Raw genomic sequence first — 72,089 nt, 5'->3', positions numbered from 1 at the left:
ATTACGATCGTTGTACTTCCGCACCGTATTGAAAAGATACTGGTTAGAATCCAGGCACTTTAACCCCTGTATCCATATTTGTCGGTCTCTAAAGATGGTTCCATGTTTTTTTCGTCAAAAACAAAAAAAAAAAGGCAAACCGATCGAAGAATACACGCAGATATAGGCGCAATGCATTGACGCCTTATGACCTTAGTTTCAAATCAGACGTTTGAAAAGTTTTGAACGATGGTTGACAGGACAGCGGCAAGCTCAAGAATGAGAACACAAGAGGAATAAATCACATTAGAGCAGTTCAGGCAGTACCATGATGAAGGGTGTCGCTTTACTATTGTTGTCGGGTTTCTTCTAAATCACATATACATCTAGATATATAGGATGTCTTAAAAATATTGGTACAAACGTTTAGGGGAGGTAGGTAACATCTAAAAGGCATGTGAATCGCATAGGAACCCATAACCGGAAACGTCACGGGAAAGTAGCAGCAGAGGCACAAGAAGCAGAAATGACACAAGACAGTGGCAAACATTTATTTGACATAATATTAACAATGGATTACGAGATGGATGAATTTCATGATATTACAACAGATGCTCGAAGGTTCCACCACGAGACGCGATGCATGCGTGACACCGACGCAGCATGGATTGGCGGACACGGTCGAACACACCTGGAGTTTCTTTGACAGTAGCAGCAGCGCAGACGAGTCTCGCCACGAGATCCATTTCCGTCTCCACAGGTGATTCATACACGATAGATTTGAGGGCCCCCCACAGAAAGAAATCAAGGCTCGATAAATCAGGTGAGCGTGGGGGCCAGGCAACGGGTCCACCACGGCCAATCCATCGACGCCCAAAACGCCTGTTCAAATGGTCACGAGCACACCTTCCATAATGGACAGGCGCCCCGTCATGTTGAAACGAATGTTGCGTCTCATATTTGCTGGAACATCGTCAAGTAACCCTGGTAGAACTTTTTCAAGAAAGATCTGATATTTAGCGGAGTTCATGCGGGATGGTAACAGGTATGGGCCGACTAAGCAGTCACCGACCATACCTGCCCACACATTTATTGCGAAGCGATGTTGTGCCTCATGGGGGCGCACACCGTGTAGGCCCTCTGCTAATCCATACACTAGGTGCATGTCTGCCAGCTCACAGTTCGTATATTGACGCATGCTCTTCGTCCGGCTACTACTGCTTGAATGAGTAAACTAGAAATTTCCCCTCTCCCGAACTGATGAACAGCGCCGCGTACCGACTTACGGTGACGTTTCCGGTTATGGGTTCCTATGCGATTCACATTCCTTTAGATGTTACCTACCTCCCCTAAACGTTTGTACCAATATTTTGGAGACACCCTGTGTATTCATAGTACTCCTTGATTGATTAAAAATGCTAACAACATATTCTTGACATTTGATCGTACATATGTTTTTTTTTTTTTCGTCAGTTTTAAACTCTGAAAGCAGTCGGCATGATGTTGTTTTATAGGTTAAAGCCTTCGCTGGATGCTGTTCGTATCATTTTTGATTTCTGAACCAGCTTTCTCGAGTTTAAAGCTAACCTTACCACATACGCATTGTTCTTTGTTTTGTTTTGGAGATGCAACAGAGTGCTGCACACGAAAATTAGTGGCAAACTTTCTTATAACATCCTCATTATTTGTACTTATGATTTTATTTATTTTTTAATTAAACTTGAAGGTGATAAGCTTTAAAATGATATATCATTCACTTTACTAAGTGGTTAATTGAGAAAGGAGACCGAGAACAAATACATAAGAAAACAATGGCCACAATTCGAAATGTAATAATGACAGTTCTCTTGTTCAATGAATCAATATTTCATGGCTTATAAGAATAACGAAGATTAAATTCTTAAAACCATTTCATGATTCAAGGAACAAGAAATCTGTTCTTAAAACAAGAGGGTAAAACTCCAAATTCATTTTAAGGTGAATATTTTGTGGACTATGAAACTTTACAAAACACTGAGATAAGAGCTAAATTAGGAAAGGAATAATTGAACTAATGTATCACATGAATGAGAGAGAGAGAGAGAGAGAGAGAGAGAGACTGAATTTCCGTCATTACGAAATAGCGTTCTTAAGGTCTCTACTTAGAAATTCAAAACCTCGCTGTTCAATCGCCAGTATTGTGTGTTGAGTGCATTTTCTGGTGTGATCTTCATATCAGCTCCTTCAAGGTCTGCAATCTTTGTCCTGATAACTAGAATAAAAACATCTGTTTCCCCCAGGCTGGCTGTCAAGAAAACCCTGTATCTATCGACGAGCGAACAAAGAAAATAAAGCATTATCTGGTTCCTTTCCTCCCCTCTTATTTATTTCTTTTTTCTTTCGTTAACCGCATCTCTTTCTATGTCTTTCCCTCAAGTCTGCAGCGCCATTAAGTCTTAACCCAGATAGCCACTCGACATCGCAGTCGGAAGCAAAGAAAAAGATAGAGGGAGGAAAAAGAAAAGCAAAAAACATTAGCTTGATAAATAACCGCAGTGGACGACCGGGAAAAGGTTTGGAGGGCTATAAACGAGCGAAGAAATAAATGAAACAGATAACAAACAGACACCTTACTGAAGCTAAGACAAGGCGACTCTCGTGTGTTTAAATCTAGATTTTAGGGCGATAGAAACAAGAGACTGCAAGATTCAAGGAGAAGGCATTTACTTTTAGATAACCAAATATACTCCTTATTGTTCCTGAATCTCTCGATTTTACAATGGACCAGCAACTCCCAGTTTTTATGTTAAAAGGAAGACAAGATAAGTGGGAACACGCTTTCCTTCTTCGAATCTCTTTTTTAGATCAAGAAATAAAAGAAAATGGAGTTGAAGAAATCCAGAATTTTTTTAAACATTTAACAGTGGCATTTTATTGGTTTAGACGTAAAATTCCCGTCTAATTCAGAGTTTATTTTTTAAACTATACTTCGTTATTATATCTAATGAGTTGCAACAGAACAAAATGGAAGTGTCACTAGATGTCAAAGAGGAATATTAGGATTCGACTCCTGTTCATACAAAAATGTAGTGCAACCTTTTTACTCGCAAACAGAGCTGAGTTAGTCGGCCTAGAGTACAGATATGGGTTTATCCTGGTAGGGTAAGCTTCAGCCAACATACAAAAATGGAACTACACGTAATGTAAGACGAGTAAAATAGAGACAATTGGGAATACCTTGCTCAAGCATCAGGAATAAACTCTTGAAATCGTTTCACTTGCTATCGTGCCAAATTAATCGCAGACAGGCGTCTTCCAAAGAAGATTTATCGTTTCAGTTGTGCTTGAAAATACCTCAATGAAATTCTTGCGCTGTGGAAGGAATTCGGACCCGGACAGGTTCTTCCTTATGATCATCAGAAGGATGTGCACCACTTCTTGAGAATAGTTTCAGTGAGAAGTGTGAATTATTATTGTCGAGTTACATTTTAAGTCTTCAGTTTGAATTGCATCGTACTCCCCTTCCAGCATTTCACCTCCTGTCAGGCGAAAAGTTACAAAACAGTTGAATAATCTTAATCACTGAATTAGTCATGGCGGGCAGTCCAAAAGCTTGGCCACTAAGATAAAGCTTTATTCCTTCATGCGGGGAAGAAAGAGTTGGCGTGCGAAATCTTTCTTGGTGCATCAATGGGAAGAATCCTTGCATCGAATCTTCTGCTACTTGTAAATGGGAAAATACTTAAAAAATATTCAAAAGGAACAAAGTCTGTTTGGAAACAGGTAAGGGTGTGCTGAAAGAACGGCAAAAACCTTTTGAACAGTAACTATCAAATAAAATTTCGCATCTTCGTAGTATTTAAAGGTGTAAATACTCTACATAATGCAAAAAAAATTGCACTTTTGCTTATTTCCTATTAAAATCTATTAAACGAAATTAGAAATTATTTGAATTCCTGATTTTGTGTTTCCATTTCATTTACCCCACTTTTCAGTAACAACAAAGTGCATAAATTTAAATGCTTATAGCTGTAACACTTGAGTATCAGATGCATTTTCATACAGCACTTTCGACTCAAAATCACCTTCCTAATCTCCTGAAGTTTGGCTATCGATTCGCAGAATATCCTGTATAAATCAATGGTAAGCCAACGGGAAACATTTCTAGCTCCAGGAGCATTATTGAGAAAATAGATATGTTTTACAATAGATGGATGATGGTTGTCAAGTTAGGTATTTAAGACTTTGAGGCGTCGTTGTTTTTGGTGTTTAGATTTCATGTATTATACAGTATACCGGCCTGTTTCGATGGGTAATCCCACGATCAAAATGGAATAACAGCACCAAAAAACTAAACGTTCCCACCGTCCAAAAGAGCTCGAACCCAGGCCTTTTCCATGCGGAATGGAAGGACAGGATCGTAGACATTGTGCTGTCCCCGAGTTGAAAAAGTTCAATGAAGAATTTTTCAAATGATATATAGGATTTCGATGAATGAGATTGCCACACACGCACGAGATCAGTGCATTACTCCAAAATCACGTCGACATCGTACAACCACATCACGATAGTTACATAAACGCCTGCAAGGAATCCATAATATCACGGTCACCTCCGAATACCAAGAGGACACGGTTGGATCATCATGCAGCAACGTCTCATGAATCAATCATCTTTACTCACCCGTAAAGATGACCTCTCGGCAAAGGATCTGGGCATCAATTTCTCAAATTGAACTGGATTGGCTCACTGATTGTACATCGACCAAGTGAAGATTTCCCGTTCCCAGCGTAGAATTATGCAGCGCTTTAACGCAGAAGAAGCACTGAATTTCCCAGCTATAAATGGGATTAACAAACAGTCAACGACTTAATATTTAGTTTTATAATATTTAGTTTTTGGTTTTTATGCTAGTGAAACTCATGTAGCATTAATATAAGACTTAATGCTTTCCAGGTTAAATCTATTTCGTGTATTAATTCTAAGCATACAACTACACATAAGTGGCTCTATTAATACTCTGAAAAATTACAGATAACACTCTGAGACAAACAGGCAATATTAGCCTGTCTGCGAAGCTATAATACGTGGCATATCTCATCTCCACACACGTTTTCCTTCGTCACATACAATTACCAGATCATTAACCTTCCCCTGATCACGAGATTAAACCGAATCCCAGTTATCTTAATGAACGAGTATGTCTATTATATTATCGGAAAGAAAAAAAACAACTTAAATCCGGTTTTCGCTAAGCCTATCACTCGCATACACATTTGTATATACACAATTATCAGAACGATGATTGGTATTCCCATGATGCAATATTACCGTTAGGAACACCTTCGAGAGACTCGGTGAGGTATTCGCAGCCATCCGAATTTGAACTTAATTGAAACCTTCGTTGTAAAGCCATCATTATTAGCGCGAGTTTATTTTAAAACAGTTCACGACCAAAGGGGCGAATATGGTGATGATTTTAAATATTCCCTTGATAGGTAATAAATATTAATTAAGTAATTAATATTCCTTCATTAACATTATTTTAAATCTTTCTGGGAAATGTAAGAGTCCTTCATTAAGTAATTAAAAGGCTTGTCTTAATTTAGAAAGATCGCGGTACCTCTACTTTGTGAGATTATACATACACTTGGGAACTCCTCTCAGTGTTAATAACTAGAAGGCAGGACAAAATGGCTCGCTTAATATCTATCTTATAGATACGGTTATTAAAATTTAACCAATTAGCTGTTCAAGTCATAATTGGCTAATGTTTCAAAACCATGTAATGAGACCGAGTACGAAAAATACTTGATTGATTGTTTATTTCTTAATATTATTTTATTTTATACATACATATTTTATGTAAACTTAGCGATTATATAAGTTTTCGAAAAAAAATTGTAATTTTCTTTTTTGGCTAAGGTATTTATTATTTATTTTTTTTTATCCACCACTTTGAGTTTTATTTATCTTTAATAGATATACAGTATGCGTTCATTTGAAATATTTTGGTTCTTTATAATTCCGAAAGCTTCAGAAGAATTTTTTGGCTTTACTTTCTTATTGCTTGAGCTGAGGGGACGAATCAATTCCAAAAATAACTTAAAATGGTCGGTAACTGCTGACATTTCTTTTACATTGCAAGCTCTTTTGGGAGAAACCTGACGTTCGTATCAAGCAAACTGCTACCAACTATTGGATAATTTATGGGACCCGTGACGTTGTAACTGGGTGTAAATGGTACGTAAGATGCGAGTGACCGTCTCTTATCGCCCGACCATCTTCCTAGAATTAATGGAGAAACGATATTTCTGAAGGCGTTAGAGATGACTGCAAGAAATATGGTGCTGATTCCAGTGGCATGGTAAAACTGACAGCAGGCAAGAAAGAACAGATCAATGCATTACATGCGATTGTTTGGAATTATTGGACTCTTGGGAGATGAACCAGACCAATACTGGCTTTACTGATAGCACCAAAAATTGCCGAGTAGGGGTTTTTCAGACACCATGATTAGCCATTACAACTTTTTTTTTTATCCAATTCTAATAAACGGTTTGACAATGCCTAAGAAGAAGAAGCCGGCACATTTTCTCAACAGGATTAGTTGGTGTATGCTATAGAACAACTAACCTCGCTGTTCCCTTATCTCTAATTAGAGTTCTGTTATAAAATGAGTATCGCCCTACTGGAGGGAATACTTATTTTATAACAGAACTCTAATTACAGATAAGGGAACAGCAATTTTCATTAAAGAAATGAACCAATATTTCGAATAGTTTTGAAGTTAAGGCAAAACTAAATGGAGTATGACGTAAAAGGGAAAAAAATATATTAAAAGTTATGTGCCCTTTTTAAATTATAATCTGAAAACATTTTAATTAAGACAGCCAGAACGTAGGGATTATCAACAGCTCATTTCAGAAATAACGAGTTTGTTAATATTAAATAGTTCTAATTAATTCTTCCGAAACAGTTCTCCTATTTTCTCAGAATTTGATCCATTGTAATTCTATCTCCCTGAAGAAGATCGAGTTATTACTTTTGCTTAAAAACGGGCCAACCGAACAAAAACGTAGGGTACTTGGGTGCCTGCGACGTTTCTCGCTTGGCTCCTTCAGAAATAAGGATGACACCCGACTTGTCTGGCTGTTTCTGGAATAAAAAGGACAGCGGGAGATCTCTATGCGTCGGCTAACTCATTTCCACTTTAAAGACTCCAAAAAAAAAGTCCTTCGTATCATCAAGAGTGATTCGCACGACACATTTGAAAGCTTATATGAAAACAAATTCATTCAACCATCTCACAGAAGCTCTGTAATTGGAGTTGAGCAATCCGTTACGATCCCAATGCTACTGCGTAATTTATTTTACTTTTTTCCCATCCATATCTTTTCATAAACTACAATTGTGGATCTTTAAATTATTTAAAAATCATTAACCTTAGTTTATTTCTTAATCTTAACGTCATATTTATATAGACGCATTTTTTCTAGGGTTACGCTCCTAAGATCTAACTGTACTATTAAGGATTTATTAAATAAAAGCTGCATGCGATGTTAAATAGATGTCGAAAGGTGATAATTTACCTTACAGATTTAAAAATGTATATTGTTAAAACTCTTTCAGAGGCTTCTGTTTTTGAAGTAGGAATCTTTTAGTCTTAGAAAGATGCAGATATTACATAAAGGAGATATAATGCTAATTGAGAAGCTTTTCCAAAGGTTTGATAGTGAGACTCTTATCCGTAGAGAATGACCAAAATATTTTTACTTAGTTCCACTCTCAAACCCAGAAATTTACCAATTACACCATCTCACAGCTACAGAAGTGCTAGGATAATTGATAAAGCGCTGGAGAACAGTCCTTAAAAGCCATTACAATAGCTGCCATTTGATCGAAAATTGCAGATTTCTGTTAGAAGAATTTTAAACTTCTGTTTATACTCCATAATTATATCCTATCCTAAATAATGATTCTAATAGAAGAATGGAATTTGCTGCGACTTTCATCTTCACCAGTCTATTATCCAAAAGAATGGAAAGGATTAAAAGTTTTCTAAAGAAATAATTGACGAGGTAATTTTCAGGCTAAATATCAATACTAATCACTATTGTTGTGCTTGTTGGACACATTATAATCCAACTGCACAAGCGGAAATAAGTGGTAAGTCTACCCCAAACTACAGAGAGAAGGCTCTGTATTTTATGAAGAATGGCCGCCCCTTAAATTCGCTCATTATAAAGGAATTCTTAAAGAATTTCCCAACAAATGAATAGCATCTGCATACTAATTGAGTCCATGGAGAGAACTCTTGGAAAGGTCCACTGAACAGGACCCTTCAGAGAACAACTGAAACTATGAGATTCAGCTGGCTCATTGAATCCAATGTCTTTTTCTCCCCCTATTTAACTTCTGAGGGATTATTTTTTGTTGTAGGTTTATTTGAAAGAAAGGGTTTACTGCTGTAAACCAAAATCTCATTCTGAAAACCTCCATTTCAAGAATTTGAATTATGAACATCAGTATTACTGAAGAGGCCTGATATCAAGAGTGATTTTATACAGTATTTTCTGATCGAATAACCAAACTGATAGAATTCTTTATACGAATAAACATTCGTATGAATTGAACTTTATATTAATAAACTAATCACTTTCTTAACAAGTAACCAACATTACAGAAACGTCCATGAACGTATTACGTGATTCTAATTTAGTCCGCATCTGAATGTACCGCTTTAATTAAGGATCATGTATGCGACATTCAAATATATATTGACCAAAGCTTTGACTGATAGTGCACAATAATTGATGGCTTTTAACTACTGTTTCAGAAAATCCATCATTCGCGCAGGCTTAATTGAAATCAGATACACGACAGAGTTAATTATTTGACCTAGAAAACCAAACAACTTAAGGGAATTTCTGTTTTGTGTTGTGCTCGTTATAACATAAGGATATACAAACATCCTTTATGGGAGAAAAATATCAATGAAAAGATGCATTTTAAGGTAGAAAGTGAAAATGATTCTATTTATTGAAAGACCTAAAATGTTCCCCAAATTACAGCTCTTCCTAAAAATTCGAAGAATGTAAGTTATTGAGTCCATACTGATATTGGTTAAGCCCTTTATAAAACGAAGATAAAAACTCGCTTTTATGTTATGACATCTTGCTTTCCAGGTCGGGCAGGACAGCTAAGTTGCTGAAATATACGTGGTGAACACATAAATATTTGGAGACATTTACAGTGGAAATTTGCAGACCTTAGAAATGAATCCTTATCCCGTTGGTAATCTCCATAACTGTACTTCCAAATGGACAGTAAATCCATCTTTCTCTCGCTCTGCCGGAACTCCTATATATGCCACGTGTAATATGGTAATATATTCCGCTAGATGGCAGCAGTTATTAATGGCTTCAAGTGCCAACAGATGCTATGATAAATGAAAAGTCAGCAATGAAATATTTATATGAATAAGCTCCAAGCAGATACGGTTAAAAAGGAGAGAGAGAGAGAGAAGTGTATGTGTGTGCGAGTGAGAGAAAGACACCCGTAGCGTTCCTTTCCATGACTGCTGGTGTGATCAATGGTGACCACAACAGAGTGAATAAAATGGATCATTTAATTGGGCTCGCAGACAAGGCTACTTATGACAGAAAAATCAAATAATGTTATTAATCTTTTAGCTCGTGATACGCACGGAATTTCAATAACAAAGCACCAATGTCTCCCCAGTAGCAGTCGTATTAATACGGTAGAGTACTACATGAATGTAATTATTACAAGGCCTACATTATAGGAAGGTTGAACCAAAGAATGCTCTAATTTTTTTTCTAGGCCAAAAAGTGACTGACCCAACTAACTGATTTCATGTACATTACGATCTTCTACACGATCTTCTTATTCTTCTATGGCTTTAGGCAACTGGGGAACAAACACGCCCCCCTCGATAATAAAATAAAAGAAAAAATCCTGTCCTACATCTCGAAGCCACATTTACACCCAAAGACCCTCTTCCATCATCCTTAAATTTTCGACAGTTGATGGCATGTTTCAGATAGTTCCGTAGATTACCCTCAGAAGCAGATCCGAGTCGAAGATGCTCAGTTCGCTGCAGTTTGATAGTTGATTCTCTTGTCCAAATGGAAGAATAATCGCAGTGGTGGCTCTTTGTAAAGGATAGTGCTGCTATCTATTGCAATCTTCGCAGAATAGGGGATCTCAGTCTCTCATATTCTGTGTTCTCCTTAAAATATTTCAGAAAGTTCACGCCCCTTTGTAGATCAAGTGAAAAAAATGTTTCATTTGAAATTTAGCTATTAGTATACGTACATTTAAAATACATATACTTCAATACATTGACCTAAAACAAAAGTTTTTTCTTCATACAAACAACACGCTCCCTCCACGCTCACTTTGGGAACCTCTTTCCATCTTGAGTTTTTTTTTTGGGGGGGGGGGTGACATAGTAAAGAACGAGTCTCTGAACAATCAGACACTGGATTACCTCTATTTGTGACCTTACACTATCAGTACATTATCTGAAGCTATTTAAAGCACCTCCTACTTGGAGGGGGGGCTCAAGTTTGATTCATTACCAGGGTTGCTTTCAAGGAAAGCAATCCACAATTTTAATATATATTATTGAAAATCCTCTGAATACGTAATTCCACAGCAATGTCTTCTTCTGTAATTATGTGGAGTTGCCTTTTCCTCAAATTTATTTATACAAGTCATAAAGTTGATGTTACCTACCGATGTGTATCTGTACGATTTTCAATGTACTTTAATTCAACGAAAAAGAAGCCTGAATCCCATGCGGTGCTGTTGAAGCCGGCAGCGGAATCAAAAATGGATACCAGCGACGAAGTTAAGAAAATCCTCACAAAAAATCAAATGAAAAAGTTTAAGATCAAAATTATGAGGAAACTCGGATGCCAGACTTCATAATAATTGAAACAACAGGGAGGAGGGAAAGACAATTCTGGAAAACTCACACATAACGGCGAAAGGATCAAAAGCTGAAACTCCCAACTGTCGATCCCTTGAAACTCCAGAAAGGGATCAACAATTGTATTGTTTGACCTGGAAAATCCGTCTCACTCTCCAAGTTGAAAGAAGAACTGTTCACCAGAAACCTTAAATCGTCCTCCTTAAAGATACCACCTCAGTGTAGTCAGTATCTTTGAGGAGGACGATTTGATCACTCATGTTTCCTCCAAAAACAGTACCAAAACTAAATCGACAGTGAATTTAATAATTGAGCTCTCTCCTCAAGCTTGGCAAATGCTTAAATAGCAGGAACGGCTCTATATTGGCTGGGGGAGCAATAGACTTAGAGAACATAAGAGTGTCTAAATGCTACAGGTGTCAAAATTCCGTCACATGACCCATATCTATAATCAGCAAGCTTCAACGTATAGCCACTGTACTCAGAGTGATCATGAATTCAATTCATGCCCTAATAAAGACGATTCATTTTTTTTTTATTTTTTTTTATTAGCAAGCGGCCCCTGGCCAGAAACTGGAAACTCTGCTATATACATATATGTATATAGCGGAGTTTTTGGTCCTTAATTTTGCACACCAGTGCAAAACTTAAGGAACAAAAACACTATTTCTAAAGATTACAAACACAAAATCAAACGAAACAGCCTGTGGCGATTTGCATAACTGTGGCCGTTCAGTAGAAAGCTGGTGCACATGCAAAAATTTGAATTGTGATGAGAGGACTCACAAAAACAGATAAAAGCAGCAGTTATGTGCAAATTACCGAATGGTGAGCACGATTGTTACTGAGTTTCGATTGGTTTCATACGGTGATACAGAAATGAAACGAAATGGCCAGTAAACAACATCAGGATGACTTTACCCTGGATCGAATAATTGGGAAGGTCAAAGTGCGAGGAGCGTGGCTGCAGAGTTCGGTATCGCCAATAGCATTGTCTCACGTGCGTGGTCGACCTTCAGAACGACAGGTACAGCTGTTCGAAGGACCAGTGGTGGTCGTCCACGAAAACCAACACCCAATGATGACCGCTATATACTCCTACAGGCCAAGAGGGACCGATACCAGACAGCGGGATCCATTGCAAACCAGCTGCACGGGACGCAGGATATCGCGGTTTACTGTGGCCAGGCGACTCCACAAAGGTGGACTGTTTGTCCGATGGGTCCCTTTAACACCTGCCTATCGGAGACACCGGTTACAGTGGTGCATCGAACGCAAGGACTGGACAGCAGCGCAATGGGGTAAGGTATTCTTTACTGATGAGAGTAGATTCAGTCTCAGCAGCGATTCTGGACGTCAGCTAATCTGGCGAGAGGTTGGCACACGGTGTCACCCCGCAAACATCACTAAAAGGGATCGATATGGCGGTCGAGGTGTTCTCGTCTGGGGAGGCGTTACCTTGGATGGACGTACACAACTCCAGATAATGGAAGGCGGTACTGTACTTCTAGCTCAGCCTAAGTTGAAAGTAATCGCTCTGTGATCGCTGTTAATCCAATCTGGTTTAACTTGCCAATTAGACATGAAATTGAAGGCCGTACTTTTGACTAACGTTACATCTATGTTAGACACAATTAATAGTCCAAAACGTCTGTTCACTACCAGGCTTATTAATGATCTCAAGTTTAGATGAGGATATCAGCTGTTCCAATAATCTGCCTCTGGCATCCGTAAATCTAGAATGCCATAAAAGATTTTTAGCATTTGAATCCAGAATATAATCACTTTTCTGGCTTTCAATCTGTATAACGCCTGTTCCAAATAGCTAAGAGATCAATGAAGGTCCGCATCAGGCTGACAGTACACAGATATGATGAAAAATTGTCCCCAACTGGCTTCAATACCAACGCAGACTTGCATTCGATGTATACAGTATAAGGAGTCAATTATGGTCACAACCAGATCAGATCAGAGCTGAAAACTAGTATAGCAGCCCGTAGTTTGTCTCACTTCTTTGAGACAAAGCTAATAGAGTCGGGATATCCAGTTAGCTGACCTCTATAAACATAAGGTTCTTGAACGCAGAGAGTGTCAATCCTTTCACGTTCACAAACTAATCTTAGTTCATCTGCTGCAGATCTTGCACGCTGCGCATTAATTTGGAGAATCTTGAGCTCACCGTACATATTATTTCTGTGGGTAAGAGTGCTATTGCTCATTACTGTAAAGTGCAGAATACGTTCTTTCCTTAGTAACTTTCAGTGCAAATATGTATTCAGGGCACTTCTCATCTGTGATCGAATGAACAGAAGACCTATTTTTGGCACTACTATTGGAAGAACATTGAGGTTTGCTTTTATTTTTACAGAATTTAAAATTATGACCCGTCACACCACAATGACTGCAAACCGGCGTTTCACTTCTACATGTCTTAGAAGTGTGCCCGTACCTTTGACAATTATAATAAATGGTAACCAAATGAAATTCCTTAAACCTGTAGGATATCAATCCAATAAAGATTCGTGTTTGTTCATCAAGAAACTAACTCTACAGGATATTTCCAAGGTCCAGTTAATTCCGTTTTTGTTTTCATTAGAGAAACGTATTTTCACTTCATCACGGACGTCATCTGTGCATAGACTCATATGTATTAGGTTTCTTTCATAAAACTCATTAAATATTCTTTATTTATGTCCTTGATTACATCATACAATATTATTTTTAAACCAGGTTTCTTAGGTTTAGTAATGTTCAATCTCAATTTCTGAATGAGGTCATTTGTCCTAATATCCTCAAGCTCCTTGTTAGACTCAGTCTCAGACGCAATATCCTTGTCAGGTAGTCTTCGCATTCCCCTAATTCGTACCTTTTTAAGCTAATGTTCCAATATATTAGAGACCGCCTCCTTTTCTACATCCATGCTAGACTTAAGTTTGGAATCTTGCTCATGCCTCATCAGAAGTACAATATTTGAACTAACATTATTTATAAGCCCATTATTTATTCTGCTTTGCATCGCTGTCATAATTAGTTATACTATCCATTTTGTTTTCATTTTTAACGAACTCACAGTATAGCTTGCCAGTACACCTCAAGCCTGTAAGTATTGCGATGTATTCAGTTAGTGACCCTTTAACCATCTATTTTTCTCTTTCAAGCGTTCGTTATCCATTCCCAATTTCAAGGCCAACTTTCAGATAACCCAAACTAGCCAATATTTGAGAGATAGCATCGTTATTGATTCCATGTCTTTTAGCAAATAAAAATTCCTTTTTTAACTCATGGTACAAACATGCTCTTCTGATACATGTTATGACAACATTGATTGGTTTATTATGGAAATCGTTAAGCGCTTGTTTCTGCTTATTCAGTCCATCTATCAACTAACTGTGAATCTTAAATCTGGTTCATAATCCAGTTCGTTTTCCACTAAATCCTGCGACTGACGTCCAGAAGCGTGTGAGGCATACTGATCTTTGTCGGCGCCATTGTTGACAGAATTATGAAACTTGTCAATATCCTCGACTGGATTCGTGTATTTATTGTCAATGTTTAAGTCCATTTCGATAAGTCCAATCAAATTTCTTCATCATTATCCTTAAACATTTAATACATTTCTCAGATTTTTCTTATGTTTATTGCTTCGCCTTCTCAAAAGAGGAGATTTACTTGTAACCGAAGTAGGAGTACCCACAGAACTCTATCCTTCGTCACGATAAACCCGTCTACCACTTCTTCTTGTCCTAATATAATTCTAAGGGTTGTTGGGTTTAACGACACAGGCTGCTAGGGCCATATTGTGTCTTTATAATGGTGAATATGAAACAATAACTATATTTTATGATATATTCCTATCCGGTTTAGGAAAGTTAATAGTTCTTTTTTATTAGGATCATCTCCCAGGATCTGCATTAAATTTATTGATGTCTGCATATCAGCAATTGATTTAAAAGTGTCTAAGTGGATGTTTGAAAGTGGGGACAGTCCACTAGCAAATAGCGAATGGTCAGTTGTACATGACATGATGTACATTGGGGAGCGCTGTCATTAGTTGATAGATACAGGTGCGTGAGGCGAGTATGCCCAATCCTGAGCCTTCCCAATTTTGTTTCTTCTCGTCTGCTTTTCTGGAAGTTGGAGAGCCACAACTTTGGTTCTGGTTTTATTTGGTATAGTTTGTTGCCTGGATAACCTCTCCAGATTAGTGACCAGCTATTGTAACATGCTTTACGGATAATATGTTTATAATCAGTATATGGGGTTTGAAAAGTCTGCAAAAGAGTATTATCTGGTTATTTGGCTCCAAGATCTGCTTTTTCATTTCATGCTATCCCAGAATTCCCTGGGATCCAGCAGAATGTCACAGTTTCGCTTGACTCATTACACACAAGTAATTTAGAACGGATTTGTTTGATAACAGGGTGAGAGGAGGTGGTATTGCTATTTATGGCAGAGACAGCACTGAGCGAGTCAGTGTATATTACGGCAGACGAAATTAGAAGTTGAGTAATGTGATCTAGAGCCAAGTTAACAGCACAAAGCTCAGCAGTGAAGATACTGCATTCTACAGGTAATGAGGCAGAAGTGGTGAATGATGAAAAGATTACCGCAGCGTCTACTTGGGTCTCAGTTTTTGATCCGTCTGTATTGACCTTACAGGCCTGTGAATTAGAAGCAGAGTGAGCTTCATATAACTGTGCGATATTGAAGGGAGACAAGGTGTTCTTTCCTCACTGTTGGAAATAGTCATCATAAGTTGCAGGGATATTTGTCCACGGTGGATCAGGCGGTGTTATGTCCTGATATATATTGCCGATTTCAATATTCCACGTTTGAGTTAGTTCTTTAAGTCTAAGTGCAGCAGGTTTGTTTTCATTTGGTTTACTGTTGTAAAATGAGTCGCATTCGGTATTGTACAGACATCTCCAATTAGGGTGAGAGGGAAGACTGCGGATTTTTGCGGCAGATATCAAAACTGCTGGCCAAGGTTTATCAGTGGGTACCACCACTATGTAACAACTTCACGTTATGCATCGCTACAAGTGCTTTTGCGCACATTACTTCAGCACTGGGATTCTTCCATGTATTGTCTATTTATTGTAGGCTAGGAGAGAACATCTCCATGAATCTTATCCCGACTGCCCTTAAGTTCTCAGGAATAATCTCTCTATCGGTATGGATGTAAACTGCCTTTCTGCCCTGTAGTATAGCAAAACACCAGATCATGTAGGCAACCATAATGAAGAATCATTGGGGAGTTTTTTGGTCTCTTCCAACCTCCATGTACTCATTCAACCAGGAAACCCCTCCACTTTTAGTAGCATCCTCTGGAAGAGTACCATCGACATAACCACAGCATCGCCAGCTATCGCATTCAAGATCTCAAAATGGAAGATTAATGAGTCATGGGCTACTTTTTGACCACAGAGCTATCAGCTTCTCTATTCGTTGCTCTGTGGATTACATCCCTCCAACTTCCAGGGATATATAGTCAGATTCTGTTCAAAGAAAGTTGATTAGAACCGGTTTTACGAAGAATTGACTGCTAGACTTCATACGGACAGCTCCTAGCCTTTGAAAGGAACATTTGAATACTGCGCTACCATGCTCACTAAGATAATTCAGGGTGCCTGTACTGTAACAATCTCCAAGAGAAGATCTTTCCGATGTACGGTACACAGATCTGATAGACTGCTGATCTAGAGAATCAACGGAAAGCATTCCATCTTGCATGCAAGACCCTCCAGCGGGCCCGAGCTACGTTACTGCAGCCTGAAGTTGAAGCAGCCAGAAAGACATACTAAGACACACACAACGTCAAGAAATAAAATAAATCCTTGATAAAACTCCTAGAAAGGTTTCTTCACTTCAGACCGGATAAATACTACACTGATTCTACCATAGCTTCGCAACAACAATTTGGCATCATAAAATGCGCTACAATGTTAAACTACCACGGGAAAAGAAACACCAAGTACTCACTAGCCATTATGGTTCATTTCGCAGGCGCTTTTGATAGGCTGTGGTGGACTGGTATTCTCAGGAGGCTTAGATAGGCTAGGGTTCCAGTAAGTCTGTACAGGTGCATCAGTTCTTATCAGAACCGTCGTAAAGTCTTGATTTCGACCAGGTTCACCAGGCTGGTCACTTGGGGTTACTCCCGAGGCTCGGTCCTTGGGCCATGGTCCTGGACGAGTTTCTTACGAAGGGACCTAGAGTATGTTAAGTCCTTCACTTTTGCAAACGACCTGGTCTTGATTGTCCACGCTGACATCAGAAATCAGCTGATAAACTTGGGCAAACCATGTTCTTAGGATCCTTCAAGAGTTTGGCCATAACACACACAGGCTTTAAATATCTGAAGAAAAACCAAATCGATCTTTCTCAAAAGTAACATTCAGATAACAACACCTCATGTTATGAAAATAGCTAACACTTCCATCATGCTCTACCCAGAAGTGAAATAACTGGATATTATAATAGACAGCAAACTAACTTTCCATCCTCAACGTGTCCACCTCCCTGAAAAAAAGATACGCAAATACACCGCGATGATAACTAAAATCTGCCGTGTTGAGCCCTCAAAGGTAAGGCACTAACTCATCTGTGCAAAATCATATTCCTACCAATCGTTAGTTATGGAGCAGCGGTTTGATTCAATATAGTTACGCTACTCCGTAATAAACAGAAACTTAAGACTTCATATAGAGAGAAATGTCACACTGCAGCAGGCCCTGGCAAGTGTAAGTACACCAGCCCTCCAACTCCTAGCCCTCTACTTGGAGGTGATAAAAAGTAGACGAAACCTAAAGAAATGAGTAGAAACGGAAATCCCGAGGAGTCAAGTAGACATCAATAATAACCCAATTGTTGTTGTTGAGTTTAACGACACACATAGGCTGCTAGGGCCATATTGTGTCTTTCTGATGGTGAATATGAAATATTAGCTTCATTGTGATAACTATATTTTATGATATATTCCTATTCGATTTAGGAAAGTAAAGAGTTCTTTTTCATTAGAATCATCTCCCGAAATCTGCAATAAATTTATTGATGACTGCGTATTAGAAATTGACTTAAAGATGTCTAAACGGACATTTTGAAAGTGAGGACAGTCCACTAACAAATGATCAGTTGTACTTGACATGATGTACATTGGGGAGCGCTGTCATTTAGTTCCGGTTTTATTTGGTAGAGTTTACTTCCTGGATAACCTTTCCAGATTAATGACCAGCTGTTATAACATGCTTTACGGATAATGTGTTTGTAATCTGTATATGGAACTTGAAAAGTCTGCAAAACAGTGGTTTCTGGTTGTTTGGCTGCATGATCTACTCTTTCATTGCCAGCTATTCCAGAATGTCCTGGGATCCAGCAGAATGTCACAGTTCGGTTCAATTCCTTACAGGAATTGAACTTAGAACGAATCTGTTTTATTACAGGGTGAGAGGAGTTGGTATTAGTATTTATGGCAGAAACAGCACTGAGTGAGTCGGTGTATATTAAAGCAGACAGAATTAGATATTCAATAATGTGATCCAGAGTTAAGAGTATAGCATAAAGCTCAGCAGTGAATATACTGCATTCTATTGGCAATGAGACAGAAGTGCTAAATGATGGGAAGATTGCAGCAGCACCTACTTGGGTCTCGGTTTTTGATCCATCTGAGGACAGTCCACTAACAAATGATCAGTTGTACTTGACATGATGTACATTGGGGAGCGCTGTCATTTAGTTCCGGTTTTATTTGGTAGAGTTTACTTCCTGGATAACCTTTCCAGATTAATGACCAGCTGTTATAACATGCTTTACGGATAATGTGTTTGTAATCTGTATATGGAACTTGAAAAGTCTGCAAAACAGTGGTTTCTGGTTGTTTTTTAGAGATTTCACATGCGTTTGAATTAGAAAGAGTGTAAGTTGCATGTAACTGTGCGATATTGGAAGGAGACAGCGTGCTCTTTCCCCACTGTTGAAAGTAGTCATCATATATTGCACGGATATTTTTCCAGGGTGGATCTGGTGGTCTTTTGTCCTGAAATATATTGCTGATTTCTATGTTTCATGATTGAGCCAGTTCCTTAAATCTAAGTGGAGCAGGTCGGTTTTCATTAGGTTTACTGATGTAAAATGACTCGCATTCAGTATTGTAGAGACAACTCCAACAAGGGTGATATGGCAGACTAGGGATTTTTGCAGCATACATCAGAAGCAATGTTTTTCTGCGAAGATGTAAAGGAGGTTCATGAGCTTCGATGTACAGGCTCTGAACCGGGGAGGTTCAGAATGCGCCTAGAGCGACTCTCAAAGCACAGTGCTGGATGGTGTTTAGTCGTTCTAAAGTACTTTTCCTCGCTGAATCATATACTGGAGAGCCATAGTCCAAGCGAGACCTGAGGAGAACTCTATAAAGATGGATGAGAGTATGACCATCAGCGCCCCATGACATGGATGACACACACCGGAGGATGTTTAATTTCTTCAAGCAGATGGTTCGAAAATAGGCCACATGTGTTGTTGTTGTGGTGTTTTCTGGCGCAAGGGCTACTTAAGCCATATTGCGCCTCCCAAATTAATTTAGTTACTTATGATAACTGCACGGTGAGCAGTTAGAAACGGTCATACATTTTTATTTGTTTTATATAGAAAGATAATTCAGAGAGATTTGCTTCTTTACCTATTATGCTATTCAGAGAGAGAGGTTGCTGTAGATCTGAAATGAAACTAACAGTCATTCGTCGGGCATTGCTGAACAAGTTACATTCAAGGAGTATATGTTTTACTGTAAGTGGTTGCGCGCAGTGCGCACACTGAGGAGGATTGTTTCCTGTAAGCAGATAGAGATGTGTAAGTTGAGTGTGACCTATACGAATTCTGGCTAAGATTACTTCTTTTCTATTTTTACGAAGGCTAGAAGTCCATAATTGTGGTTCAGGTTTTATTTTGAATAGATTATTTGTTTGCATTTTCCACAGAAGTGTCCATTGTTCCATGCATGTTCTCTGTATTTTTTTGTCTATAATTAGGATATGGGTCTAGGTCATTTGTTGTGGATATGATGGAAGGATACTTAGCAGCACTGTCGGCACATTCCTTTCCTGGAATACCACTGTGGCCATTGGTATTCCAGGAAACGAATCCATGAAAAGATAAGTTTTCTGATGTTCATGAAGACGCATCAGCTTATGTTTTATGAGCTTTAATAAAGGATTTTTAGTTGGGGAAATCCTTTTCAAAGCTAAAAGAACACTCTGTGAATCAGTATATATTATACTTTTATTTATTGACATTAGCGAGATGTTTTCCAGAGCAAGCTTAATGCCATGGAGCTCAGCAGTGTAGCTGCTGCATTCCGTTGGAAGTGAAATTGAGACAGTTGTATTAGGAAAGACGTCAGCTGCATCCACTCGATTGTCAGACTTTGAACCATCAATATAGATCTTGGTAAAGTGGGGATACTTTTGTGAGTGAGCAACATGTAGTTGTTGGATGTTAATATCTGCTATAGAACCTTTACCTTTGCTCAAAATATGCATCAGAAGAAAGTGTGAAGTTAGTCCACGGGGGATCCGGGTCTTTTTTTTTTCTCTGATGATATTATCAAGCTGAATATTCCAGCTTTGTTAGATTCTGCAGTCTGATACCAGAAGGTCGAATTGTTCTAGGTTTATTTGTATAATGGGTTTTCGATTGAGAATTGTGCAACAGTAGGCCACGTGTGCTTGAAAGTTCAGTTTCCTGTCTAGTATCAGACCAAGGAAACGGACAGTGTGAGCAAGAGGAATTGGCACGTTATTTATCTTTAGCTCTGAATCAGGATGAAGTGACCGAAGTTTGCAGAAATGAGTGGTAGTGGTTTACTGTTCAGCGAGATGATATCCATTGCATAAGGTCTAGGATTGAATTCTCGTTAAAGAAATTTGAAGCTGTCTTTCGATAGTATTCATGCTTTGCGATTGGCAGGATATGGCGAGATCGTCAGCATACATGTATACTTCAATCGTTTTTGGAAGTGCTCCCAAAATATTGTTGATCCTAATCGCAAATAGGGTTGGACTCAATATGGAACCCTGTGGGATACCCTCTTCTTGAATGTGAGATGTTGACAGCATGTTTTTATATCGGACCTGAAATGTACGCAATTTTAAAAAGTTCTGAATTATTAAAGGGAGATGTCCTCTCAGCCCCAACTGATGCATATCTTTAATAATACCATGACGCCATGTGGTGTCAAATGCTTTATGAATATCCAGGGTGACCATCACTAGATGTTGCCTTCTGACGAAGGCATTACGAATGTTGGATTCAATTTTTACAAGTACATCTAGGGTGGACCTGTTTTTACGGAAGCCATATTGGTGATCAGAAAGGAGATTTTCGGAGTCTAGAATCCAGGTGAGCTTCTTATGTACCATCCTTTCAAAGATTTTGCCCAAACAGATTGTCAATGATATTGGTCTGTAATTCTCAACTAGAGAAGGATCTTTGCCTGGTTTTGGAACAGCACAAATATAGGAATGACGCCATGACAGAGGATACGTATTTTCTGAGAAGATCCGGTTATAAAAGAGTAATAGTGTGCCGAGATCGGCTTCACACAGATGCTTCAGCATACTGCAGTGAATGCCGTCTGGTCCTGCTGCGCTGTTCGGAGATTTGCTCAAAGATTCTCTCAGTTCAGATAGAGAAAGTCTACTTGCGAAATTAAACTTATGACGTTCTGAATCACTTTTACTGCGTTGAAAGGAGATCACATAAGAGGAACAGGCAGAAATGTTATAAAACGATTCGGCTAAAGCATTTGCAATGTTAGTAGGAGAGGATAAGTCCTGCCCATTGCATTGTATTATCGGAGATTGCAGCGGTAGAAATTTCCCATTCAGAGCTTGAATTTTTTTCCAAATGATTCGAGTGTCAGTATTTTTGTTAATAGCTGAGGCGAATTTAATCCAGGAGTCTTGTTTTGCTGTTATTTGTTATGTTTGTTAGTTATTTGGTTTTTAGGAGCATTAGCAACTAAGGCCATATTGCTCCGGGAATATGCGGTGATCATTCCCTTGACCTTTCCGCATCCTCCGTATTTGGTGGTGACGGGCTCGAACCCCGGTCTAATCAAGAAGCGTGTGCTACGCACTGCTGCTCCTTCCCACCTGGCTACGGAGGCGCTTTTTTGTTTTGCTGTCTTCCTGATTTGTCTTGCTTTGGCTCTTGAATTTTTTGTACATAATTACAAAAAAGTTGGCGGTAGTTGGAAATTTGCGAAACTGGTTCCAGGCACGGTTTTTTTCTCGTTTCGCTTTGGAGAATTCTTCATTCCACCACTTTTTTGGTGTACATGTTTGAGCTGATCAGATTTTGGAATGGAAATTTCTGCTGCAGATAATATATGGCTTGTAATGTTATCAATTACGTCATCAATATGTTTTTGTTGTACATATAGTTTGTCAAGTAGAACACAAGTTGAATAGTTTTTCCAGTCTGCTTTATGAAAGTTCCAAGAAGTACGGCCTTTAGGACCTGACACCGTCTGTGTTTGAATTGAACTGATGATAGGAAAATGGTCACTGTGGAATGGATCATTTAGCACTAACCATTCCATGCTTGGAAAAAGAGATGCTGAACATATGGATAAGTCTATGGCTGATGTAGTACCTGTTGGAAGTTGGATATGAGTTGGAGAGCCCGAATTTAACAGTCAGGTTATGGTTATCCAGGAATGTTTCTATTAATTGGCCTCTCCTATCAATGGTGGAACATCACCACAATGGATGGGGACCGTTGAAATCGCCGAGTAAACAGACTGGAGGTGGCAGTTGCGTGATAAGATTGTGAAGTTCAGTCTGGGAGCAAGGATAATTCGGTGGGATATAAATGGATGCAAGGGTTAACGATATTCCCATTGCTATCCGAACCGCTACAACTTCTAAGGAGATTTGTAGTTGGAGATGTCTTGACGGTATGTTAGTTTTGATAAGAATAGCCACCCCACCATGAGCAGGAGTGTCAGAATCCCTGTTTCGCCTAAACATAGTATAATTTTTAATTTTCAGAGAAACTTGTGGTGATAAAAAGTTTTCCTGTAAACATACACCTATTGCTTTAGTTTGAGTAAAACATTCAAGTCACCTATATTACTGCGTAATCCTCTATAGTTCCATTGAAGGAATTTATTTATTTGTTGGATTTATCTGAGGAAGATTGATCGGACTTTTTTCTGGGAAGGTTTCTGTCTGCTTAGTTTTGATTTTTCATTTCTGGGAAAGGTTGGGCGTCCTGTATCCATGGTATCACTAGCATGTAACTCTAGTACTGTCTCTTCATCCTCTGACTGAATCTCCATTTCCATGTTGCTAATCCTTGGTTTAGATTTCTTCTGGTTTTCAATAGTAGCTGATTTCGTTGTTTCTGGCAAGGTTGAGATAGCATCAGTTGGGACGCTGATTGGGGTGTTGCTGGTCTCACTGACTGCAGTTTTCTTATTGTAAGTTAGCACAGGTTTGGCCCAGGCGGCAAAGGAAATATTCGGTTCGATGGAGACATCTGTTTGGGTTGCAGCTGAGCGGCTATTTTTGGTGACCGATGCATATGATCGGCTAGGCATGGTTAGCATTATTTGCTTTCTTGCTTCAGGGTATGTGACTTTATGCTCCACTTTATACTTTTGGATTTTTTTCCCTGTTTTCCAAAGGGTCACACGCTTTAGAAAATGCAGGATGGCTTCCTTTACAGTTTGGGCAAGTAGGAGTGGAAGCTGTACAGTCTCCTTGGAGCCGCAAATAGGGCACACAGCATCGCCTTGGCATGCCGTCTGAGATTGGCCGTACTTCTGGCACTTAAAGCAGCGAATGGGATTCGGGATGTAGGGTCGAATCTTGCAGTTTAATTAACCTGCTTTTACAGAAGATGGGAGATTCGGAGTAGTGAATGTCAAAATAATGGACTAGTTGGTATATGGGGGGGGGAAGGAAGGAAGTCTTTACTTTTTATTTTCTTTGTTTTGTTCCCTTTTATTTATATAGACCTCTTTTTTCTTATACCCCCACTTACACATCTGACTTAGACTTCACTGGAGAACTCCAGATTCAAGGGAACTTCTCAATTACGTATAAATCCCTTTGGAAAGGCTGAATGTTCAAGAATGACAAAAGCACACGTTAATAGATAACATAACATAGTTTATTTACACATATATATATATATATATATATATATATATATATATATACACACAACATGATAAAGTGATCAAAACTCAGGTGCATACTAATATTATCCAAATTTGCCTATGTAGCATCAGATACAATTAAGTACATTGGTTTTGCACTAGAAGGGTTATTTCTTTCTACACAACATAATCAATATCCTTACAAAAACTGCTATAGTTTGTTATTTCTACACACATGAACAATAAATACTTAGAGGTTTAGTTAACACTCTTTCTCCTATGTAAATCAAATTCTTACCTTATAAATTGATCTAGGAATTTCACTCTTAACTTGTGATTTAATTAATGCCCCTTTTTGTCTTGGGGAATATGATTTCACAAACTTTCTCTAATCAAGATAAATCGTACATTTAACATCAGTTTCTGGACTAATGCTTGTCCCAAAGGTTAGCTACATTTAGAAGTTCTTTTTCTTTCTCTGTATTTCTCTACCCTTCCCTTCCAAAATATATCATATATATATGTTAGACAATAACTAATAACAAATATCCAATTGCTCTCTTTTGTCTTTCTACCTATGTCTAATTATACATTAATCAAAGCCCATAACTATCATCTGACTTATCTCTGTATTAATGCATATATATATTTATATTTTTGTACAACCTCCCCTTAACATCTTTCTAAATTTCTACTAATCTGATATTAGAGTTCCTACAGTCCTTTATAGGTAAGTGAGAATACCCTATAACTAGTCACTTACTTAATTTTACGAATCACATTTCTCCGTTTTGGGGCCTTCAACTCCTTGTCTGGGAATGGCATCATCGTTTGCCAAGGGCATTCATCTCAGGACTTCTAGTTTCTCAATGGGCTGTAGTCTACGTCTGGATAGGGCATCACTGTCTCTCTTAGGAATTTATGAGCTCGTCTTCGATACTGCTACTTAGCCTATGGTTCAGCTATTCTGGCGGACTCGGGATTACAACTTTACCTTCTCAGCTCACTTATCTGCGCCTTTGTCTTTACCACTGCCTTCAGATGATGGACTAGGGTGGGTTATTCCTCTTCTACACTACTTATTTTCACACTGGCCACTTTCATTACCTTCCTATTACGGACTAGGTTTATTTCTCCTTACACTTCACTCATTTACATACGGGCCACTACCCTTGCCTTCCGACGACGGACTAGTCGACTGTTCTCTTCTATCATGAACCTCCTAACTTTTCTTAACTTACTGACTGTACTTAAACTTATCTAACCCTTCACTACTCCATCTTAACTTTGTCAGATCTTTCCCAACTGGCTGACAGGACAGGACTTATCTAACCCTACACAACCTATTACTCCATCTTAACTTTGTCAGATTTTTCTCAACTGCTGACCTGAGTACTTATCTAACCCTACACAACTTACTAACTCATTTTTCCACTAACACTATCAAAAACTCAACTCTGTGTCTCTAACTCATTTCCATAAACACCGAAAAAAACTCCTTTGTGTCTTTAACTCATCTTCACAAAACACCAACAAAAACTCAACTAAGTGTCTCTCTTGGCTGCGCGCGCTCTCTTTTTGTTTTTCCCAGTTTGTGTTGTTGTTGTTGTGGGGGTTTTATGGCGCATAAGCAACTTTGGCTATAATGCGCCTATTCTTTTAATGTAATAATATATAAGAAATTCTTGTCACGTCAGAAAGGGCAGTAATCAGAAATGACTAAAAACTCCAATTTTTTTCAGAAAGTTAAAAAATTCCGGAATGTTTGCATTGTCACCTATGATATTCTCTAGAGTTATTGGTTTTCGATCGTTAACCAAAGATAGCAGGATTGTATTTCTGTTTTGTTTATAGTATGGACATTCAATGAGAATGTGTTTCACTGTCAAATTTAGAGAACAATGTGGACACTGTGGTGGATCATCTCCTGTGAGTAAATGAAGATGGGTCAGGTAAGTATGACCTATTCTTGCTCTTGAAAGAATTACTTCTTCCCGTCTTGATGTCCGGATACTGGAGAGCCAGATTTTCGGAACCTGTTTAATCTGTAAGAGTTTATTATTCGTTTGGGAATGCCATAGTGCTGTCCATTCTGATAGGCATGCAGTATGAATCATTAGTGCACAGTCTGAGGCTGGGACAGGGATATTGGTTAAATCTAAGCTGGTTGGGTTTTTTGCAGCTTTATCAGCCTGTTCATTGCCTAAAATACAAGAATGTGCTGGTATCCAGCAGAAGGTGACCAGTTGGTGATGTTCTTTTATCTTTAGTAATAATTTTCTAATCTCATTTATAACAGGGTGAAATTTATCTGAGGAATTACACAAAGCCTTGATTGAGTTGAGGGAATCAGTGTAAATTACTGATTTTAAAGAGCAGTCAGAAGGGAGATTTTTTAAAGCTAATTTAATTGCGAATAATTCAGCTGAGAAGATACTGAAATCAGGAGGAAGGGCTGCTGATACAATTGTATTCGGAAACACTGCAGCTGCTCCAACTTTTGAATTGGATTTAGAGCCATCTGTGTATATTGGTAAAAAATCAACATACTTTTGAGTGTGAACAGCATGAACTTGTCTGATATTTGATGATTGCAAAACATTCTTCCCCCACTGACAGAGGTAAGTGTCACAGGTTGGTAAAGGAGGTTGAACCCATGGTGGTTGAGTACATGTGGCTACTTGTTGTACGGAATGGATGGATATATTCCAAACCTGCAGTAGTTCAAGAAGGCGGTGACCAGCTGGTTTTCCTATGCTAGGTTTATTTCTGTACAGATTTTCTAATGGTGGATTGAAAAGATAAGGCTGGATGGGATGCGAAGTACAACTTTGTATCTTGACAGAATACTTTAGCAATAGCAATTTCCTACGTAAAGATAGTGGCGGCTCGTGAGCATCAATGTAAAGGCTATGTGCTGGCGATGTTCTGAATGCGCCAAGTGCAATCCTCAGTGCACTGTGTTGTACTGGATCAAGCCAGCGTAATGCGCTCTTTCTGGCAGAGTCATAAATGGGAGCTCCATAATCAAGACGGGATCTGATTAATGCCCTGTATAATCGAAGAAGGCAGGTACGATCTGCACCCCACGTTTGTGCAGATAAAGCTCTGAGTATGTTTATCTTTTTTAAGCAGGCAGTACGTACTTTTTTAATGTGTTCTAAGAAATTTAGCTTGTTGTCCATGATTAAACCTAGAAATCTAATGTTACTAGTGACTGGGATGGAAATATTAGAGATGTGAAGTTCAGAATCCAGATGAAATTTGCGTTGTCTGCAAAAGTGGATAGCAACTGTTTTCTGCTGTGATAGCCTATAGCCATTAAGGCTGGCCCATTGCTGTATTTTATTTAATGATATCTGAAGCTGTCGTTCAATAGATCTCATATTTTGGGAATGACAGGAGATGGAAAGGTCATCTGCATAAAGGTAAGTTTCGACAGTATTTGGAAGTTGTTTGGTGATAGAATCTATTCTTAGAGCAAAAAGTGTGGCACTCAGTACTGATCCCTGTGGAACACCTTCTTCCTGAATGAAAGTTGCAGAGAGGGCATGTTGGTATCGTACTTGAAACGATCTACTGTGTAGAAAATGCTTTATAAATATAGGAAGGTTGCCCCGTAGACCAAGAGAGTAAAGATCTCTTAGTATGCCATGCCGCCAGGTGGTATCAAAAGCCTTCTCGATATCTATGGAAACCATTACTAGATGTTCATGCTTAATAAAGGCATTACGAATGGCAAATTCAGCCTTAACCATAAGGTCCAGGCATGACCTGTTTTGACGAAAGCCATACTGACTATTGCTCATTAGCTGTTCTGACTCAATGATCCAGACGAGTCTACAGTGGACAATTTTTTCTAGAATTTTGCTGAGGCAGCTGGAAAGAGATATTGGTCTGTAGCTATGGGGATTGGTTGGATCTTTTCCGGGTTTAAGGAATGCCAAAACAGTAGAATGATGCCAAGAAGTTGGATAGACATTTTCTAGAAAAATACGATTGTAAAAGACCAGAAGGAGACGCAAAGCTTTGTCATTAAGATGTTTTAGCATGACGTAATAGATTCCATCTGGTCCGGCAGCACCATTGTGGGCTGCTCCAATAGCATGCAAGAGTTCGGAATATTGTAGGGGTTTGTTATACGGCAGAAGGAGGGAAGTTTGGAAATTAATAGAGTGCCGTTCTGCAGTGTTTTTAATTCTCTGGAAAGGTGGAGTATAAGCTGCTGCCGCTGAGATTTCAGCAAAAGTTTTGCCCAAACCATTTGCGATATCCAGAGGACCAGATAGATCTTGCCCATTACAGGACAGAATTGGTGAAGGTACGGTAGGAAACTTACCAGAAAGCTGTCTAATTTTTTTCCATATTATATTGGTGTCAGTGTTTTTGTTAATGCTTGATGCAAAACGGGTCCAGGATTCTTTCTTGGCTTGCCTTTGTATGAAACGTGCTTTTGCTTTTGACTTCTTATAATTTATTAGATTGGGTGTTGTTGGATACTGCCTAAACAAATTCCAGGCTTTATTTTTTGCTTTTTTGGCTTTTGTGCATTGTTCATTCCACCAATAATTATAATGCCTACGAACCGAGGGATTTGATAGTGGTATTGCTTCTTTAGCCACATTTAACAGATGTGACGTGATGTATTCTGTCACATCATCGATAGACTGGAGACGGATTTTTCCCTCATCAAAAGATACTGATGACCGGAATTTTGGCCAGTTTGCTCTGGCAAATTTCCATTTTCTGAAGGGTTTAGCAGGAGGAGCCTGTGCTATTAATAGGTTGCATACGATTGGGAAGTGATCACTACCCATTATGTCATTTAAAACATACCATTCTATGGTCGGGACCAGTAATGGAGAACAAATGGAGAGATCTATGGCTGAGCTATGTCCACTTGGGAGCTGAACGTGGGTGTGTGTGCCAGTATTGAGTATAGTGAGGTTTACTGCCTCTATTAGGCTCTCAATGAGTCGTCCTCGTCTATCTAATTTAGGATCGCCCCATAAGGGATGGTGCCCGTTGAAGTCCCCTAACATACAGAGAGGTGGAGGTATCTGTATAAGGAGATCTTCAAGATCTTTTAAACAGTAAGTATGGTTTGGCTGTAAGTAGATTGATACTAATGTTATTTCAATATGGAGCATTATACGCACAGCAACGGCTTCTATTTCAGTTTGGAGTGGAATATGTTTAGTTGGGATCTTGGAATTTATCAGGATTGCGACACCACCATGGGCAGCATTTGTTGTATTACGATCCCTTCGATAAAGGCAATAGTTCTTTATCGAAGGAGAAATTTGCAAAGTTAAGTAAGTTTCCTGAAGGCAAAGGGCAACTGGAGAAAATCGATTAATTAGATCTTGGATATCGTCTGTATTGCAACGAAAGCCTCTGCAGTTCCATTGTAAAATACAAGGCATTATTTGTGTTTAGTTGATGGAGCTGATTCTGACTGCTTTTTGAAGGCGACTGGTTTATGGCGTTCTAATCTAGATTTATCTTTTTTGGAGAAAACTGGCCTACCAATGTCCATTTCTTCTTCTTCGGCATGGATTTCTAAAACAGGATCTTCCTGAATAGATGTGCCATCTGTGTCCATGGTTGGGTCCTGAATAATTTTCACAGTATTTGTGTTTGTAATACAAGATGTGGTAGCAATCACTGGTGGAGGAGTTACCGCTGGTATTGTCAGAGGTGTATTATTTGCTTGGTCTGTGGTCTTGGATTGTTGCTTGCATACATTTGGTTGCATGTCAGAGAGGACATTTCTAGCCCAATCTGAAATTGATTTATTAGTAGGGATTGTGACGTCGGTTTGAACGGAGACTGCTTGATATTTTTTTACAGCATTTGCATAGGTAATATTCTGGTTTATATTTGGTGCAACTAGTCTTCTTGCTTCTTGATAACTGACTTTGTTTTCAACCTTGTATTTTACTATTTTTTTCTCGGTTTTCCACTTTTCACAGGTCTTTGAATATGCAGGATGGTCGCCTTTGCAATTTGTACATGTCATTTTTGTAGCAGTACAGTCATTTTGTATATGGTCTGAGGACCCACAGTTGGGGCAGACAGGAATTCCTCGACATACAGTTTGAGAATGCCCATACTTTTGGCATTTATAACATCTTAAAGGGTTGGGAATGTATGGGCGAATGCGACAAAATAAATAACCTGCTTTTACTGAGGAGGGTAAATTTGGCGTATTGAAGGTGAGAATAATATTTCTTGTAGGTGTCAGTTGATTATCTTTTTTAATCATTATTCTTTTCGCTTCAATTACGTTCTGTCCCTGCAGTTCTTGAGTTATTTCTTCCTCGGTGACAGTTAATAAATCCCAACTCGATATGACACCCTTAGATGAATTTAGGGTTGCGTGAGGGGATATTTTTACAGGAATTCCAGCAAAGCTTGTCAGTTGTAGAAGCTTTTCAGAATGTCTTTGATTCATGGTTTCTATGAGTAAGTCTCCTGATTGCAGTCTCTTCACCGTCTTGGGAGATCCTGCTATACCCTCTAGATGTTTCTGTATAACAAAGGGAGACAATTTGCTCATAGGCTGGTTACTGAGAGAGTGGAAGATTAGGAAAGATGGGCAGGGTTGCTCCATCCGATCTGTCTTCAATCTCTTTGGGTTGTCATTATTCATGTCATTTTGGTTTGTGTTATCCATGATTGCTCCTTTTAGCCCTTGGCAAGTGGACTTACTTGCCAAGATTTCCGGCCCCGCCACGGGGAGGCAGGAGCAGTGCCGCAAGGAGGCCAAGCGGTTAGAAAGGTTAGTTGTTAGTAAAGAATATAATATATATAACAAAAAGAAAGGTGAATTTCCTTCCTCTGTCCTTACTTGATACTTTACAAGTGGAGAACTTATTTATGAGAAATAAACTGCTGATAGAAAACGATATAAATAAAAAGAACTTTTATCTCTCAGAAATATCACTCTTTGATTCGCACTAGATACGCTTGACCTCGGATTCGCTTGGCACCCGGGGCCTCCCAGTTTGTGTACCGCCCTTTTGTGTTGGCCCACCGTCGCTCAGAAATTTAAGTACTCGCACTTCAATATTTAAATTTACATCCCGTCTATTTGCTAGTGTGGGTTTCCCATGCTATGCCCATCCTCGCTATATTCAACCTCCCATTTTAATATCACTATTCCTTTCCCAGGCCGTCTGCTGCTTTGAAGTTCGCCGCCATCTTTCTGTTTCACTTAACACCTTTTCTTCCTAAGATCCCAAAACTTGCTATCACCGACAGCCAGACGCCAGTCTTAAATCTCATCGGAGCATTTGTCAAGTATATACTACCCGTCTCGTCTCCAGATGTTACCGATCAAAGGAATGTCCCGACAAACTCAGTCCTTTGCTGTATTGTTCTTTCAGAGCCATAATTATTCGCACGTACTCACTAACAGCCGCTGCTACCTGTTCGTTGTTATTGTTTATTCCAGTGTGCTCTGAGTTGAAGCGCACCCCTTCTGCTACTAATTTCTTCGTTTACCCCTCTCTCTTGTGACCTTGTCTAAATTTAATCCCTAGCGAGTGCCCATTATCTTAAGTAATATTTGTGACTGGTAAGGTTTCGCCGCCCTATATTGCTATATCAGAAGCTTTACTTTTAATTAATCTCTCTTTTGTATAAAATATTTTACTTGTAAGATTTTAATATCTTACAGGTAATAGGTTTCCATCTTTTTTGTCATAATTCTCTGTGCATGAGTCATTTTTGCTAAGCTCTTGAATGATCTCTTCCTCAGACACATTTAGTAAGTCCCATTCACTGATAACTCCTTTAGAGGTGTTCAGAGTGTTATGGGCTGTTACTGACACAGGAATATTGTTAAAAGTTGTTAATTTTAACAATTTTTCTGAATGACTTGGCTTAGAAGCTTCAATTAGAAGGTCTCCAGATTGAAGACGTTTAACCATTTCGGGAGATCCAACAACCGATTCTAAACATTTCTGTATTATCAAAGGCGATAGCTTGCCAACAGGTTGTGTGGATAGGGAATGCATTATGAGAAATGCTGGCATGTCTGTTGTTTGTTTTTCTGTCCGTAGTCTCTTCGGACGATTCAAGTCATGCTCTGAATCAGAGTTGACAGGTCTGGAGCCCGTGAGCTCTAGCGATGGATATGCATCGCAATCCATCGCTGCTCCTTTTAGCCCTGGAAGAGGGAATGCCTCTTCCAGGTTACCGACCCCGCCACGTGGAGGCAGGAGCAGTACCAACCAGTGACCAAGCAATCAGCAGAAGAGGAGAGCAGAGCAGTAATGTTGCTCAGCGAGGGAAGCAGTAACGTTGCGAACGGTGGAGGGATTATTAAAGCACTAGTACTCGCCCTATGAAAATCGCACTAGAAAGATCGCTTGGCACTCGGGGCCTTAATAACCCGAAGAGAGAACGAAAGCGCACTGCTGAAAATCTGCAGACCATCTGGCAAGACTCCTAGGATGCCACCACTAAGGGTGCAGTAACCAAAAAAAAAAAAAAAAAAAAATACTTGCAGTGCCCATCACTAGCTGAAAGCCTCCTCCCTGGTTCTCATCGGGACTGCAAGTGATCTTCCTTTTCACGGGTTATGGCTCCTTCAATCACAAACTAACAGCATTTGGCATTCACCAAACTCCAAACTGAAACTGCGACGAATTGGAAAGTTGGGACTACGTTATATACTCCCGCCCACTATGAGGAATTCCGACTCAGGATGATGACAAAAATTCAAGACCTCTTCAGTCAACATGAAGATGTTTTCCTTCGGGATGAACATCACTACTCAGCTCTTTCAGAGTGCGCACACTCAGTCATTCAAAAATGGCGAACAAAACAAAGAGGAGATACCTCGTCTGCCTATATCTCACACGGGGGAAATCCCTGCCACCAACTTCTGGATATTTTAAGAACAGACCTCCTCTCACAATGGAACGCTACACAGGGAGCAGCAACTGTTGACAAGTAGCAGACTCGCCAACTAACCTTGACTTCAGTGTTTACAACCACTATTATGCCATTGGGAAACACTTCCCACGCTATGCAAACCTCATAATTTGAGGTTAAACCTCTATGCTGACAACGATGCGAGGAATCTTCCTTCCCCCCTTGCAAACCCCTCCTGGGATAGGATTGCTGCTGGCGCTGCTCAGAAGTCCGCGATTGCAACCCTAGCTGGAGTAAGATTTCATATGCTGGCACTCTTGAGTGTGGGTTACTCCAACTTGCAAACCTGGAATTTCTACCACTGCCTCAAACAGCAAGGTCAGCATCAAAACAAAATATCACTGCATCACCCGACATCTAACCCGAGGCTGTCCCCAAGGCTCCATCCTGGGGACAGCTGTCTGGAATATGATACTCTACGACTGGCTCCTGAGGGACTACCGACACACTACTCAGCTTTCTTACGCCGACGACATGGTTATCATCATCGAGGGCCCCACCCGCGCCACCATAGAAACCCAGGCTACGGTTGTTCTCTCTGCTCTGTCCGTATGGGCCACGGAAAATAAACTCTCAGTCCCCACTGAGAAGAGCAAAACTCTATTAAAAGGCCAACTGGACTTCTCCAGACCTCCTATCATACGTTTTAATAGCCGCCCACTGAAAAACTACCGATCGGGGAAGTACTTGGGAGTAATTTTAGACGACAGGAGAACTTTCATCCCCCATATCCAAGCTATCAAAGAAAAGATAAAAAAATTACATCACTATGTTAGCACGCTTTACCCGCAAGGACTGGAGTCAAAGGACCAACTCAACGCCTTTTATACTCAGCAGTATTTATACCAATTGTCACATATGGAGCTGCAGTTTGGTACCACCGAATGACTTTAGTGCACGCTCAACGTAAAATTCAGCAAATTCAACGACTTATGCTACTACAAATGACCCGCGCATGTAGAACGACATCAACTGCTGCCCTACAGATACTAACAGGCCGCCTCCCTTTGGACCTCCACGTCGCTTTCATCGGACTCTCTCATGCCATCAAGAAGAATAAGGAAGCTGATTTCCTCACTATTCAAACCCGTACCGATACCGACATCAAACAGGAACATAAACGTGTGTGGCTAGAATTGATAAACCTATGGCAAACCCGCTGGAATAACTCCACAACTGGTGCAACCACTAAACTTTTCCTTCCTGAGGTAACCTACATCAACAAACAACGTTTCACTTGGTTCTTCCCTAAAGTCTATGCTTCCTTCCTATTAACTGGCCACGGGTCCTTCAAGAGACGCCTTCTAGAGTTCGGCCTAGTCGAGGATGCCCTCTGTACCTGCGGAGAATCTGAAGACTGGGATCACGTGATGCACTCATGCAACGTATACTTAGATCTAAGAATCCAACTACTCCTAGACCTCCACACTACATCACTTCGGCCAGAAACCAAGTTATTGGAATCTAATGATGCCTTCCGTGCAGTGACCAGTTATGCCAACGAGGTCTTTCGTCGTCGCTGGCATCACCTGCAACTCGCGAACACTACTCCCGGATAACCTCCTCTAGACAGCAATTGATACCAGCACCGGAAACTTCTAGACATGAAACTGCAAATGGCGGCCAGCCCTGTCGACGCCGCTCCGTGATTCTCCATTGTAACGATCCTGGACTCTTTAATTTGAACTTTACCTATTCTCTTCTGCCTACCCACAGTCCTTCTCCAGGACTCCCACAACTGCACCTAGCACTCTTCCTGCTCCTTTTCGTCTGGGAGGATGCCTACGCTCTGTCATCCTCGCTATCTTGTCTGTCTTCCACTTTCCTGTCTCTTCTCTGCTCTTTCCTTGGCTCTCCCCACTCTCGCTCCTGCAGGAATGTGGACGACCCGCCAGATGTCTTTTACTCCCTGGTCCGGCTCCTCGTTTGATTTGATTTGATTTGATTTTTTATGGCGCATCGGCAGCTAAGACCATAATGCGCCAAGTCACATTTAAAATACTACTAAAAATTTTGGTAGCCAAGGCTACCACGTCAGGCAATTAGTTTTTAGGTAAAAGAGGTAGTAATTAAAAGCATAAAACTTATATCTTCGTATAGAAATTAATAGAATGAAAAAGTTAAAAACGTCAGACATGTTCTCTGTCACCTATTAACTGACTGAGTGTAAATGGCTCAGTCAAATTATTAAAAGCGGTAAAACACAAGCACCGTGCTTCAATAAAAGTAGGACATTCTATTAAAATATGACTGATGGTTAAAATGACATTACACATCTCGCACATAGGTGGGTCATCCGCCCTCAGCAAGTAGGAATGGGTTAGATGACTATGACCTATGCGGAGCCGAGCAAGAACAACTTCCTCTCTTCGGACCCTGCGTAAACTGGACAGCCATTGCGTAATTACAGGCTTAATATGACGTAGTTTATTTGTGGTCTGTCCGCGCCAAGAATCTTGCCATTGGGAATATAATCTAGAGCGTATTATTTGCCTGTAGTCTGTATAGGGGACTAACAGGCAATGACTATCCAGGGAAATGGCTGATTTGGCAGCGGTATCAGCTAGTTCATTTCCCCGAATCCCAATGTGGCTTGGGATCCAGCAAAAGCGAATATCAAACTCCAATTCTACAAGAGAAAATTGAATGTGCCGGATCCTGGACAGGATCGGATGAGGGTTATACCCCACCGATACTAGAGCCTGTAACACGCTTATTGAATCGCAATAGATCATATACCTCTGGTAGTCGTGATTTTTAATGTGATCTAGGGCTGTTTCTATAGCACGCAACTCCGCAGTATAAATGCTACTTTCATGTGGGATCTTATAAGACAATGTTTTGTGAGGGAACACAACAGCAGATCCCACATAACATTCTAACTTTGAGCCATCTGTATAGACAGGCACAAAGTCAGAATACTGCTGTCTATGTGATGCAAAGAGTTGCTGGTAGACAGATGGCGGTGTAGTAGCCTTCTCCCAGATCTTAAGGGAGAAGTCGCAATTTGGAAAACAGGCATGCCAGGGTGGAAGGAATTGCCTTGGTGACTGGGCAACGTTGTCTACCGTCAAGCCTAGTTCATTCAACAGCCCTTGAATTCGAATACCAAAAGGTTTGTTGGCTGTCCGACGCGTGTTGTAGAGGTTTTCCCAGCGCGGCTCAAAAACGGATGGCCACGTGGGATGATCGGGCAGGGATTTTAATTTGAAGGCGTACTGTAACGACAACTGCATACGACGAAGACACAGAGATGGTTCATTTGCTTCAACGTAAAGGCTTTGGACAGGAGATGTGCGAAATGCTCCAGTGGCTGTCCGGATGGCTTGATGGTGGATTGGATCTAACCACCGAAGTGCACTATCTCTAGCAGAACCATAAACCTGAGACCCATAGTCGAGTTTGGAACGGACAAGTGCTCGGTAAAGGCGAAGAAGGGTAGAACGATCTGCGCCCCATGAAGTTGACGAAAGGGCACGAAGGATGTTAAGCCCTTTGACACATCTTGTCCTCAGCTGACGAATGTGTTGTAAAAATGTCAGCTTTTTGTCGAAAATAAGTCCAAGGAATTTGAATTCTGCTACAACTGGGATGTTATTTTGCCCAAGCCTTAATTCTGGGTCAGGATGAAGATTACGTTTGCGACAGAAGTGTACACAAACGGTCTTCTGTGATGAAAATCTGAACCCATTAGCTAAAGACCAAGCTGTGAGACGATCAATGGTTTTCTGCAGTTGCCTTTCAATGACCCTCATATTGCATGAATTGCAAAATATAGCAAAGTCGTCTACATAGAGGGCATTGTTTACAGTGGGAGGAAGTTGTTCTGTGATAGAGTTTATTTTAATTGCGAAAAGCGTAACACTTAGAACGGATCCTTGTGGGACTCCCTCTTCCTGAGAGAAAACTCGAGAGAGGGTGGATCCTAAACGGACTTGAAATTGGCGATTCGAAAGAAAGTTTTTAATAAAAACAGGAAGGTTACCTCTAAGACCAAAGTTATAGAGGTCTTTTAAAATTCCAAATCGCCAGGCTGTGTCGTACGCTTTTTCAATATCAAAGAAAACTGCTACCAAATGCTCGGATTTAATAAAAGCATCACGAATGGACGTTTCCAATCGGATTAAATGATCGAGAGTGGATCTATTTCTTCGGAAGCCGCACTGTGTCCTGGAAAGCAAACCATTTGTTTCTAAATACCATACGAGGCGTGCATTAACCATTCTTTCCAGGACTTTGAACAAACAGCTTGTCAGAGCAATAGGACGATAGTTACTTGGATTGCTAGGATCTTTTCCTGGTTTTGGAAAAGCAAGGACGATAGCCCTTTGCCAGGAATCCGGAAATTGTTTCTGAATAAAAATTCTGTTAAACAGAATTAAAAGGTGATCCTTAGATTGTGGTGAAAGGTGTTTTAACATTTCGTAGTGGATGTCATCGGGCCCTACAGCACTTGCATGCGTGAGGGCAAGTGCTGCATTTAACTCTTCATGTAAAAAGGGCTTGTTATACGATTCAAGCCCTTTTGAAGAGAAGTTCGGTGGGTTTTTCTCAATTTTCTTTTGCAGGGCCAAAAACTCCGTGGGAAAAGATGTTATCGCAGAGATTTTTGCAAATGTTTCCCCTAGACTGTTTGCAACTGCAGTTCGATCTGCAATTGGACATCCGTTGTGTTCGAGGATCACTGAAGGGCATGGTGGATATTTTCCCTTCATTTTCCGGATCTTATCCCAGACTACTTTTGAGCTCGCAGCCTGAGTTATGGAAGATGTAAAACGAATTCAAGATTTCCTTTGACTCTGACGTCGTACACAACGTGCTTTTGCACGTGCACGTTTGAATGATATTAAATTTTCAGTGGTGGGATATCGCCGGAATATCCCCCACGCTTTGTTTTGTGCTTTTTTTGCTGCCGTGCATTCTGAATTCCACCAAGGTTTGGGGAATAGTGGGAACCGGCTGGATGATTTTGGGATTGCAATTGCAGCTGCTTGGACAATCGTTTCTGTGACATACATGACTGCCTCATTGATTGGCTCCTGACTGACTGTAGTGATGTCAAAGTTTGCCAGATATTGAAAGGCATTCCAGTCAGCCTGATCAATCTTCCACCGCGGTAAACTAAATGGCAGGCAGGGTCTACCACTAGTTAGGGTTGTTATCACGGGGAAGTGATCGCTTCCATATGGATTTTCTTCTACCTCCCAAGTAAGTGAAGGAAGGAGAGAAGGGGAGCAGATAGAAAGATCAATGGCAGAGAATGTACGGGTAGGCATGTGGAAGAAGGTGTTTGTTCCCACATTTAGGAGGGAGAGATCATTGTCAGTGAGCATATGCTCTATGACTCGTCCCCTTCCATTGATGTCAGCACTACCCCACAGAGTGTTATGTCCATTGAAATCCCCAAGAATTAAACAAGGGGAGGGCAATTGCATGATGAGATCATCAAGGTCTTTCTGGGGGATGTCAATCCCAGGTGGCAAATAAACAGAGCAGACAGTTAATAAGAACCCCACTGTAAGGCGAATTGCTACAGCTTCAATGCTAGTTGTAAGCTGCAAAGCCTGAAATGGGATCTGGTTGCCGACGAGGATTGCGACTCCTCCGTGGGCAGACCCATCCACAATTCTATCCTTACGAATGATGGTAATGTTATGCATGGTGGGGTCATCATTTGCCTTTAAATAAGTCTCCTGTACGCAAAAGCAAACTGGTTTGTGCTTTTGCAGGAGTGCCTTGATGTCGTCAGTATTTTGCCGGAATCCACGACAATTCCACTGTAAGAATTTAGCCATTATTTGGACTTGGTGGGTCCATCAGGCGGCTTCCGAGGTGCTGAGGGCTTAATTTTGTCAGTCTTGGATTTATCTTTCCTGGGGAAGTATTGACGCTGTCCTGTGTCCATTTCTTCCTCAGCAAAGAGTTCCAAAACTGACTCATCATGTACCTCCTTCTGCTCGACATCCATGTTTTCCTGGGTACTAGGTGTTACTTCCCCTTTCTTATTCTTTTCTTTTGCTACTTGTGGAGCATTAGGAGGTATCGATATAGGAGTGGCAGCTGATTGGTCCTTTTGTGCAGGTTTTTGGGAGCTTAAAAGATAACGTGCAATGGGAGTAAATGATTCTTTTGGAGGGACAGACATGTCCGTCTGAGTCCCAATCGAACATCTCCCTGCTACCTTCTGGGCGTAGGTAGGTTTTTTGATGTTAAGAGGTTTCACTGCTTTTCTTGCCTCCTGGCACGATATGTTTAGCTCTGCCTTCAGCCGTTGAATTTCTTTTTCTTCTTTCCACCTCTGGCATGCCCTTGAATAGGCCGGATGTTCTCCCTCACAGTTAATGCAGGTGGGTTTAGTGGCTGAACATGCTGTTGTTTCGTGGTCCTTTGCACCGCACCGGGCGCATGCAAGGACTCCACGGCAGGCCATTTGAGAATGTCCATACTTCTGACATTTAAAACACCGTAAAGGGTTCGGAATGTATGGACGTACTGGACAGTTGATGTATCCAGCTTTAATCTCATCAGGAGGTTTGGGAGAGTTAAAAGTCAGGATAACACTCCTGGTTTTAACAATTTTCCCATCCCTTCGCGCAGTGATTCTCTTGACGGCAGTAACTCCCTGTGGTTGTAATTCGGAGCAGATTTCCTCCTCGGTGACGTCGAGAAGGTCCCACTCCGAAATGACACCTCTCGATGAATTTAGTGTTCTGTGTGGTGTCACTGTTATGGGTATACCTCCGATTGATGTTACTCGGAGTAGATGTTCAGACTGGCCGTCATTTTTTGTTTCAATCAAGAGGTCCCCAGAACGGAGCCTCTTAACTGACTTGGGTGTACCTGCTAACCCATCCAACCCTTTTTGTATAAAAAAGGGCGACATTTTACCAATCGGTGTTTCATTGGTGGAATGCATTATTAAGAACCTTGGGACAGGCCCTGATGGTAGTTCGGTTCGCTGCCTCTTTGTAGCAATAATGCTATCTGCCTCTCAGTCGTTATTTTCAGATAGGGACCGGGTTGGGGCCCCTGAAGGAATACGTTTATCAGGATTCATGGAGTTTTTTTAATTGTTCAGTGCCCGGGCTCCCCACCACCACGGAGCCCAAAGGGACGCCCACTACCCGGCATGCAATAAATGCGCTCGGGAGTGGGACGCCAGGGCTACCCAGACACTATACCTGCACCGCCGCCAGCCTGAATCCTGTCCCTCGGACCATGAGGGTAGGGGCGTGGCATTGACACGGTTGACCCTCGCAGGCGAACCTACTAGCCGATTGATCCTAGCCGGGCCTTCCAGGACCACCCGTCTTGTCGAAGCAGGGGCCAAAGTGGTGTATTGAAGCTGGGCCCCTCAACCACCAGGATCCCCCTTTCCGAATTTCCACGGGTCGCAGCGCACGGCAAACACGCCGGATTCCATTGATGTAAGCCCGGAACCTAGGCTGTGGGCGTTGGATCCCAGTGATGCTAGTCTGGAAGTCCAGCAGCGTCACTGGGAGGTCCCCTCACCACGTACATGTGCCCACGTCGAGGGGCCGGCTCCTCGTGCCAGTGGACGGATGCTGGGAGGCTCCTTCCTGGTGATCGCGCCTCCCAATAACGAAGAGGCCAGTCAAACAACACGCTACTCACACATAACCTACACTAACTGGCTTTGCTATGTTAACAGAGTATTTAACGCGGATGTGTGGGAAACCACGGGAACCGCATAACAAAAACACTGTCCACTATAACCCCTCTTCGGGATACCTCATCTGTATACCCAACTTGGGGTAGGTTCTTCTTGCTGGCACTTCCCTAGAGTGCAGGGTGATACTTCCTTCCCATGCCATGAGTAAGAACAACCTATCTTGCCCTTTAAAGGGTAGGATTTTTCGCTGTCACTTTTGGGTATGGGATAACTATGCATCTGTTCACCATAGGGTGAACATGCCTCTGTATACAGTAAAGTGGGTCAGGTGCCATTGATACCTTCGGGTGTGGGATGCCAAATGGCGCTGCTCTTCGCAGGGTTCTCTGCCCTGCAAGCTTTTATTTTCCATGGGCTTGGGTCGGCTTCCCGGCCTAGTGGTGTCCAAACTTTCGTTGCTTCCCAGCCTTCCTCATCTGGAGGAAGCCTTCGTTCCTCGTCCTTCCATCTTCCTCCTTGCTTTGACTCCCACTATCACCCTTGCTCACTTTTTTTTTTTTTTTTTTTTTTGGATTCCATCCAGGAAGCTCGGCGATTCTGGCGGAGATCAGCCAGAGAATGATGGGCAACCTGGCTAACTTCCTAGTGGTGGTGGCGGGTAACGTAGGGTTCCAGCGGCCAAGTAGCCATAGAAACAACAGAACCCAACACAATATTGTACACATACAACATGCCACACACTATTCTGATATTTAGAGAGTTTGTATACTTCGCAAGAGTACTGATGGCGCAGTTGTGGGAGACCACCGTTGGTGCCTTACCACCAAATGCTATATTCCTCCTGATTGTTACCGATAAGCTATGTTTGTATCTTGAGAACTTCTCAATCAAATGCTATCATTCTATGAAGAATAAAGTTTTTGTATATCCAACCCACTGGCCATAAAGATGAAGAAAAGGGTTAATAGAATCACCACCTGTAAACTTCGGCGGGATTGAAAGAGCAGATTGAGTAATAATAATTTTTAGGGTCTCCGGCAAGGGATAGTTTTATTTTTACTTACATAGACTTCACGCTTTGCAAAGAACTACATCGCCTTCGTTTTTCCATGTTTTGATTTCATCGGTTACAAACGGACAAAAACATTAAAGAACTGGAGAGCCAAAGATAAAAGAAGCAGAGGAAGACCAAGAAGAAGATGAAAAGATGATCTATCCTAAAATCAACAAGCAATACGCTTATTAGGAAAACAAGAAAGCTCGAGGTTTCTTGTGAAACGTGTGTTTCTCGCACGCAACCTCAAATTGCTGGTATGACACACAATCCTCTTTGAAACTCAGTAACCTTGCTGCCCGCAAATTTTAAACCTCTTCCTGCTTTGCATACATCTCGTTGTCACTGTGGTCCTGATATATCAGAGAGGTTAATGCGAAGAAACAACAGTACGCGCATTTTGGTTGATCGTCGTTCGGGTTCACGTGACTGCTAAATAAGATACTGTTATTGTATATTCTATATTGTCAATACCTCTGAGCCTACAAGACAATCCCAGAATACACATAGAAATTGTATTAATTTGGAATGGTATCCAAATACTTTTGGTATGGTTGTATACATATTTCTTTTATATAAAAAATGATTATTAATGATAAAACACAGCTGATATTTTAAAGATGGTTGTATATCTTCGCTACAGAAACTGTCTCAGGTGGAGGCTTATCAGTAAACCACTGAGACCTGTCGAGTGGTAAACGGGGTGAATGTGTAGCAGATGCATTTGAATTGAACGTAGTTCAAGCCTACGTGACCATTAAATACGGTTAATGAAAGACACAGGATTCCTCACTGCTTTGGGTAATTCGCACTTACCTTAAAAACAACAGGATTTATGCTTTTCGTTTATTAGTTAATAAACTGACACGCCTTCTGGTAGATTGTAAATATTATTCGGTGATCTCAATGCGAAAAAGAAACTGCACCAAGATAATGTCCAACTTGGAAAGGTTAAAGGCAATAAGAAATATTATCTCTCTGTCATATTAAGGAGGTCTTGTCAGGGAGAAAACAGTGAGAATAGCCACAGATATTGGAGGAAAGGGAAAGAATTCTTCACAGGAGTTTGACGAAGAAATTCCTGAACTTTATCAAAATAACCCGCCAATGATAGAGCTGATTGAGCACAACCGTATGATTTAATACACAGAAGGTGAATTAACTGCTGGTTATTCCTTCATTTCTGGATAATGCTTTAAAAAAAATTAACGCATCTAACTTCTTCAGGTATTTACAACTTTGAGTCCCAAAATTGAGATACTATTTTTGTATCGGGAAGAATCCAAGCAAACAAGATGTCTTAAAGACAGCGTGAACTATAAATGAATAGCTAAATCAGCGTTAATTTTTTAATGGTGCCGGTTTACTATCCATAACAGTAGTTCCTACATTGAGATACTTAAGTACTCTCAGATGGTAGAGCTTAAGAACAAGGAGAAATAGTAGTACTAGGTTTGCAGACATTTTCATTAGTGAAGTGGGTTCAACTCTAAATTTCGATGGAGATTCTTATTTGCTGTTTGCCAAACAAAATTAATGCGCCCAGAAAAGTGAAAGTTCCTTCCCCCTTGAGTTTTTTTAGGAGCATTTTGTATTAACTCTATTCTTTTTCAGTAGTGACGTGCGGAACGAATATCAAAGCAGCAAATTGAGATCGATACACACTTACAGCCATGTCTTCTCCATTTCCAGTTACTCCAATTTCACTTTACCTTAAGTGCTCACATGTACAGGGAAATGAGACAGGGATGGGGGAGAAGGGGTTGCCCGGTAGTGTTTTTTATTTATTTTAATCCTGATAATGGATTTGTAAGCCGAAACGAAAAACATCCTTTTTTTGCCTCATGTGAAGACAAGAAAAGAAAAGGTGATTGATGTCTTCCGAAATTCCCTTTCATGTTCTGTTTAAAAATTAATTCTTGTAAAATAAACTAATGACTGTGTCCTAACAGCAGCACAAACATCCATACTGTACGAGTAATTTATTTTAACACAGCAGGATGTTACGTGGAGATCTCTAAATGGTACAGATGCTTTAGGATTATAAGAGAACAGAATTTGATTCTGTGCGCTAATATATATATTTATTTAAATCTTAAAAAATAATAATACGATAATTTCGTTGTTCTCTATCAGGAACCAAAAAACGTGCGAGGTTTTCAGTTACAGATCGAGTTTGTTGAAGTATCTTGTCAACTAAGCTGAAATGGTTCTGATTTTTAATAAAAAGAAAAATAGTCGTACTTAAGGAGTAAATTATGCTACCATTTTATAAATAAAAATCCTTTCTTTCTGCTTTTACGATTATGACCATCATGGTGATTGATCCTTGCAGCATTTTTATATCCTCTGGTTACCTTAATCAGTGATCAAATATGACGTCGATCTATCACTTAGTGTCGGGAGTGTAACATCATTTCCAACTACCCCTTGACACTTTCTTCACCAGCGTGAACATTGTGCGTAGTTCGTATGACGAAGATGCTAATGTCTCCACGATTAATGTCCACAGACACAGAGACAGTAATACGTTCACTGGGACATTACCTCCGGTAAATTGTCGTTTAGGACATCCAAGATCCTCCTTAGCATTCTAATGGGAATAATGAGATTAGTTATCACAATTAGTAATGTTCAAGGGAAGATGAAGATCATGCGTATTTTACTTCGAAAAGATGACAAATGTACACGTTTTGTTTCAAATTTCTTTGGCTACATTAACAAAGACAGGTTAATTAATAACGTAGTTAGTAATTATGTATTTTATCGTAATATTTCTCTGCAGGATAACATGTGAAAGATTTTAATCTGTCTCAAGATTATCTTTAATTATTTTGATTTTTTTTCCGTACTATTCATAAATTATTTTAAAAATAGCTTTTAAAACTGCAAAAAATCCTGCTGATTTAAAATATACTATCACTGTTCACTAATTAAAAATGATACACGAGTTATTTGCCGAAAGAATTTAACCTCAAATTTAGGATTTGGTAAAATCCAAGAATGTAAAAGGATGGTAAGAGAGGATCTTGAAAAGTATGTATTAAAACTTTGTAAAATTATGTGCCAACGGTGCCCAAACTCGCAGAGGCTACTAGTTAAAATATAGTGCGGGAAGCCTTCCTTTTTGTATAAAGTGGGTTTAATTTCATTTCGGAAATCCGGGTAGACAGGCAAATTACGTGAAGATGCCCAGCGCTTAATTAGAATTCGTACCATTTTGAAAAATGAACTCATCTTTTGCAGAAGTGGCTTCCCATTTTGTTTCCTGTGTAATTAAAGTTCTAATTACGCCTGTCTTTTTGATGTCAGAAGTGAATTATTTTAATATCCTTTGGGTGAACTCTTACCTTACAGTGAGTGGGCATTGGGGACTTCGGGTCACGTGAGCAAATAATCTGTCCAACTGCAAATCAAGGCAGGATCTGGAAGTCAAAAGTTTAATTGCTACTTGGTTAAGACTAGCTCGCTGCAGCTTTCCTTTCCATTAAAATATTCCACCCTTTCAGCACCGTGGTAAGTGTTGTAATCTCCTCCAGACCTGCAAATTATATACGCACGACAATAAATTCCGTATCCATCACCGGAAGATACAATTTCCAGTCTCTCTACGAGAAAAAAAGTACGTTCTTTCTCTTTTTCTTTCGGTGCTCTAAGAAGTGATTAATTTAGGAAAAAAGGTGTTTCATTTAGTAGCGTAGTTAAATAAGGCAATATAATATAAAACTTGAAAATAAATAAATATATATATATAATTCTTTCAATTAATATAAACATATTCCTTTATAAATCTCTCATGGATGTTATAACATCTTTAGTATTAGAGGAAAAATTTAAACTGTGCCCAAAGGGTTGCAGACCGACTTGCTTGTAGATTTTCACAAGGGTAAGGAAATGATCTATCTTTTAGCAAGAGTAGAACTGAATGCATTTTTTTCTTAATTTACTTCTTGGATTCTATTAAAAGGTTTTCAGAGATTTTGTTATACAATAGGAATCAGTTTATGGAAATGGTCGGTTATTATATTGTTTTTAGGCACATAATGTGCCTAAATTAGACATTATAATATGTCTGCAAATTGTGTGTTTTGTGGCCAATTTTCCTGTTTTCTGGACCAAAAAACCTGAGTTTCCGTAGAAGACTACCATGCTACCCTCCTCTGAGATCGATTAATTCAGCCAGGTGGTGAAAAAGACCCATAAAATTCCTCGTTTCATTGACTGGATTCGAACTCGGGTCTTTATCATCCGATGTGGAGAAGACGTTGATTATACCACCCGTGCTACTCGCAAGAACGTATATGGAAATGTGGGCTATAAAGAACTCATTGTATGTGCTTAATTCTTCATCAGACACAGATTTTATTTTAAAAGTAGTTAGTACTCATGCCAATAACAAAATACCTCTCAAAAGAAGTACACCATTTGTTATTTATTTAAACGGTGTCACCACGCTGTCTTCTGTATCTCCAAGAAAGGGCGGGGTTCTTTTAAGAGACACCACGAAGTCTACAGTTGGAAGTCTACACATAAAATGACCTTCAATCGGGGTGCAAATAATTTTGTTTTGCCACTGCGTTCAGCATCCGAGTTTTGCGAAACTTTTTATTAAGTTTGTGGATGAACGCCAAAGTTCATAAACTCTCTTCAACGATTTATGATTGTAGAGCGTATATCATGAGTTTTCGCCTCTGTGAGATATCAGATTATCTGTAAAATATTGCTTTTAACAGGAAGATAACTTAATATTCCAAATAGAGTTAGTACCCCTCAAAAAAGCACAGGCTCATTAAATAATAAGAATGTTAGATCTAATACAAGAATGGTGTCAGGTTGGATGGTTACGGTCGAAGGAATCTGTTATTTCTAATTTAATAACCTTTTGATAATATATTAATATGATTTTCGACAGATAAACAAGTCAACAGTCTGTCCTGACCTCACAAGGGTCAGGTCATTCAGTCAATCACGAGGTACTTCCATATAAACAATTATGAATTAAAGCAGAGCTTTCCAATCTTTTTTTTACGCTGTTTATGCACCTGTAGAAATCATTCAACATGCCCACTAAGAATTTCGGGATTAGTGAACACTCCTTTTTCTTTGTTACGAATTTATTCTACTACAAGCGTAACAGACAGAAGATTTGTGGTAATAAGCAATCTGAACCACAATATTTGTGGTTCAAACAATGTCATCTTCAATCGACCAAATCAGTTATTAGCTTTGAAAGAGGAAGAAAGTTTCCAGAGCTCACCGACTGTCAAGCATAAAACACAAAGAAATGAATGTCGTAATTTCTAAGTATTTCTCAATAATTGTATTTTAATCAATCAACTATCAGTATATGAATGATGAATTATGATGCCAAAATTTGGAGATACTCTTTTGAAACATGATGCAATACCCAATTTGGAAAGCGCTGATTAAAAAGGATCCTTTCTTGCCTGGATTTATGAGAGTCTGCGTTATTTGTTCTTCGCACGAATGACTTCTATAACAAATTCATGGACATCATATTAATTTTAGCTAATGTTAGCTGGAAATAAATCAGTGAAGGACAATTTAAATTTCTTCAAAAATTAACGAGACTTTAAAATGAGACAAAACGCGACATTAATTTAAGCTTTGCACAACATAGAATAATATTCTCTGTTGTGTATTCTCTGTCTCTCTAATATTGAGAAATAAGGTCCATAAAAATGCACAACATTGAGATATTGGAAAGCTTATAAAATATTTAAAGTCGCATTAAATTAAATAGTCTCACGTCTACTCGAGTGATAGTTAACTCCAATAAAAAAGAACGCAAATGCTGGTCTCTAAAAAAACAGAAGTCCCATTTCTCATTAGCAGTGATTTTTCTAGCATTAATGAGTCGGTAGGAATCGTCTTCAATTATGCACCAGTTGAAGTGTATCCTGTTCTCCACGAATGCCGACAAGTTCTCATCCTCTCTGCAACCTTCTGCAAACCGAGTTGTCGCTTCGCGCTGAACGGCTACGAAATTAAACAGAAATTCGTATTCACAACGTTTGATGCGTTGAGCTAATCAAGGCTATGTATAGCTTACTTTAAATTTAATTAATTGGTCTCGATTCCTCTTCCTTTTTTTTTTTAATGGCATGTGAAGAGATAGAAGCTCATGCGCCAGACAGAGGCAAAAATATGATACTGAATTCTGCAAATCTTACATAGTCTTCAATGGAGAAACTGCCTGTTATCTGTAAGGAACGTGCGGAGGAAAAGTGATCGCAAATGTAAAGGATATCTACCGAGCAAGAAAAAAGTAAAGAAAGAAAACGGCATCTTCCTAATTAACTGCTCCGGGATATAAAGTCGATGTTTTGTTAACTGAAATGAACGCAGTACCCTGAGCCATAGACAGCAATGACAACCGAGCTCCTCTTTTTTTTTTATATATATATCTTTATCTTTCGAGCAACTCTATACGATGGGCTGTTTCGTTCCACGTGCGTCTGCGTTGACCTCCAGGGGGATTTTGCTTTGCGTGTTTTGATAAGCAGCATTCTCTGTATGCAAACTTGAGATGGTTGGAGAGAAAATTAATTTAGATATCTCATTAATATTAAAGGGTCATTTAATTGGCTATAGGCGTTTGTGGTTGGGCGGTAAATGAACTGCTGCAAATCTATGACAATGGCAACGGACCTTTAATGGAAACAGGATAAGCAACAAGATGGAATCGCCTTCATTTTATTTTAAATTAAAGACCGCGCAGCGATGAAATATTAATGAGGAATTCAAGGAAAATAATTGAAACAAAAATTGCCCTTTTTTATTGGGATTAGACAACAAGAGGGAAATGTATGTTTTGCCCGGAGAAACATTAATGTGGCCAAGATATCCATTCATTAAGGTGCGTACTAAACATTGACTGCTTTCCTAATAAACAATATTAGTTGTTTTTTCCTTATCAAACTGCAACGGTGAACTTCGCTAATGACCTCAAAGTTCTTTCAAAAATGAAAGCCATCTTCAAACGTAAAAAATATAATAATAAACATTAATATCATCCAATATTAAGCGAAATAATTTTATAAATTTAAATTCAATCGTTTTACGAACAATATACTTGAAGACGCATTATCTGGAAACTTAAGACACATTCAAAGTTAACTATTGGATAAAGCCTCCATTAAATCTAGAGCTGCATTGTGTTCTCTTGTTATATCCAATAAGCGAAATGCCAGACCATTTCCATTAAAACTACTTTATCCAAGCATGCGGTATTATACCCTATTTGGATATATTGCGCATCTGAAACAGAATGCTGCGTATAAATTTCCTTTCCATGTAGCGTTACCGGTACATTTCTCGAAGTCATGGTGCATCTAAATCTTCATGCCATCCGGAGTAGGCAATTCGTCTGACTCTTCGACGCACGCATTTTTGGCAAAGATGGCAACAAATTCAACGTAACAAACTCCCGGACTACAGAATAACACAGTTGGGGTGGAAATGAATAAATGAAAGCAGACGTGAATGAACTAGACAAGGTGAGACATTAATAGCCTGGTTAGCTAAATGGAAACATATCGTCCGAGTTGACAGACTTTCTCGCTCAACAGAATAAGTAGAGAATTAATTGGATGCTTGGGTAGCGAAGTCGGTGGCATGGAGACCGTAGTAAATATATTACAAGGAGCAATACGGTACAAATGACTATCCTCACTGCTAAATTCAGCGAACTTAACTCACACTGCTCTTCGAGACATCCATACTAAAGCCAACAGTGATTAGTCGTTTCCAGTTGGACTCCTCATTTTCATGCGTATGCTTACGTGCAAAAGCCTTTGATGTATCGTACATGCATCGCTGAGCTTACAAATTTCCGTTCGTGATATACGCTGTAACGGATGACCCTGTAAATCCTGTTTCCTAGCAATACACGGATGCTCTGTGAAAAGTCATCCACGCTTGCTTGACCATTGTTATCCAGGCAGCAATCGATAAAAGCGTTATGGTATCCAGGGACCTTAGATATAATTAAACTAAAAGACGCATACTTCTATATAAAACAGTATTCGACGGATAGAAACATAAAGGGCAACGCTGCTTGATATTTTTCCATTGGTAAACGTCTTTTGCTGAGCTCAGCTAATAAACCATCGATTTCAATATATTACTATTCATGTATCCGAACTTATATCGATCCCGTTTTATAGTTTTTGATAACTTTCCTCTGTGTCGCTTTAGATTTTTCGTGTTATGAAAACTGGAATAGTAGAATGATTTAAGAGGACTATAAAAACTCTACAGACGACATTTTTCACTTTTACTACCCTTTTTTAAAAGCGGTTATCTTTCTATCTTCTATAAGGAAAGAAAAACAAGCTTATCTTCTTCTTTTTTTCTATTTCTGAACAAAGGTTCGCGTTGGCATCTTTATAACCCACTATGTGACAAAGAAAAATATCATCATCAACATGGCGTGACTTATGGAGAGCTTAATTACAAGCTGCAGAAATATAACATGACTGAAGACACAGCTGTGACATCGTATTATAATGGAAAGAAGTATTTCTTTAAAGGGCAAAGGTAAAATATTTGTTTGTGTGTGGAGGATACTCTATTAACTTTATTCCAGAGAACCGCGCATGAATTCGCCGAAAAAGGAGATTGCTTCCAGATAAGAGAACTTTGAAAGCATCCCACAAAATAGGGTAATGCGCAAAAATTTCTGAAGTTGTATACAGAAATAACAAAGGCTGAAAAGAGTAGCTGTTTCAAGGTTTTTATTACTTATTCGATTTCCTATTGGTCATTTCTATAATTGTGTTTATGCGGATAGATGGATTCCTTTATATGACTGTCCACACTCTCCTTCAAAGTTTAATAGGATTTCAGCGCCTTTGTGACTACCACAATACCAAGTTAATAGGGCTACATGACAGTTCTTCTCTAAGAAAGACGTTTATTGGATGACTTTTTTCTTTTCCTCTTCATTGGTCGATGTTCAAGTGAGAAGGGTAAGTAACCTATTGCACTACAAATTATATTCTTGTTGCTGCAGAGCCTGTAAAGCCACCTTTGACGGCAACCCCACTTTTTTAATAATATTCGGGCTTTATCACAAGCGCAAAGAACGTTTTCTTAAATTAAATTATTTTTGAAATTATAATAGCTACAAAATTTACTTACAAAAAAATTGAATTTTTTAATATTATAAAAATATGGAAGACGTTTCATCACATCGGGACTTAATATTTAATTATATCATCACATGACTCCATTGAAATACAAGAGAACCGCCTGGATCTGATACACCAGCTTTTCAATCTAAACCCTCCCTGTTCATAACCAGTGAGTTATGAACAGGGAGGAGAGCTTGTCTAATAAATTTAGCCTCTCTGATAATTTGCAAAAATGGAGGGTGGTGTGGCTCTTCGTCGGGGAGATTCAATGATGCTCCTCGCATCATCGAATCTCTTCAATGATGCGAAGAACTATTATGGACTTTCACTCTGTGGCTGAGTTAGTCGGTGTTAGCGAGGATAGTAAGGCTCCACTCTGGAAACTCTGGTTTTTCGTTCAGAAAAATCAGGCTATCTGACCAGAGGACCCACGCAATCTATGGACATAATACACGTGGCTGTTATTTCCTAAGCATTCAGTCATTTCAACACAATTCCACCTTAGCCTTTTTCACTGCTGAAACTGGTTTTTGAATACGTGAAAGTTACTGCAAAATTTGAATAAAACTTGCATTATTAAAATACTGCTGATATATGGTTGGAACAGAATTTAACCATATATACATTTACTGCAAAAATTAAATGTGTAGAGGATATTGCACTTCAAAAGTCGAAAGCTTTCTAGTAATATGCAACTTCAACAGAGTACTCAGACGCAGTGGCTGACTAAAATGTGCTATTCTCATACAGTTTTTAAAATCATCAAGAATCCTTGATTGCTAAATTATGCCATGGTGTCTACTACTCCAAACTTCGTTGGCTCAACAGAGGAAGGCTTTTACAACGTTTATGATAACTCTGCAAAGAGATAAAAGTTTTCTTCCTTAATCAAAGAGGCCTCTCGGTAAATCACTTTGAAGATGCGAAAGGGCATGGGCGTTGGCCTTTTAAACTCAGTTACGTCCATTTCAGCGAATTGATTTTCAAACTACAAGAAAAAAAATCTCTCACATCAGAATTTGTTGGCAACGAGACAACTTCCTAAATCCTATCATTATTTCATCAGCAGCGCTAAATAACAACACTCTCCCGCTTTCCCAGTTATCAGAAAATATGTAGAGTGCAAGAGGAAATATTCTAAGATTTGTTAGTCACATTGACTACTTAACGCAGTCATTCCAAGAGAAAATTTGTAATGAACTGAAGTTAGCATTTAAGACGAGCTTCTTAAACTTTTAAAAAGGTTTTAAAAATTACTGCTACACAACTGGGAAGCAAAATGTTGTTTTTCGATAAAAATGAATCTTATATATCACCTTAATGCGATCATAAACACAACAAATATCAAAACCGATTCTGAAACATTTATCTTCCACTATAACTTCTCGTTATCTTTAAAAGAATAACCATTAATTCGTTTACATCCAGTTTATTTTCTTCACTTTCTACTCCAGTTTCGGTTCATTTATCCATCAAATTATTTTCAAATATAACAATTTGAGACAAAAGATCTCCGGTTCCAACTCATCTACATCTCTAACCTGTCGTAATGATTTGTTTGTTTCGGGATTTATTGGGCGCATCGGCAACTATGACCATAGTGCGCCATACATATGATAATTATGCATGCTATTTCTTTTCACTTACAGAAAATGGAAAAAGAAATCAGAAAATAATTTTTTTCCCTAACTAAAGGAGGTGATATACTTTAATCATCTTCAGAAAGTTATATATGCTTGAGACATTTGTTTCATTGTTTAAAAGTGAGGTAAGTGTAAGATCTTTTGTCGTGGCTGAAGTGCAAAGAATCTGGCGTTCTCTTGTATATTTTGTGCATTCGACCAGAATGTGTTTCACTGAGAGCAGTGTATTACAGTGATGACATTGAGGGGGTATTTCTCCTCTTAAAAGATAACCATGAGTGATATTTGTGTGCCCTATTCGCAGTCGAGCCAATATTACCTCTTGATGTCGGATTGAATTAAAGCTGGAAGGCCATCGCTCGAGGTTTGGCTTGATACTTCGAAGTTTATTATTAGGTTGATTTTCCCATGATAACTGCCATTGGCACATGCATTTTTCCTGGATTATTGGTCGATAGTCTTGATGAGGCACTTTCCATTTTTTCTCGGGTGGTAGGTGAGCTGATTTGGCAGCATTGTCCGCTAGTTCGTTTCCAGGAATTCCAATATGTCCTGGGACCCAGCAGAAATGTATGTTTTTTCCAAGTTCTGATAAGCTATGTAAAGAGCTGACTATTCTTTTCACGACTGGGTGGGTGATGTTCATGGTGTTTTTTAGTGCTTGGAGTGCACTTAAAGAATCTGTGAAAATTATACTGTTGTTAATATCAGAGGACTCGATATGGTTCAGTGCAACCTGAATTGCTATTAGTTCGGCGGAAAATATACCGAACTCAGGTGATAACTGATAAGCTAATGTGATGTTTGGAAAAACTGCGGCGATTCCAACGTGGACATCATTCTTTGATCCATCCGTATGTACTATGGAAAAGCTGGGAAACTGGTCTACTACTGCATGGTATAGTTGCGAGAAGTTTTCTCTATGCAAAGTAGATTTATTCCATTCATGCAGATGTAAGTCACATGAGGGTGGAATGATATTCCAAGGAGCAAGAGAGGATGGGAGGCTATGTGCCACATTGTCTAAGGTTAGATTTAGTTCTTCTAAGAGGTGTTCTATTCTCATACCCAAAGGACGATTAGCATTAGGGCGGTTTTGGTATAACCTACTGTGCTGTGATGTGAAAAGTATAGGCCAGTTCGGGTGTTCTGGCATAGATCTAATTTTATAGGCATAACGTAGTATCAGTTGTTGTCGCCTGATTGAGAGAGGTGGTTCGTGTGCTTCAGCATATAAGCTATGTATTGGTGACGTGCGATATGCCCCTAAAGCAACGCGTATTCCACTATGATGGATAGGGTCAAGCCAGCGAAGGGCACTAGGTCTTGCTGAACTATAGACTGGTGCTCCGTAGTCAAGTTTCGATCTTATTAATGCTCTATATAACCGTAATAAAGTAAGGCGATCAGCTCCCCATTTGGTTGCAGAGAGAACCCGGATGATATTTAGTTTTTGTTGACATGATGTTCTTAGTCTTTTGATGTGCTCAACGAAAGTGAGTTTATGGTCTAAAGTGATTCCTAAGAAACGTATGCTGGGATGAACTGTTATTTGTTGGCGATTCAGTTGTAGCTCCGGATTGGGATGGAGTTTGCGTTGGCGGCAAAAATGGATGCAAAACGTTTTTTCTGGACAAAGTTGAAATCCATTAGTCTGAGCCCATGAACTGATCTTATTTATTGCCACTTGCAACTGTCTCTCAATAGTATTCATATTTTTAGCATGACACCAAATACTAAGATCGTCTACAAACAGTGCTTTATCAACAGTGTCTGGAATTTGTCCGGCAATGGAGTTTATTGCAATTATAAAAAGTGAAGCACTGAGTACAGAGCCTTGAGGAACTCCTTCTTCTTGGGAAAATACTTGGGACAGTGAGGTTTTGAATCGAACCTGGAATGTACGCTTGCATAGGAAATTCTGTATGAAAATCGGGAGGTGACCCCGAAGTCCATGACGATGTAATTCACGGAGTATTCCATACTTCCACGTGGAATCATAGGCCTTACTGATGTCAAAGCAGACTAACACATGGTGTTCCGATCTGAGGAATGCATTACGGATGGAATTCTCTAGTCTGACTAGTATATCTAGTGTAGATCTGTTTTGTCGGACACCGTATTGTGCAGAATGTAGCAGATTGAGATTTTCAAAGTACCAGATCAGTCGATGGTTCACCATCTTTTCGAGAATTTTGCAAATGCAACTGGTCAAGGCGATTGGTCTATAATGAGTGGGATTTGTAGGGTCTTTACCTGGTTTAGGGAAGGCAAGGACCGTAGCGTGATGCCATTGATTAGGAAATTTATCTTCCAGGAAGAGTCTGTTGAATAGATGAAGAAGTAACTGTAATGATTCGGTACTTAGTTCCTGAATCATGGAATAGTGAATGTTATCTGGTCCTACAGCACTGCGTCTAGATGTTGACAAAGCTCTATGTAATTCGTGAATGGTAAAAGGTAAATTATATTGTTCATCTCCTTTTGAAGAGAAGTTTAACTTATGTTTTTCTAAACTTGTTTTTAATCTTCTGAAGGTCGGTGTATAACTTTCTATTGCTGATGTTTTTGCAAAGGTTTCACCTAGTATATTGGCAATTCCAGCAGGATCATTTACATTCTGCCCTCTCCATTCCATGATGGGTAGGGGTATCGGTTTATATTTGCCACTCATTTTTCTGATTGCTTTCCAAATTTTATGTGTAGGCATTGCTTGATTAATAGTCGAAGTGAAGCGGATCCAAGCAGCCTTTTTATTGCAGCGTCTAACATATCTCGCTCTTGCTCTAGCACGCTTATATTGAATGAGATTGGTTGTAGTTGGACTCCGGCGAAAAGAATTCCAAGCTTTACTTTGCATTTTTTTAGCCACAAGGCATTCATCGCTCCACCAGGTTTTTGGATGAATCGGTAATTTTGATGAGGATTTCGGTACGGTTTGTTCTGCTGCATGTAATATCATTTTGGTGACATAGCCAACTGCTTCGTCAGTTGTGGAATTTTGGATTATTTCGGGATCAAGCTTGGTTAATTTTTTATAGGACTGCCAATCTGCTTTATCAGTAAGCCAGTGCGGAATTTTAATAGGATGATGAGGGGGCTTATTAAGTAATTCAATTATTATGGGGAAATGATCGCTATGTAGCGGATCGTTGTTTACCGTCCACTTTAGAATAGGATATAAGGTTGCAGAACAGATAGACAAATCTATTGCAGTGCTTGTTCCTGAAGGAAGGTGAACGTATGTAGGTGAACCGTCATTTAGAAGAAGGAGGTTGTTATTGTCAAGACACTGTTCAATTAGTTTTCCTCTTTGGTCGATGCTGTTGTTACCCCAAAGAGTGTGATGACCATTTAAGTCTCCCAGAATGAGGAAAGGTGTTGGGAGTTGAGCTATAAGATTGTTGAGATCATTTTGCTGGAAGGTATAGCTTGGTGGAATGTATAAGGAGCAGATTGTCATATGGATGTCAGCAGCTATACGGACTGCTATTGCCTCGAGGGGAGTGTTCAGTGAGACCTGTTTGGTAGGAATATGTGGGTTTGTTAAAATAGCTACGCCACCATGTGCGATATTCTGATTGGTTCTGTCTTTTCTAATAATGTTATAATGAGACAGTTTTGGTGTATTTTGGGGTTTTAAATAAGTTTCTTGAAGGCAGATACATATTGGTGAGTATTTACAGGAAAGATCGTATAGGTCATCGATATTGGCGCGGAATCCACGACAGTTCCATTGTATTATTCTGTTCATTGTTTATCTCTTATTAGACTTTCTGAGCGTTTTCGGGTTGTTGATGTTTTCTGTTTTTCACTTTTGTTTTTATCTTTTTTTGGGAAGGAAGGCCTTTCGGTGTCCATATCTTCTTCAACAAAGATTTGAAGAACAGGGTCATCTGCTGATTTTTCTTTAGTGTCCATTTGTTGTTGGTGACTAGAAGTTAGGATATGTTTTTCTTTAAATCCTTCGTCCGGAGTGTGTATGTTTTCTTGTGGTATGGTAATTGGTGTATTGACTGCTTGGGTTTGAGTTGCACTGTACAAAGATTTTACGTAATTTGAGAAAGACTGCTTTGGAGATACTGTTATTTCAGTTTGCGATCCGGTTGATTGGAATTTTTTGGTGGCTTGGGCATACGTAGGTCTGTCTGAATGAATTGGTGGTGAGATGATTCTTTTTGCTTCTTGGTAAGAAACATTATGCTCAGTTTTATATTTTTGGATAAGTTTCTCACTTTTCCAGCGCTCGCATATTCTGGCATAAGCGGGATGATCCTTTTTGCAATTTGGACATACTGATTGAGGAGCATTACAGTTTTCGCAATCGTGTTCGATTGAACCACACTTTGCGCAAGTAGGGGTTCCCCGGCAAGCTGTTTGGGAATGTCCATACTTCTGGCATCGGAAACACCGTAGCGGGTTTGGGACGTATGGTCTCACATTACATACCAGATATCCGGCCTTAATGGATGATGGACGATTCGGTGTGTTAAAGGTCAAGATCAGATTGCGGGTAGGGATCAGATTACCATCTTTTCTCGTGGAGATTCTCTTGACATGAATAACTCCTTGTTCTTTCAGTTCTTCTAGCATTTCTTCTTCAGTTACATCTAGTAAGTCCCAGTTTGAGATCACTCCTTTAGAGGTGTTTAGTGATCTGTGGGGTGTTACAGTTACTGGGAGACCTGCAAAGTAATTTGTTTTCAGAAGTCGCTCAGAATGTTTGGTATTAGATGTCTCAATGAGAATATCTCCTGATCTGAGTCTTTTTACGGATTTCGGAGATCCTGCTTTACTTTCCAATTCCTTTTGAATTCTAAAGGGAGAGAGTTTGCCAACTGCATTCTCACCAGTTGAATGGATGATTAGATAGGTTGGAATTGGATATGTCTCTGGCTCAGTTTTTTGGCGCTTTGCCGTTCCTGCTGTGGAACTGTCTTTCTTTTTTGATATCTGGGTTGCGTCTGGCAGCCCAGATAAGTCTGAGTTTGATTTACTCATGGTATGCTCTTTTTGGCCCCGGGAGATTGTCTTTTTCTCCCAGGTTACTAGCCCCGCCACGTGGAGGCAAGAGCGGTGCCGCCTAGTGACCCAAGCGAAGAAAAGGGTTAGTAATAACTAAAAATAAAAAGAGGGATTAAAGAAAGGTGGCTTTCCTTTCTAGGTTATAGTATTTGAATATATCTATTTAATTATAATCTTCAGGAGTTATCGGTCTTTCGAAACTCAGGAGAAACGTATTTACAATTAAGCGTACTAGATAATCACTCTGGAAAGGCGCTGTGGTCACTAATATCGCTTGGCACTCGGGGCCCCTGTCGTAATGATTCTCTAAATGTAATTTAAAGTATTCCAGTGACGTCACTCTTGCCAAATTTACCACCACGAAAGTGTCTTTAAACGTACACCATTGTTGTTAGTCGTGTTCCATTCCATGCAAATTGCACAATTTAATGTACGGAACTTAGGGAGAAACGATAGCTTTTTTTTCCATTCCTCCTTAAATATTTACAACCCTTTGTCATTGCCCATTACAGCTAGGATGTGTTTTAAATCTTACGTAGAATGGCGTAAATTCCTAAATATTCATAGCTGTCTTAGGAGAATTTCATGAATTATAAATGACACAACCTTTCCAAACAGTCAGTCTTTTATCAACTCTTTTGGCTAATCCCTTGCCATTATAAGCTTATTTTTTGTTGTTGTTGCATCTTTTTAAATTTACCATCCGTGTCTTGATCTTCGCTTATGTGTGAACGTGCAATACGCTCGAGGATGTTTACAACACCAACGAAATTATATAATGAATATATTTATTTCCAGAGAGCGAGAACAGATTTTGAAAGCAATTCGGATTATTACACAATGCCAAGAATCACCGGGGTATTTTGATGCGCATATTTATTAACAATATTGCCGTTATGAAATACACGAAAAGTAATTTAAAATTAATAATTGATGAGAAAGATAAATGCTAATTTTAGACAGTAAATAAAGAATGTTCAGATTTATAACTCAACATCAGGTGGTCACAAAGAATGGAGACTTGCGCAGTACAGTCAACTATGGATGCCATAAAAGGTTTGTTCATTTACCTGTTTTACAATACAGCTATTGATCTAAGTACGCGTCTAGCACAGATGCGAATTTAAATAATTGAATCTTCCACACCCTCTCCTTTCATCCCCGTGCGAGGCTATCACACCGGCAGATGGGGACGGGGATTGTGGAATACCTTGTTAGCGGGGTAACTACAAGTGGGAAAATGTAAGTGGCTGGTGCAGTAAGACGATTGATAAAATCAATACCCCTTAGTGACCAGACGGGAAAGAGGCAAGTGAAAGTCACGAGTAGATACTCCTATCTTCCACACCCTCGGGCGCAGGTGGTCAAGAAACCCAAGAAGGTAAAGGAGAAGTCTTTAAAGAGAAACATATTGGAGGCAGCCGACGCGAGTAGGTTGAGCAAAGAATCGACAGATGGACAGATAAAGGAATGGCTCCTACTGTTCTGCACGTGGACCGCTTCAGTGGGCAAAGGCAAGCGCGAGCGGGACTGATGTAGAATAAGCAAGTGCGAGAAGAGTTTGCTATGGATGCAAGCATTCGGAAAACTGCTGTGTTTCTATCATTGCTGTTGCCATGGGTGACGCATCCCGAATACAAGAGATGCGTGTGATTATTGCTCGCCCTATAAAATACTCCTTCGCTGTGTGTGTTGTACAGCGAAGCTCGACTACTTTTAATGCGTAGCGAATAAAACCCCACTGAAAGACGGCTCAGCTTTATTATTTCCAGGGATATTAACACAACGCGTGTGATGCGTCCTATTTTTGTATCCAATTTTATAGGCAATCTCCGAGGCTCTTTAGTGTCAACTTACAACCGTAACTACCTCACACAACAGACTGCGTACACGGCCTGTTCTCTCCCATAGGGCACACGCAGTGGGCACCATCGTCATTTCCCGATAGGTGCAGTTATTCGACCACTCGCACGAGAATGGTTGCTCAGTAATGGCCTGTGGGTAGGGGCGTCGTGGACGTCACCGTTACACCTGACTCTCGTCGTTGGATGGACCAAAAAACAAAAGAACTATGCCAGCTATCCTTCTCTCCGGTGGCTTAATAATATGAGTAATAGGAGCGAAAGTGGCGCCGCCTGCGGAAAATTCTACAAGCATGGAACGTACGCTCGATAAGTTACAAGAAACGGAGCTTGTTGTTGTTGTTGCTCTGGAGGTTTAATGGCACATCAGCTGCTAAGGCTATAATGTGCCTATTCACTTATTATATTAAGACATGAGTTTTCTCTAAATCAAAAGAAAATCAGAAATAATTGAAAAGCCCAGTTTGCCTGAGAAAGTCAAAAAATTCAGAAATATTTGCCTTATCACCAATCAGGTTTTCAAGAGTAATTGGTTTATGTAGATTAACCAGTGAGATCAAGGATGAAGTTCTCGCTTGTTTATAATAGGGGCAGCCAATAAGAATATGTTTTACAGTCAAATTGTTGGAACAATGTGTACATTGTGGTGGATCATCTCCTCTCAGTAAATGAAGGTGGGTCAGATGTGTATGTCCTATTCTTGCCCTTGAGAGGACTACTTCTTCTCGTCTCGATGTACGGACACTGGAGCGCCAAATTTTCGGGTCTTGTTTAAACTGAAAGAGTTTATTATTAGTCTGGGAGTGCCACAGGGCTGTCCATTGTGATAGGCAAGCAGCATGAATGGTTAGTGCATAATCTGATGCTGGAACAGGGATGTTGGTTACATCTAAGGTAGTTGGATTTTTTGCAGCTTTATCGGCCAGTTCATTTCCTAAAATACCGGAATGTGCTGGAATCCAGCAAAAAGTGACCTGTTGATTGGGTTCTTTAATTTGCAGTAATAAGCTTCTGATTTCATCTAGAACAGGGTGAACTTTATCTGAGGAATTACATAACGACATGATTGAGCTGAGGGAATCAGTGTAAATGACAGATTTTAAGGAACAGTTAAAATGAAGATTTTCTAAAGCTAGTTTTATTGCGTATAATTCAGCAGAAAATATACTAAATTCTGACGGAAGGGAAGCTGATACAATTGTATTTGGAAACACTGCAGCTGCTCCAACATTTGAATTAGATTTAGAGCCATCTGTATAAATTGGAGAGAAATCAGAATATCTTTGAATGTGAACTGCGTGAATTTGGTTGATATTTGCTGCTTGCAAGGAATTCTTTCTCCATTGACAGAGGTAAGTGTCACAGATTGGAAGAGGAGGAGGAGTCCATGGAGGTTGAGTATAAGTTGCTACCTGCTTTACGGAATGGATGGAAATATTCCAAACTTGCACAAGTTCAAGAAGGCGAAGACCAGCTGGTTTTACTATGCTAGGTTTGTTTCTGTATAGGGTTTCTAACGGTGGGTTAAAAAGGTATGACCGAATGGGATGAGAAGCACAGCTTTGTATCTTGACAGCATATTTGAGTAACAGTGTTTTCCTGCGTAAAGTTAGTGGGGGCTCATGAGCATCAATGTAGAGACTATGTGCTGGCGACGTTCTGAATGCACCAGCTGCAATTCTCAAAGCACTGTGCTGAATGGGATCAAGCCAGCGTAATGCACTCTTTCTGGCAGAATCATAGATTGGAGCACCGTAATCGAGACGAGATCTGATTAATGCCCTGTATAACCGAAGAAGTGTGGTACGATCTGCACCCCATGTTTGGGCAGATAAAGCTCTGAGTATGTTTAACTTTTTTAGACATGAAGTCCGTACATTTTTAATATGATCTAGGAAATTTAACTTATTGTCAAGGGTTAATCCTAGAAATCGGATGTTGCTGGTGACCGGGACAAAGACGTTAGAAATTTGAAGTTCAGGATCTGGATGAAGTTTGCGTTGTCTACAGAAATGGATGGCAACTGTTTTCTGTTGTGAGAGCCGATAGCCGTTGAGGCTCGCCCATTGTTGAATTTTATTAAGTGATATCTGAAGCTGTCTTTCAATAGACCTCATGTTTTGAGAATGACAAGAGATGGAAAGGTCATCTGCATAAAGGTAAGTCTCAACTGTATTTGGAAGCTGCTTAGTAATACAATCTATTCTCAGGGCAAAAAGTGTGGCACTCAGTACTGATCCCTGTGGAACACCTTCTTCCTGGATGAAAGTTGGGGAAAGGGCATGTTGATATCGAACTTGAAATGTTCTTGTATGTAGAAAGTTCTGAATGAATATAGGAAGATTGCCTCGTAGTCCGAGAAGGTAAAGATCACTAAGTATACCATACCGCCAGGTGGTATCAAAAGCCTTCTCTATGTCTATTGAAACCATTACTAGATGTTCATGTTTGACAAAAGCATTACGGATGGCAAATTCGGCCTTGACCATAAGATCTAAGCATGATCTGTTTTGGCGAAAGCCATATTGACAATGGCTCATTAGATGTTCCGACTCAATGATCCAGACGAGTCTTCTGTGGATAATTTTCTCAAGGATTTTACTGAGGCAGCTTGAGAGAGATATGGGTCTATAGCTATTTGGGTTGGATGGATCTTTTCCAGGCTTCAGGAATGCCAAAATTGTAGAGTGATGCCAAGATGCTGGATAAACATTTTCTAAAAATATGCGATTGTAAAAGACCAGGAGGCAGCGCAGAGCTTTGTCATCAAGATGTTGTAGCATGACATAATAAATTCCATCTGGTCCAGCAGCACCATTGCGAGCTGTTCTAATGACATGTAAAAGTTCAGAATATTGCAGAGGTTTGTTATATGGGAGAAGACGGGTAGTTTGAAAATGAATAGCATGCTTTTCTTTAGTGATTTTAATTCTTTGGAAAGAGGTAGTATAGGCTGACGTTGCTGAGATTTCTGCAAAAGTATTGGCTAAAGCATTAGCTATATCTGCAGGATTAGAGAGATCTTTTCCATTCCAGGAGAGGATTGGAGAAGGTATGGTAGGAAACTTACCAGACAGCTGTCTAATTTTTTTCCATATTATTTTGGGATCGGTATTTCTGTGAAAAGTGGATGCAAAACGGGTCCAGGATTCTTTCTTTGCCTGTTTTTGTATGAAGCGTGCTTTTGCCCTTAATTTCTTATAATTAATGAGATTGACTGTGCTCGGACATTTCCGAAACAAATTCCAGGCTTTATTTTTTGCTCTCTTTGCTGTGGTGCATTTGTCATTCCACCAGTAATTATAATGCTTTCGGCCCGGCGGATTTGATATTGGTATTGTGTCTTTAGCCACATTTAGAAGATGCGACGTGATGTAATCTGTCACATCATCAATGTGCTGGAGGCGGATTTTTTCCTCATCGAGGTCAATTGATGATTGAAATTTTGCCCAGTCTGCTCGGACAAATTTCCACTTTCTGCAGGGTTGAATTGAAGGAGTCTTTGCTTTTAGAAAGTTGCATACTATTGGGAAGTGGTCACTGCCCATGGGATCGTTTATTACATACCACTCTATGGCTGGGACTAGTACTGGTGAACAAATTGAGAGATCTATTGCTGAGGTGTGTCCTGTTGGAAGCTGTACGTGTGTCGGTGCACCTGTATTGAGTATAGTGAGATTTAGTGCATCCAAAAAACTGTCAATTAGTCGGCCTCGTCTATCCAATTTAGGAGAGCCCCATAATGGGTGGTGCCCGTTAAAGTCCCCTAATATACAGAGAGGTGGAGGTACCTGTATAAAGAGGTCTTCAAGATCTTTTAAAGAGTTAGTACAGTTTGGCGGTAGGTATATTGAGACTAGTGTTATTGCACTATGGAGAATTATACGAACAGCAACAGCTTCTATATTAGTTTGGAGTGGGATATGTTTAGTTGGGATCTTTGAATTTACTAAGATTGCCACACCACCATGGGCAGCGCTAGCGGTATTTCGATCTCTTCGATAAATGCAATAGTTCTTTATCGAAGGAGAAATTTGTGTGGTTAGGTAAGTTTCCTGTAAACAAAAGGCAACCGGAGAATATTGATTAATTAGGTATTGAATATCGTCTGTGTTTGAACGAAAGCCTCTGCAATTCCATTGTAAGATGCTGTGGTTCATTTTGGTTTAGATGAGGACGATTCATCTGACTGTTTTTTGTTTGAGGAGGATTTTTTTCGGTCTCTTTTCGGGAAGGTAGGGCGACCGGTATCCATAGTATCGTTTGCGTGAAGTTCTAGTATTGGTTCTTCATGATCTGGGTTTACATCTACTTCCATACTACCAGTGGATGATTCAGGTTTATTGTTGTGTTTAGTAGTTTTCAGTTTTTCTTTGTCATGCGGGACTGTCCGAGTCTCAACTGGGATACTGATTGGAGTGTTGGTCGATTCAGTGGTTTTAATTTGATGTGTGTCTTTGACAGGGCTTGATAATGTGTTTTTAACCCAGTTAGATAGAGATGTGCAGGGAGGTATGGATACATCTGTTTGAGCTGCTGTTGAATTAAAGCTTCGAGTGTGAGCTGCATATGAACGACTGGGCATGGTCGACATAACCTGTCTGCGTGCCTCAGGGTACGTGACTTTGTGCTCTATTTTATATTTTTGGATTTTCTTCCCCGTTTTCCACATTTCACAAGATTTGGAAAAGGCTGGGTGACTTTCTTTGCAGTTTGGACAAATGGGACTTGAGGCTGAACAGTCTGTTTGTGTATGCTCCTTGGAACCACAAATTGGACAAATGGCATCACCTCTACATGCTTGTTGCGAATGTCCATATTTTTGGCATTTAAAGCAACGTAGAGGATTAGGTATGTAAGGCCGTATTCGGCAGTTTAAATAGCCAGCTTTTACTGAGGATGGCAAATCTGGGGTGCTGAATGTTAAAATTATGGATCGGGTTGGAACAAGATTTCCATCTTTTTTGGTTTTTATACGTTTTGCACTAATTACTTTTTGATTGCCCAGTTCCTGTACTAGTTCCTCTTCAGATACTGTAATCAGGTCCCACTCTGTGATGACACCTTTTGACGAGTTTAACGTATTGTGGGGAGTTACAGATACGGGTAGCCCAGCAAAGGTTGTTGTTTTAAGCAGCCATTCTGAATGTTTTGAGGAAGCTGTTTCGATTAGTAGGTCTCCGGACTGCAGACGTTTAACCATTTTCGGCGTACCAGCAATGGATTCCAAAAATCTTTGGATGACAAATGGTGACAATTTGCCAACAGGCTGGTTGGAGAGCGAATGTATTACAAGGAAGTTTGGCATCTCATTGCTCTGCACTTCTCTTCGGAGCCTTTTTGGTTGGTTTAGGTCATCATCATTTGGTATGTCTGGCCTTGAATTTGAAGGCTCTAGTGGTGGATAGTCATTTATATCCATCGTTACTCCTTTTCGCCCTGGAGGATAACTTTTCCCCCAGGTTACCGGCCCCGCCACGGGGAGGCAGGAGCAGTGCCGCTCGGAGGCCAAGCGGTTGAAGTGTTAGTTAATTAGTAAAAATATAAATTGAGGAAAATGTAAAGAAAGGTGTATTTCCTTCCTGTGTTCTACTTGTTACTTTTCAAGTATAGAACTGTTTTTTAAAGTAAAACTGTTTATAGAAATGTGAACGTAAAATATAATTTCAATCACTTATCAAGAGCACTTTATAAATCGCAAGAATATAGCTTGGCCTCGAAATACGCTTGGCACCCGGGGCCAAGAAACGGAGCGTGCTTGACCCTCTGCCCAACTATTTTATTTCATAAATGGGTGCAAAATGCGATCCTGGAACCGGCTTCAGCTTAATTATGCTTATTAAACGTTAATTAAAAAGAAGCTACCATAAATTTCTATAGAATCAGGATACTATCTTCAATCCCCGTTTTAGTTCGTTGATTCTTAATGTGTACTCCGTTAGTCCTTTCTGTCATCACCTCTAAAGACGTCTATATCTCACATCTCCTCCGCCCCTTGTTTTTTGTACTGTTGTGCTTAAGGGAACAAACTTATGCCACTTTATTCATGTTGCTGCTGCTTTCTCGAAACTGTAATAAAATAAGCAAACAGCAATGTTTTGGTGTCGTTCGAAGGTCTTTTGTTTTGTTTTTATCCACAGCTGTTTTCTCCAATTTGGTTGCCAAATGTGGAAAATCTTGTTTTCAATGTGATTTTCCGAAGGATACTGCTCTTTTTAAAAGCTTAATGATATTCTAAGAACTGCTTTACGTCACTGCTGATTTGCTGCTACTTTTTTGGCAGTTGACGTCATCGTAAAGTGCCACCAGAAATTCTGAGAACTCAGCAGGATTTCATCTTTAATAAACAGCCATTTTTATCAAGATTTTATGAGAGAGAGAGAGAGAGAGAGAGAGAGATGGGGGGAAACCAATGATAGAGGAAGAAAATGATATAAACAGAAGGAATGAAAGAGAATCTCTCATATGACAGAAAAAAGGGAGAATAGGACAGAGAGAGATGTCGTAAAGGAGATAAAGAAAAAAAATATCAAAGGAGGAAATAGAAAAAAAATGGAGAGAGAGGGAAAGACGGAGAAAAAAAAGTTAGGGGTACAGATATGAGAGTAAAAAAGGTGGGGATTTAGATAGAAAGACAAAAAAGAGAAAGAAAGGAAGAAAGAGAGAAGGGGCTAATGAGAAGAGAGAAGAGGAGGGAAGAGAAGTGACAGAATTAAAGAGGAGAGGAGAGCGAAAGAGAAGATAGTAAGGAGAAAATAGGTAAGGGGGGAAGGAGAAAGGGAGAGAACAGGAAATAGAATGATGAAATAAAGGAAGAAGAAAGAAAAACAAGGGAGAGGGGAAAGAAATCTAAAGAATGAAACGGGAAGGAAAACAAATTTAAGGGAACTAAGGAGACAGGGGTAATGGACAAAGGAGGAGAACTTGACAAGGGAGAGAGGGAGGAAAGAGGACAAAAGGGAAATAGAGAACTATAAAAGAAAGATAAGAGGACGGAAAGAAAGGAAAAAAGATTTGGAGGGGGGAGAGAGAGAAAAGAGAAACTCAAGGAGAGTGGACAAAAGAGACAGAAGGAAATGAGAAAGAAAGGGGAGTGGAAAAGAGAAGAAAAAAGAGGAGATGACAAATGAGAAGCTGAACCTGAGCAGCTACGAGGAATTCATCTTACCTTTGTAGAAGCACGAAAAAAAACTTACGACACGAGCTCCTCGCCCGATCAACATGCTCCCTAGCACGCCATAAAACAAAACCCCATCACCGAACCCTCGCATGAAATTTTAAGCAAAATGAATTCCGAGCGAGGTCAGGAGTTCTCCGAAAAGTCGCTTTCCGAAAGTTTATATCCTCTTCAGTATCCAAAACAGGGTGGCACGAATCTCACGCTCACACGCATGATCGGGTACGGCAAAGACCTGCATCTCATCGCGTTCACATCGCTGATCACAAGTCCTCTTCACGTACTGGGCAGCGACAATCATTGCCCAGATTTCCTATGTATGAAGTCACGTGCCGTTCATAGGGACGTGATTACGATATGCTCGCAGTTCATTTTTGAGGAGGACAAGTAACTACACATACACGAGCGAACGGAAACAAAAGATCAATAAGAAGCTGCAATGGCATGAGAAATGACGCAGGAACTCATATCCGTTTGTTGGAGACTTTTCAGACATACTTCGATACGGTTACTATGGTAATAGGCACTTGCTCGCCAACGTAGCAACACTACCGGGAGAACCACCACTTTCGGCAGTCGTGAGTACTGTACACGACACTCACTTAACTAATAACATAAACAGGCACATGACCAGACTTATTAGAAAAACAGAGAGGATGAAGACTTCTATAAACACGATCGTAATTCTTGGTGCGTTACAATATAAGATCCTTAGACCCGCAGTAAACAGATGAGTGCAACGTAATCATACGATGGAAATAAGAGTCTGTCGAACTGGAACCACTCCAAGGAAAGAAGTCGGAGTGATCCTGTTACCTGGAAGAATACCATCCTGTTACTTTCCACGCATACACTATGAAGAACGAGCATTGGATTAATACTCCATAAGATACGTAGCAGGAATTGAATTGAAGGATAACTTTGGCTGCGTTTTGCAATCCCAAGTATCTTCGATGAACAATCCACCCTATAGTGTGTCCTTAGCTGTTCTACCCATTCCAAAGGAACAATCTTGAAGAAACATTGCGTCTGAAAGAATTGAAACCAAACTTCATACTTTTATCAGCCTTAAAATGAAAACAAAACAGCGAGGTTCAAGAGGGGGAATTGCATACAAAGAGTGTAAAACGTGTCTTGTACAGTTCCATCGCATTCATATTCGGGTCGATATTTTTTTTTATTATTATCCCACCTACCTTCGAAAGCATTTTTATTAGGTTAAGATGTTTTCTTCATCTTTTTCGGAGGAAAGGGAGCGTCGTACTGGAGATGGTAATTGTGTAACTTCGGCGAGGCATTTCTTTATGTCATCAGTGAACATTGTGATGGTGGAAAGTGCAGCGTGAGAAAAAGGAATAAATTTTATTTGGATCGCCCGTGAACATACCATTCTCTGTCCACGTGACAATAAGCCAGCGCCTTGCTGTCGATATCGAGTAGGTAGACAGACAGATAAATGAACAGACAGTAGGGAAGGAAGTTGAGTCGATGTGTGACAGTAATGGAATTAGAGAGATGGAAAAATAAAGGCTTATTTCTTCTGTTCCCCTAAACAGAAGACCAGACAACAAGGTAAAGATTGAGAAATCGAAGGATGAGGAGAATAAGCTCCTGTTGTCGTGTCTCGAGTATCTGCCAATGGAAAGTGGAGTCTGAATTCGGGCATACCATGGATTTTGAACACCGAAGTTTCTTCGATTTTCAAAATGGTGGACAGCGAGGTGTTCCCAGCAATAAGAGAGTGGAATAAAGATGCCAATGAGTACTGTGAAGCTAATATAAACGAGGGTAGCTCTTATTAATGAAAGTGCAAAGTAATGTACGACAGGTCGTGCAATGAAAATTAATCAGCAACTTATCACCACACCCCCCAGCACACACAGGGAACGAATAAGTGAGCCGTAATGGCTAGTCGATATCTTTATGGTGTCGATATTTCACACGAGACAAGAGGGAGAGAGCAGACTTCCGAGACAAACTATTTGAAGGGGTCTCGTGACATTTTGCCGACAGAATGATTTCTAGCTGGTGGACGAAAAATCCTCTGCCCTCCCTCCTGCGAACTTGTAACGCAAGCAGATTCTAACCACGCTGACGAATGCGTAGTCAGTAGCCCCCCCTTCATTGGACACGTAACAAATGTTAGCCATTCGATGAACTAAATGATTCAAGTGGAAATCAGTGAGTCGAACAAATGCGCCACTTTATATACAGACGCTGAATTTATAGACTTCGCAGATGATCCGTAATTTAATCGGCACGAGGAGTTGCATTAATCTACGGTAAAGCGAACATATGACGCTCTTCATCGAAGCAACAAAAACATTACAAATTTCTTTAAGTCACTAGATGGACGCATGCGCATTAAAAAGGCCAGCATTACGTTTTACAGTAATGCTGGCTTTTTTCTTCATTTCTTGTCTGATGTCAATTTATCTAATAAAGTAACGTTTTACAAAGAATTACTCATTTAATACATTAAGCGCACTTTTATAAAATTAAATCAATCAATCTATTTAGCATATTTATTAAACACACCATAAGAAAAGTTATATAGATTGAATTTAATAATACTGTCAGATCAATTTAGATATTAAATTTAGGAATTAAAAATGTTTTTAAATAATTTGGCTCTGTTTTCTTTTGTTTGTTTATTTGTGGGTATTGAAGCTTGAATTACAGTTAAGGGGAATGTGTTGCTTGAAGATTTTTAATCCATATAATTTCGTACATATGAAAACAAGAAACGAGTTTTGAAAAATAGAAAGGATGTTAGGGAAGGAAACAGTGAGGCGCGTTTGCGAGAGAGAGTTCTGAAATTAGGGTTACGAAAAAAACATTTGTAATAAAAAAACGAATTCTTTTGGTTTAAATTAAGGGATAAAAAATAATTTAAGGGGGAACCTGAAGAGCACGAGGCAAGGTAGAGGAGGGGATGAGTCACACAAATACACGTGCTTGAGGGAAACATATCTCCTGCTACGCTGCTGAGCCAGTTTCATGGACTTCATCTTATTGCAAATCTCTCCTTAATAGAATTGTGCCTTGCTTGCTTGCAGCCGTAGGCTCGCGACCGATTTCAATGCTTGAGGCGCAACTGAAAGTGCAAACACTCAGACAAGCTCATATTACTTTCCTTTTCTACACTCTTCAGGGTTCGGGTCTGGTTTCTCGGCGTCTCATCCACGTTATCGATCCCTCTCTCTTTGCACGGAGGATTATAAAACAGTAAGCTACCCACACAAGTCGTCCCTCTAACCATACGCACTGATAGTAGCTCGTGCGCTGCACTCTTTTAAACTTAACTGGGTAAAGTGAATGTCCTGTTTATTTTCCTTGCTTCTGAAGCTTTATCGGTGCTGCCAGACAAGACTGCTCCTGCAGTGAGGCATCCTCACATCCACTCCCACACTTCCTGCTACAGTTTACCTTACAGTTGAAAAATGAACGCATTTATTGGTAGGAAAAAAGAGCGAGGAACAGAAATGGAGGGGACTAGAAATGAATCCCAAAAGAAACACACAAGAGAGGGAAGAGAGAAAACGGCACTGAGAAGTAGAAAGGATGGAAGATCGAAAGAAAGGAAAGAGGTGATAAAATGGAGTTGAATAAAAAAAGAATAAATTGAAACTCGGAAAGATCGAGGGTATAAACAAGTTTACGAGCGTTCAGGGTAACAATTATTATTTCATACATTAAATTAGAAATGGGTATGTCAGCACCACACATCAAAGCACTTTAGTTGCACTCCGATTTGGAAAGTTGGGCACACTTTAATGCAGTGTCAGTGCGTTCACGTGTAGCTGCCTAAATATGAGTAGCCAGGAGCGTACTGAACGTTGCAATACACGCGTCTCTCTCTCTCTCTCTCTCTCTCGCTGCTAACAAATCGTCTGGACGAAGAACAATTTTCTGGCTACGAGATGTTATTTTTCCTTAAACGTTAGCAAACTAAGACCGGTTAGAGGACCGTTTAGTTCACCACTGCTTGTGCTGGCCACACGTTCCTAGAGGTTTATCGTCTTTCTCACAGAGGAGAAATATTCTTTACTTAAGCGAAGAGTTCCGATGCAACCCAATAGATTAAGCCTGCAGGGAGAAAAGTTATTTTCCTCGCTGTTTGCGGACAGAAATTGAACTGTTTTCTTTGGCTCTTTGCGTTTCTGTATGTGGGGGATGGGGGAGGGGAAGGAGGTGGCCCGTCAGCGGACTATTGGGAACGCACAAGAACGTGCATGCGAAGCACAGAATAGAACACGTTACCGTTTAAAGCAAATTTATCCGGTTTGGTTGCTACTAATCTTGTACAGAACGATTGTGACATTTTGCATCTTCTAAGAGCTTGCCACTGTTATACTTTCATCTCCTCTGCGCCTACACTGTATCGTCAAAAGTAACGTAAATTTATCTATCTACAGTACTCCTAAACATAATTTAAAATTGTTCACTAATTTCTTCTGCTTGTGAAGTGTTTGCATTGCTTCTGTCTACCTGGTCCTTCTGCTTCTATTTGATAATTCTCTCGTTCATTTATTTAATTCGGATTCATCTGAAGTATAAGGAGGACAACTCGGTGTGAAGGATTTCAGAATATGAGATATTACAATAACGATGCCAATGTACAAACTTCGGTTTGCCTAAAAAATTCAAATCAAATGCACTAACGAATGTTATAGTTTGAATTTTACATATTCTGAGACTTTCTGCCCTAAAATATTAAGAAAATATTTATAAATAAGGATATTCCTTACATCATTGACAGAATTAGAAAACTGAGCCTTTTCGACCCAGTGTGAAAGGGATAAATGATTATATCCACTGTTCTATCTAGGAGGGAAAATATCTCCTTATCTAAAATTAAAATAGCCTCCAGTTAATCATTTATCTTTCTTGATTAACCTAAACTTTCCGTAGCGACATTTTAAGCTGATGCAGTATTGGCTTCCCTATACTGATATTTCTTGTCAAATACCTCCTAATGTGGAATAACCTCTTTACATTTTAATTATTATTGGCTGCTTCAGTAAAATCTCGGGCTTACATGCGCCATATGGCTAATACTATGTCTTATCCCACCCTTTTGGAACTGTACTTCCTCCAAATGATTTTTCTTCATGCTAATCTGAAGATGATGTCACCTGTACTCTTCTCGGATTGGTATTCCGTACATGTGACGTTGGTTGGTTGGTTGTTGTTGGGTTTTTTTGGCGCAAAAGCAACTTTGGCCATATTGCGCCTATCTATTAATGTTTAGTGACAAAGACATTTATATTTCTTAAATATGATTTATATCTGGTCAAAATATCCTATTAATTTTAAATAAGTGAATATATTTTCAATTTTGGAGTTATCGCCTAGGATTTGTGATAAGGTCAGAGAATCTTGGGAAGTTATAGGGAGGTGGAAGGCTGATTGTCGCGCCATGTGGTATTGTGGACATTCTATAAGGAAATGTTTTACAGTAAGTTGACAAGAACAGTGAGGGCATTCTGGAGGATTTGCTTTGGT

This window comes from Mastigoproctus giganteus, chromosome 10, assembly GCF_048544385.1.
Source record: "Mastigoproctus giganteus isolate SK-2022 chromosome 10, ASM4854438v1, whole genome shotgun sequence".
NCBI lineage: Eukaryota > Metazoa > Arthropoda > Arachnida > Uropygi > Thelyphonidae > Mastigoproctus > Mastigoproctus giganteus.
This window is presented reverse-complemented; position numbering follows the sequence as displayed.